The 72,089-nt window shown below is 45.8% G+C and overlaps 3 protein-coding genes and 1 pseudogene across 3 annotated transcripts; all 4 read left to right on the top strand.

Moving 5' to 3' along the window:
* The first annotated feature begins 722 nt into the window (after positions 1-722).
* Positions 723-1,653, top strand: LOC101940434 (olfactory receptor 6N1). Its single transcript, XM_008175960.2, is given in 3 exon segments — positions 723-1,239; positions 1,242-1,544; positions 1,547-1,653. Coding segments are annotated over 3 exon segments (927 nt in total).
* Positions 1,654-28,426: 26,773 nt separating this feature from the next.
* LOC135974531 (olfactory receptor 6C3-like) lies at positions 28,427-29,407 on the top strand (annotated as a pseudogene).
* Positions 29,408-49,638: 20,231 nt separating this feature from the next.
* Positions 49,639-50,241, top strand: LOC101949127 (olfactory receptor 8U3-like). The gene has a single exon (XM_008177186.2). The coding sequence runs from the start codon at positions 49,639-49,641 to the stop codon at positions 50,239-50,241; it is 603 nt and encodes a 200-aa protein (XP_008175408.2).
* Positions 50,242-62,790: 12,549 nt separating this feature from the next.
* Positions 62,791-63,753, top strand: LOC112061076 (olfactory receptor 6N1). The gene has a single exon (XM_024113620.2). The coding sequence runs from the start codon at positions 62,791-62,793 to the stop codon at positions 63,751-63,753; it is 963 nt and encodes a 320-aa protein (XP_023969388.1).
* The last annotated feature ends 8,336 nt before the right edge of the window (positions 63,754-72,089 follow it).

The following is a 72,089-nucleotide window of genomic DNA, read 5'->3' as shown; positions in this document are numbered from 1 at the left end:
TGGTGAAAATTGGAGTGTCTAAGGGAAATGCTTCTGTGACTTATAGTTAGCGAGTGGGGTAAAGCCAAAGTCCTCTCTGTTTGGCTGGTTTGGCGTGCCTTAATAGTAAATGAACTTCATCTTTGGCCTGTAACTGCCCTGCTCAAAGCAATTTGTCCTGAATTGATACTCTCAGTAGTGTAACACCAGAGGCACATCATTCCATATGGTTAGATTAATTTCCATTAATTCTAACAAGAGATCAGTGCCTAGGGATACTAGACTGCATTGGAAAATCTCAGTCCAAGATTTTAGTTGATGTACTTATTGGTTTTGACTCCTAAGACATGGCATGATGCTTGCTATTGACAGAAGTGAAATACAGAACTTAAGTGTCATAGTTAAGCCCTGGTATTTCACAAGATGGGATATGATAGATAGCCAAGTTCTGATATGACAGATCAGACCAATTCTGTACCAGAGATATGGGCTGTTATATTAGTCATTGCTCTGATATGGCAGAGGGAGTTCTACATGAGTATCAATGTTCTCTCCTCGGACCGAGACTCCTGGCACTTAGCTCTGAAGTCTACATTTAACCTTCAAATTTCAGCCTGTAGCGAGGAGAGGAAGGGAATTTTCTGAATATTTATGGTATTAATTCACAAGTCTTGATTAACTTTTAATGCTATGTTCTTCCAATTCAATTGCCCAGCTTGTTTTTTTGTTCCTAGACTAAACCCATGGCAGACACAGATTGGAAAAACCAAACGACCATCACAGAATTGATCCTTTTGGGATTTGGGGATCTCCCTGACCTTCAAATTCTTCTTTTTCTAATGTTCCTAGTGATCTATATTGCAACCGTGGCTGGGAACACTCTCATTGTGGTGCTTGTTGTGACAGATCAGCACCTTCACACCCCCATGTACTTCTTCCTGGGCAACTTGTCCTACTTGGAGACCTGCTATACCTATACATTCCTGCCCAGGTTACTGTCCAGTCTCCTGACTGGGGACAGAACCATCACAGTCAGTGGCTGCATCACACAACTGTATTTCTCAGGTTCTCTGGCTGCTACGGAATGCTATCTCCTAGCAGTGATGTCCTATGATCGATATTTAGCAATATGTAAACCCCTGCACTATTCAACTCTTATGAATAATAGATTTTGCCTCCAGCTGGCTGCTGGGTCATGGTTAAATGGTTGTTTGGCCAGTACAGTCATTATATTGTTCATATCACAACTTATATTCTGTGCCCGAATGAAATTGACCATTTCTATTGTGATCCCATCCCACTAATGGAACTCTCTTGCAGTGAAACACACCTGAGCATATTGGTGGATTTCATAATAGTCTCCATTTTCACCTTGCCTCCATTCCTACTAACCCTGACTTCCTACATGTTTATCCTTGTCAGTATCCTGAGAATCCCTTCCACCACCGGGAGACAAAAGGCCTTTTCCACCTGCTCCTCTCACCTCACTGTGGTGACAATTTTCTATGGAACCATATTCATTGTCTACATGCTTCCGAAACGTGATACACTCAGAGATCTGAAGAAGTGCTCTCTGTTTGCTTCACAGTTCTAACTCCCCTGGTAAACCCCCTCATCTACAGTTTAAGAAAGAGAGAGCTCAAGGAAGCCTTGAGCAAAGCAGTCAGTAAATGAGGCTTTCCCCCCAAAAAAGATGCAGAGACTCTAAGATGATAATAATTTAACCTGAGGTTTTGAAAGGTGCCTGGGTGAATGAAGCAATCAGTCTGTGATGCACTGTACCTCAAAATAGCACCCTGTAACCCTCATCTTCATCTTTTGTATTTTGGTTGTGATATTTTATAAAAAGCATTCCTTGTAAGGTATCATATGAAAGGTCATGATTTGCTGAAACTCATTGCTCTGTCAAAATACATATATCATCATTGTATATGGTGTTATGAGATTTTGTTATATGGTTGTTATAGAAATATGTTGTAAGTCTGGGAGTCACCCACTCTTAGTTCCCCAGTGACAACATAGGAGCTGACCCACACCCAGGCGAGCGCTAAACGACAATCACCAATGATTGACCAGCAGAGGAATTATAAAAAAAGTCTACAATTCTGTAACAGGTAGTTGCGCAAGCACCACACAATGAGAATTGCTGAAATCTGTGACTCGATCAAGGCCCACCAGGACATGTCTTGGCCAGTATTTTTCCAGAGACATGAATTGAGAGTATAAAATAAGGGACAGCGGCATCATGAGACCACCTCTCTCCTCCCACACCTATTCCGGAGGAAACAAGAATGCTGGGAAGACAAAGGCTTTGCACGGGGGAGGTTGGTCCCAGGCTGAGAAGGGAATTCAGCCTGTGTATTAAGAATTGTAACCTGGCTGCAACATGCAGTAGGGTATGAAAAGCTTTTTGATTCAAATCTTACTGAGTCTGATAAAAAGTAAACACACATTCTAAATCCGAAACGTTATTTCTTAGGCATAAAGTTCAGAGATAGTTACCTAACACTTATGATCACTTAAAATCTACCTTTCTGGAATTAATAAACTTATTTTAATGTTTAATCTTAACCAGTTAGTTTGTCTAAAATGCTTGGGGAATCTGCTCAGATTTAAAGGGCTGGTGTATGTCCACTATCTTTCATGAACAGCCAGACCCCAGCAATGACCTCTGGACACTTCACCGAGAATAGCTTTATACCTCCTATCTGAACTAAACCTGGCTGTGACCAGCTCCAGCAAAGCAACATCACCAGGCTCACAGGGCCCTTGGAGACAGGGTGGTTGGGCAAACAAAGAGCTAGACTCACAAGCCAAGGATATTGGGACTGTTCAGACCCAAGTGGGAGTTTTCCAGGGCACCCGTAGAACTGAGGCAATTTCTGGGGTCAGGTCTGTCAAACGTTCACTGACAAGGGACTCTACATGAGGCCCTGCAGAGCACCAGCTGCTCTGCTGCCACAAACTGCACAGAGCAGTTCAAAGGGAGGGGACCTGTTACAATGAGTGTCTCCAGAAATCACTGCAACAAGCGCACATCCTGAGAGGGCTCGTTCTTGGACAGCTCTGCTACATGCAGTGGCTCTCTTCAGGGCATGACGTAACCTATGGTGAGAGGAAGTGGCTATCGCCTAGCAAGGAGCAGAACTCCTGTGGTGCCTCCTCTGTGAGCATGTCAGGATTTAGCCAGAGGCTGGGGAGCTGGGCACCAGTGAGAACTGTAGCATTTCAGGACCGCAAAAAGGATTTTCCAAGTGACCTACGAGACTTAAGCGTCCATCTCCCATTTCAAAAGGCTTTGGGTGCCTAACTCCCTTAAACACTGCCTAGAATCTCAGCCTGGAAAGCCACTCAGCTGCTGTCACTGTGGCTTCAATCTATGTATTTCCATTGGAAACAGACTCCACAGCAACAGAAATGCACTGATTAATGGTAAACCCCTGCTAAACCTTTGAGACTTGCTAATGTTGTACGTATAGTTGTAGCCACTAATGTTGCAATCATGCTGTTGTGTGATTTGGTTCCCAGTATAAATTCAAACTCCGCACACCTAGCAATAGGTAAGAAATGAGGAAAGATGCAGTTATTCTGTGTATGGCCACTAGAGGGCAGAGGAATGGGAAAGGTGCAGCCCAATGGACAGCAGCCAAAGTGGAAGGGCAAGAAAGCAGAAATTATGTTCCCAAATGACCAACAGTGGGAAGTGTATAGGGAGGTGAAGCTGTATAACGGTGTATAAGTAGTGAGGAGTGAGCATTGAAGAGAAAAGGAGCTTTATGCTATGAAATGAACTGTGGATACTAGCAGATATTATGGAGAGAGTTATGGGTTGTTATACTAAATAATGTCCACCAGGTGACATGAGTCAAAAATGGGAAAGAGGCAGCTATAGCAAGAAGAATCCACTAGAGCATTGGTCTGCAAACTTTTTTGATCGTGCACCCCTATCATTAAAAACTTTTTGAGCACGTACCCCCAATATATGTATATTTATTTATGTATAAATTATACACATGTGCTACTGTACTAATATATTTTGTACATTATAAAACATACAGAAAAATATAAATTAAAAAAGGATGAGATAAAAATGATATAAACAATATTTCTTAAATATTATTTATTTTATTTATTAACTGTACAAAAAAACATTTTGCTCTCACAAAAATATTAATAATAATAATATTTTTAGTGAGAGCAATGTGATTGAATATGCTTCATTATGTCTGAAAATCTTGGTTTAACACTTTGTGAGGCATCTTTTTCAGCTATGACAGCCATTAAAACCAAAGTGCGAAATAAATTGAACTTAGAACTTAGAACCAGACCTTCAAATCGCTGTATCACAAAGATATGTAGATCCAAATGGAAGAAGTGCATCGTTGGCTGCGCTTACTAAATTACGATACTCATTTTTCAATCCCATCCACCAATTATGCAAAGGTTTTTGTTGAAATTCGGCAAGTAAATTTCCATCTTCCCTGATATCAATCAATTGTTCTTGCAAACTAAGTGTTGCATTTTTATATTTTTAACAAATGGGTTCAAAACCCACTGAAACTCTTTGTTTGGAAGATTTTTAAACAGGTTAGAAAATTCTGTTTCCAAGTTTTTAAGTGTGCAGATATGAGAGTTTTTATAGATGATACTTATGTGATTTTCTTGCCGAAAACTATGTAACGATGGAAACATTTCCAAACATCCGTTTTCAAAATGCTCTCTCCATAGCATGAGTTTCTTTTGAAAAGCAATTACTTTCTCACTCATTGTTAAAACATCACCTTTACCTTGAAGGGACAGATTAAGTGTGTTTATTTTTTTAAAAATATCTGTTAGGTAGCTACTGACAGCCACGTGTCCTCACAGAAAAGGACAGCAAATTTGGAACACTAGTCTTTTTGTAAAAGAAAAATGAATAACTCAACTTTAAGTTCGACAACTCTTTTAAGCATTTTGCCATGAGATAACCAGCAAACCTCTGTTTGGTACAAAAGCTTTTCATGGTCACTACCCATCTCATTACGAAGTATTGTAAAGATTCTACTATTTATAGGTCTTGTTTTTTTATAAAATTAACCACATTGATGGCATCCTGTAGCACTTTGTGCACTTCTGGCTCCAACTTCTTTGCTGCAATAGCTTGCCTATGAATGATGCAGTGAATGAACATCACGTGTGGTGCTATCTCTGTAACCTTACCCCGGAATCCTTTCTTTATTCCAGTCAAAGCAGCCGCTTTGGTTACACTTACACAGTTTTTCCATAAAACATTGTTTTTATTAAAGAAGTCATTTACTGTTGAGACTATATATCTTCTCCCGTACATCTTTCCTTTAGTGGCTCACAAAAAAGTAGTTCTTTGTGGATTTCATTATTGAACCAGAAAAAGAAGCGGTTCAAGGACACGCTGAAGACCTCTTTGAAGTCCTTCGAAATCAACTCCGCCACATGGGAAACCGTCGCACTGAACTGTTCAGCCTGGCACAGCCTCATTCACACAGGCAGTAATACCTCTGAGGCGAGGCGTATTGCTGAGGCTGAAAAAAAGCGTGAGCTGCGCAAGTCCAGAGCTGCTCATACACCATTGACAGTGCCATTATATGTCTGCCCGACGTGTGACAGGACGTTCCACGCCCAAATCGGACTGATCAGTCATCTCCGGATGCACAGAGCCCGGTCATTGAAAGAATGAGTTGTTGATGGCTTCATCGATAACGATGGACGAACATCAATTGAACCAGAATTTAGCAAATACCATAAGCTGAGACATGTTAGAAACATCATGTGAGAATCTGGCTCTCTGTGTGCTCCAATAGGGTGGCAAACGCTGATAGAATCTTACTAGCCGGGATGACACATGCCAGATTGTTTCTAGACTCTGAGTTCAGGGACACCGTCTCCCCTGCAGTGCCTTTCTTGTTCTTGTGATATCATCCCACAATCATTATGGAGAGGGGAGTTTCACTCCCCAGTTAGGGTTGCACATCAACCTGGTTTTGTCCCTTCCTACAATCCACCCTCCAAAGAGCTGTATTTTATTACTGCTACATAATGAACATCGGGAAACAGAAAAGGCATGGCCAGTCCCTCACCACATAACCATCACCTCCACAGGAACTAAGGGAGAATTTACTCCACTTCATAATTTATGGCATAAACTGATCTCTTGTGAGGAGGGCGGAGAAATTATTCCTTCTGCTACAGAGCACTGAAATTCTGCATATACCAGGAAACATTGTTAGATTTATTTCCATTAATTCTAAGAGAAGATCAGTGCCTAAGGAGAATAGACTTCACTGGAAATCTCAGTTCAACATTGTAGTTAATGTATTTATTGATATTGACTCCTATGTCATGGCATGATTCTGGCAATTGCCAGAAGTGAAATACTGCCTTTAAGCATCATTGCTAAGCTTCAGTATGTCACTAGAGGGGATATGATAGAAGATGAAGAATGAGTCTGATCTTTCATATCAGTACTCAGCTACCAGAGAAATGGACTGTTGTTATATTAGTCATTGCTTTGATATGGCAGAGGGTGGTCTACATGGATAAAAAAGATCTGTTCTTGAACTGAGACTCCTTCACTTTGACTGAAGTTTATATATAGCCTGAACATTTCAGCTGGTAACCAGGAGAGGGAGGGGAATTTCTGAATATTTATTTGTCCTGAATTGACTCTCTCAATTGTGTCCCACCAGAGGTAGCATCGGTTTAGTGCCGTAGTCGTTCTAGGATCCACAGAAGGAGGTCAATTAAGCTTTGGATCAGAACCCCACGCTATCCAAATTTGAATATTGGTATTGAGAATTTTGTTGGTTAAAAGATCAGTGACCATGAGCCAGAAAGCATCAGCAGAAGCAATGAAAGTTCAAGCTGTGAGAGACAGCCTGCAATTTGAACATAAACAAAAACTGGCAGAAATTTGAATGAGAGAGAAGCAAGCGTTGGCCCAGCTGGAAAAGGAAGCTAAGGAAAGGGCTTCTGAAAGACAAAAGGAAGCTGCTGAAAGAGAGAAAGAAGCCCCCCCAAAAGAATGGCTGAATTGGAAAGAGAAGCTGATGAAAGACTGAAGGAGGCTGACAAGAGAGAGGAAAGGTCTCGTAGAAGGCAAATAAAATGACTGGCTGCTGAGGAGAGGGTTGCCAGACTTAGACTCCAAGTCAAAAAAGCAATGGAAGAACAGCAGCAACTGTATCATCTTGAAAGTCCAGTTTATAACAATGTTGGTATGGTATATTACCCTGAGCAACTTTCTGTATTTAACTAATTATACTATGACCAGGGGGAAAGGGAGTCTAACCTGGTGGGAAATAGCTGTTTGTCTGTGCAAAACGGCAGTTTGTCTGTGAATGAAGTTTCTGAATTTCTGACCAATGTCTCAGAAGTGAATGTGGAATTAGATCAAGCACAGAAAGATATCATTGGTCAGGAAAATGTTTCTTAGGAGCAGATTAAAGTGGATGGTCAGGTTAAAGCCCTAGCTGAGGAAGAAAAGGGTAGGTTTTTGATGTGTTGGCTCATACAGCTTTTTGGCTAGTACAGCTTGTAAAAGTAAACCTGAGAAAGGTTACTGTGATTTGCTGGAAGTAGCTCAGTGTAGTGAGAAGAGCAGCAGTTTATCTGTTGGGAGCGGCAATGTGCCTGGTAAGGAAGCTGCCCCACTCTCCCAGTATTTGTCTGTAACCAGCCCTGTGTGCTGGGACAAAGAAGAGGAGTACTCTGATGGTCCAGGGACATCTACATCGAGCACATCACCGGCCACCGACAGTACCAGGAGGCGTGAGTCAGAGTGACATCGTTCTCCTACTACGAGAAAGGGACCAAGTGACCTTCTCCGTTGGATCATATGAACTGGAACCATAAACTCCCTGAACATTAAATCTCACCAAATGAGGGTCAATCCATCCTCATCATCTAGGGTGACCAGACAGCAAATGTGAAAAATTGGGACAGGGGTGGGGGGTAATAGGAGCCTATATAAGAAAAAGACCCAAAAATCGGGACTGTCCCTATAAAACCAGGACATCTGGTCACCCTATCATCATCATATCCACTCATTATAATCCACACCCGAACATAGCCACTTTATGAACTTAATACTCTCATATCTTAATGTCTATACTTTGACCCATCAACCTTTTACCCCCAATCAGGGATATTGCAGATTATGTATTCCTCATGCCACCTTATCTTAAACGAAACTTTGCCCCCTCTATAATCTGCATGTTATTCCCTGATAACCAGAAACTTCTATGCTGAAACTCTGTTCACTATTTTTTTTTAACATCATCTTAATAAAATTTTTAAATCTGAAAGTTTGGAGGAGCCTAGGCAAACTTGTGAGTTGATGGCTTTGTCTAATCAGCAGTTTGGGAAGGCAAGGAGAGTGGAAAATGAGTGTCCCTATACCTTACCTGTTACCTTTGTGGAGAATTGTGAGGGTGATGGAAATGCGCCTGTGTCTGTTAGGGGAATTAACTTGCCTATGGAGGGAGCTACCCCAGGCTCCAAGCAATTGTCTGTGAACAGCCTTGTGTGCTGGGAGAAGGGAAATTAAATCCCAAACTGTGTGTCTGTTAAAGGGGAAGGTTTCTCCAGCTCTTTGTATGTGGAGCAAACAGAAGGTGCCTTTCAGCCTGTGATGGTTAAGGGTACTGCAGTTGTCTCAGAGTTGGTCCTAGATTCAACTAAAGCTCAGGAAGGGAATGGTCCTACATTTCTTTCTGCTAGGGAGAATGGCACTGTAACTAGGTTGTATCCAGTTAGTGTCCTAGCAAAATCCCAGAGACCAGGCAATGCTGGTGCTTGTATTTTGCCTGTTGCTAATGTGTGGCTGGAAAAGGGTGTAGCAACTGTCTGATCAGGGTGATACCCTTGCTGGGGCACCAGAAGAGCATAAAGGTGATTTGATTGTGTTACCTACTGACAGTGTGAAAACTTGTAGGAAGAAGAAAAAGATTCCTGAACTTGTGTGTGACAAAGGGAAGGAGAATGCTTTTAACCTTTTGACTATGAAATCTAGCAGTTTGCCTGAAAGGGGATTGGGTAGGAATCCACACGATGAGCCAAAGGTAATTCTGGATGTAAGTAAAACTCAGGAGTTGGTAGTGGCTCGGCAGAGCAATGCTTCTGTGGAGCAAGGAAAAGCTAAACTGGTGCTTAGAAAGATTTAGGGTGACCAGACGTCCCGATTTTATCGGGACTGTCCCGATATTTCCTTGTTTGTCCCGACCAATGTTAGATCGGGACACTGGACAAACAAGCAAATACTCCGGAGCCCGGAAGTGCTTGCGCCCCTCCCCCCCCGCCCCACCTCTGCCACCTCCTTCCACCATTGGCTCCCTCCCCAAATCCCCGCTCTTCCCCAGGCTCCCCATTCCTCCTCCCTCCGGTGCTCGTGGAGGGAGACCCGGGAGACGCAGGGGAACTGGGGGGCCAGGGTTAGTGAGAGTCCGGCCTGGCCCCTAGCGCAGGCAGGACTCAGTCGGGCGGTAGGGAGAGTAGTGGGGCAGCCCGCGGGGTCAGGCGGTGGCTGTTCTCCCCCCTTGGGCAGTGGGACTCGGGAGCAGCCGCTGCTGCAGCTCCCAGTGCCGCTGGGGGGAAGTGGCCGATGGCCAAGCTCGGCGGCTGCGGCTCTGGCGCCCCCGAACCTCCCAAGCCTGGGCCTGTTGAGGGGACCCAGCAGTGCGCACTCTGCGTCCAGCCCCTGGCCAGTTGCATCTGGGCTGCTGCCCAGCTGGTGCAATCCTGCGGCGGCCACGGGGCAGAGGTATCAGCAGCCCAGCCCCGTTCGTTCCCCTGCAGGATGTATGGATCGCTTAGAGAAGGTCTCAGATGAAATGAAAAATTGTCAGGAAATTTAAACAGCCCTATGACCAAGTGGCTGTGTTTGTCCAGCTTGTTGGGAAGACAATGGTGTTGGAACAGGAATGTCTCCCTGTTGATTCTGTACGTGAGCAGTCTGTGCTTTAGGGTCCGAGGACAGATTTGGTTACTGGTGTTTCAGAGCAGAACCGTTTTATGGCTGAATGCTTAAGGATGCAGGGGACAGCAAGCAAACGCTCACACTCAGATGCTTTGGATTTGTGTGGTATCTCTTTAAGACAGAGTCCAGCCTTGGAATTGGTAGCAGTTAAGAATCTGAAAACTGGTGAACAGGCTCCTGTCTGTGTTGATGCAAATTACCTGGCTGGCAGGGAGAAGAAAGAATTGCTAATACCTGTTAGCAAAGAGACCACACCCAAACAGCCAGTGAATTCTATTAAGCAAGAAAGCTCAGGATTTGACCCCTCAGAACAGGAAGAAAAGAAAAAAAAAAATTACCATGCTAATGGTATTAAACAAAAGGTGTGGCATAACAAAAATGCTTGTAAATGTACACTTGCAATGGATTTGTTGTTATTGCTAATGGTGATTTTTGTAACTAATGTATTGCTAATACCAAACATTGTAAAAATATACAGTGTGACTAATATTTTGGAAAATCCCTTGAACATGTTAAGAGTTATGAATAAGAACACATTTTATGTTAAAAGACCTTGTAATGCTGATGTTGCACAGTATACTCTTGGACCTTTTCACAGGAGAAAAGACATTCCAGATCTTATGTGCTGAATGAAAGGGAAACTGAGGCACACTAACATATTGCTTTCATAGCTAAATTCCAAGATTCCTATACTATGGACAACATTAATATCTACATTAACTTAATGTTAATTGAGTTCCAAACATTTGCCAGAGCTTGTATGGATAAAGTAGCTATGTTCTTTAGCTCTTGGCAAGATCACATGAGACATACAGGAAGAGCTGCAAGAGCAGATCCAATCCACTATTGTTCTAAAGAAGTTTTACCTTGAGTTTGTAAAGAGATTCAATCATGTTGTTCAACATGATTTTGATAAACCATTTCTGTTTTACACTGATACGACTTCTAACCCAGTACTAGCTGTAGTAAGACAGAACCAAGGATGGGGAGCTCTTGGGATGCAGTCAATAATGTTTGTGTCATCCCTTCCTGCATCAATTTTGTGTTGGGGGTGTGATGTTATTGACACAAACTGTGACAGTATAGACCATTATTGCAGCCAAGATCCTGTAGTGGCACCAAATCTTGTCCAAAGGAGATTAAGTAAGGTTTCTCTGAGGAGCTTGTGCTTATGCTATCTGTATGCATGTATCATTTTTTGTATTTAAAGTTATGAGTATTGTCTCTATACTGTCTGTATTTCAAATGCGTGCTATGCTTCTGGGTGACACACCAGACAATTTGGCATCAGCACTGCCTAGTCTGCTTGATGGCCCATTATGTAGAGGCATACCTTCTGGCCTTTGAGAGGACAGCCCTACGGGAGGCCTGGCCTTGAGATCAGTGGGGACACATAGCTGCACAGTGTCCCAATGCTGAGGAGCCTATGCAGTGTAACCTGGGGAACTGGGCAGATCCATCCTCCCTAATGCACCTTGTGGGGGCCTCATTAACCCCACATATGTATACCAGACCAGTGAAACTAAATGGGGTAGGGACCACGGCACTGGTTGATTCGGGGAGTGCGATGATGCTTATCTCAGGGAAGTTTGTGAAGCATAGTCAGCTGCTGCAGGCTAAACGTACGGGGATAACATTTGTCCATGGGACAGTTAGTTACTACCCCACCATCCCAGTAAAATAGAGATCCAAGGGAACACTACTGAGGTAGCAGCAGGTGTAGTCCCTAAACTCCCATACCCAGTGCTCATAGGGAGGGATTTCCCAGGGTTTGGAAACTTACTCCCAGTAGGGGGATTGGAGAAAGATGGGGAACTTAGAATTGATGAGGCATCCACAGCAGACTGTCAACCCCCAATCTTCTCTGAAATATCCCCAGATTTGTTCTCCACTCCCAGACAGGGTAGAAAGACAAAAAGGGAAAGAAGGGCAGCTAAGGCCTTGGGAACCCGAATACTGACCCAAAGCCAGAGGGTCGGTCTTGTAGGTAGGCGGACCCGTGCAGCTGAAAAGGAGGCCACACAGGAGGGAGAAGCACCTGAGTCTGACCCCCACCTTAATGCTTCTGAACCAGTAGAGGCAACAGAGACTGGGCCCCTAGATCTTGGGCAGATTAGCCCCGGGAGAGGAAATTTTGAACGGGACCAGGCAGAAGACCCAAGGTATGACAACATTAGGAAGGAGGTGACTGAAATAGATGGGATCCCAGTGGAAGGGAAAACCCAGGGACCAGGACCCTACTTCATAATGAAGAAGGATCTCTTATACCGGGTTGCACCAGTAGAGGGGCAGAAGGTACAGCAGATCCTAGTACCTCAAAAACACCAGAACGCTGTATTAAGTCTTGCTCATAGTCATCTTTTGGGGGGGCATTTGGGGGTAGAGAAGACCCTGGCATGAGTCCTACGATGGTTCTTATGGCCCAGAGTACATGAAGAAGTGCAGAGGTACTGTGCCTCCTGCCCAGAGTGTCAGCTGCACAGTCCCCATCCCCACTTGAGGGCACCTTTAGTACCCCTTCCCATCATAGAGGTCCCCTTCGAGCGAATAGCCATGGACCTAGTGGGACCCCTGGAGAAGACGGCTCGGGGCCACCAATATATATTTGTTGTTTTGGACTATGCTACTCGCTACCCAGAAGCCATCCCCCTGCGGAACACGGCCTCTAAAACTATAGCCAAAGAGCTGGTGGGGATCTTTGCCCGAATGGGGCTACCGAAGGAGATACTAACCGACCAAGGAACCCCATTTATGTCGAAGCTAATGAAGGACCTCTGTACGCTGCTCCATATACATACCCTGAGAACTTCGGTCTACCATCCGCAGACTGATGGGTTGGTAGAAAGGTTTAACCGAACCCTCAAGGCTATGATAAGGAAGGTGGTAAGTCGGGACGGGAAGGATTGGGACACCCTACAACCCTACCTTATGTTTGCTATCCGGGAGGTACCAAAGGCCTCAACTGGGTTTTCCCCCTTCGAGTTATTATACGGGCGTCACCCCCTCATCCACAGCCTGAGAAACAGAGAGGTCAAGGAAGCCTTGAGCAAAGCAGTCAGTAAATATGTGGCTTTCAGAAAAACATGCAGAGACTCCTTGATAACAACTTTACCTAAATCAGCCAGGCAGCTGTGAAAACCTCCAGCTATCAGCCCCCATTGAAATTGAGTTGAAAACCTCCACTAAAAATCTCACAACTAATGTGAAAAAAAATGGAGATGATCTGTATGGAGGTACTGAGACAGTGTTTACAGTTCCATGGTGTCTCCATGTAATACATCATATAGGAAAATGAAGTTGTGGACAGCCCTGTCACTCTCTCATGTTCAGCACTGATACACGCAGTATGATGGTATTTTTGTCCATGGTCTTGGCTAAACATTCACCCTATGTGAGGAGTGTGTATGATGTTTGAAACTGCACAGAGCTGACATTGTGTAAGGCACAAAATCCACTAATGATCCAAGTAAATCCGTCAGTATATCCCCTATTCATTGTTTCTCTATGTTAGATAATAAAGTTTGGTAATCAAATTCAGACAGTCAAATAGAAATAAAACCCAGTGGGTGACATCATGTTTTTTGCTGCAGTTTCTTATGCCCCTAAGGACACAATGGAAAATCCAGCTGGAACTCAGGTCAGTGTTGTCAATCTAAGTGGAAGGACCAGGGAGGGAGGTGGCTATAACCATGTTTCCATCATGGAGTTTAACTGGGCACCAGGCAGAGCGGAGACAATTTTAACCATTTTTTTTTATTTCCATAAAAAAATCATTTATGATCAAAATTATTTTTTGGACAATAAAAATTCTAACTCCTGGTGGAACATAGATGGGGACGTAAGCCAGGGAAATCTGCCACCCCTGAAATTGTGCTTATTGCCATCAGACCCCTCTGCAAACCAACCACCTTCATGACGCTCACACAGGCTGGATGCAAACAGCCAGGCCCCAGCAGTGACCTCTGGACACTTCACCAGAAACAGCTTCATAGCTCTTATCTGGGCTAAGCCCAGCTGGGACCAGCTCCGACAAAGCACCAGCACCAGGCTCACAGGGTCCTTGGAGGCAGGGAGGTTGGGCAAACAAAGAGGTAGACTCACAAGCCAGGGGTACTGGAAGTGGCTAGACCCAGCTTGGGGGTTGCCAGGGCACCCATACAACTGAGGCCATTTCTGAAGTCAGGTCTCTCAAACGGGCACCGAGGAGGGACTCCGTATGTGACACTGCAGGGCAGAAGCTGCTTTGGTGCTGCCAGCTGCACAGAGCAGTTCAAAGGGAAGGGACCTGTTACAATGAGTGTCTCCAAACCTGACTGCAATGAGTGCACATCCCAAGAGGGCTAGGTCTCAGGGCACCGTGTCCAGCCAGCCCCAGGTGCCTTCGACAGCTCTGCTCCTCACAGGGCCATCCCCTCAAGGCGTGAGGCAATCTATGAGAGGAAATGGCTACAAGCTACCAACAGGCGGAACTCCTGTGATGTCAAAATGGCAGTGCTGGATCAGTCACTGGGAGCACGTCACAGCGTGGCCAGAGGCAGGGGAGCTGGGCTCTGGTGAGAACAGTAGGATTTGAGCCCTGCAGAAACCATTTTCCAAGGGACCTAAAGGAGTTAGGCACCCAAATCCCTTTGAAATGGGAGTTGGACACTTAACTCTCTTAGATGCCTCTGAAAATCTCAGCCTGAAGAGTGACTGGGATTCTGTCACCCTAGGTTCTGTCATAAAATGTTTTTTTGGCCGCGTCTGTGTGTGTTCTCTCAGTCTGTTGTCCCAGCTCTGCACAGATAGCGCAGACAGCAGATCGGTCAAACTGCCCAATAAATCCACAGACTCGGTTTGTAGCAAAGGTGCCTGGCCAGGTTTGTTGCTGACAATGCACAGTAACAGCACCCAACAGACTCTGCAGGGATATTAAGACATGTATGTTCATGACAATAGACACACCTCAGTCAGTAGAGGGACTTTCCACTGCCCGCTCGGCTGGCCAAAGACACCCCCTTTGCAATTCTTCTTTTATACACTGATACAAACAAGTTTCGTATTGCCCCTCTGACATAGTTCGTGACTGCCCCCTGACGTGGCTTTTTACCACCCATTACCTTGTACATGTTGATTCAATCTGAACATGTCTGTCCATCTACGGCAAGTTCTCTGGTGGTCCACCGAGTTGCTGGGGGGCGGTGGGGAGCTACTGCTTTGCCGAAAGCCCTTGGTCACCTCCGTCGAATTAGCGGCGGGAGGTGCACTGTCGCAATTGGTGCAGCCACGGAGTATCCGTCAGAGTCTGTGGCATACCCCTCAGGTAGGGCAGCGCTGGCAAGCATCTGGGGTGCGCCCCTCAGGCAGGGGAGCGCCAGCAAGAGTCTGTGGTGTGCCCCTCAGGCAGGGGAGCACCAGCAAGCATCTGAAGCTCATTATTAGGGTTCAGCCACCCTGAGACAGGGATAGGGGAACGCAGGCCCACCCGAATCCACTACGTTCCAGCCCAGGGAACTGCCAGTGGTGGGAAGAGAAGGTCTCATAGACTCATAGACTCTAAGGTCAGAAGGGACCATTATGATCATCTAGTCTGACCTCCCGCATGATGCGGGCCACAAAAGCTGACCCACCCACTCCTGGAATAATTCTCTCCCTTGACTCAGCTGTTGAAGTCCCCAAATCATGATTTAAAGACTTCAAATTGCAGAGAATCCTCCAGCAAGCGACCCCTGCCCCATGCTGCGGAGGAAGGCGAAAAACCTCCAGGGCCTCTGCCAATCTACCCTGGAGGAAAATTCTTTCCGGACCCCAAATATGGCGATCAGCTGAACCCGGAGCATGCGGGCAAGATTCTCTAGCCAGACCCTCTGGAAAAAGTTCTCACCGCATTTCCTTTATCTAAAAAATCTGTTACTTTCTCAGAGAAGGAGATCAGGTTGGTTTGGCACGATCTAGCTTTCATAAAACCGTGTTGTAATTTGTCCCACTTGGCATTGACCTCAAGGTCCTTAACTACTTTCTCCTTCAAAATTTTTTCCAAGACCTTGCATATTACAGATGTTAGACTAACAGGCCTGTAGTTACCCGGGTCACTTTTTTCCCCCTTCTTGAAAATAGGAACCACATTAGCTATTCTCCAGTCAATCGGTACCACCCCTGTCATAACTGTAAAGGGAAGGGTAACAGCTGTCCTGTGTACAGTACTATAAAATCTCTCCTGGCCAGAGACTCCAAAATCCTTTTCCCTGTAAAGGGTTAAGAAGCTCAGGTAACCTCGCTGGCATCTGACCAAAGGACCAATAAGGGGACAAGATACTTTCAAATCTTGGGGGGGGGGGGGGGGAGGCTGTTGTTTGTGTTCTTTGTTTGGGAGTGTGTTCGTTCTCGGGACTGAGAGGGACCAGACATCAATCCAGGTTCTCCACATCTTTCTAAACAAGTCTCTCCTATTTCAAACTTGTAAGTAAATAGCCAGGCAAGGCATGTTAGTTTTCCTTTGTTTTCTCAACTTGTAAATGTACCTTTTACTAGAGTGTTTATCTTTGTTTGCTGTACTTTGAACCTAAGACTAGAGGGGAGTCCTCTGAGCTCTTTAAGTTTGATTACCCTGTAAGGTTAATTTCCATACTGATTTTACAGAGATGATTTTTACCTTTTTCTTTAATTAAAAGCCTTCTTTTTAAGAACCTGATTGATTTTTCCTTGTTTTAAGATCCAAGGGGTTTGGATCTTGATTCACCAGGAGTTGGTGTGAAAAAGGAGGGGAATGGTTAATTTCTCCTTGTTTTAGATCCAAGGGGGTTGGATCTGTATTCATCAGGAGTTGGTGGGAGGAAGGAGGGGGGATGGTTAATTTCTCCTTGTTTTAGATCCAAGGGGGTTGGATCTGTATTCACCAGGGAATTGGTGAAGGTTTTTCAAGGCTTCCCAGGGAGGGAATCCATTGAAATGGTGGCAGCGGAACCAGAGCTAAGCTGGTAGTTAAGCTTAGAAGTTTTCATGCAGGCCCCTACATTTGTACCCTAAAGTTCAAAGTGGGGATACAGCCTTGACAATCCCCGAGTTTACGGATTCATTAAAAATTATCGGTAAAGGGCTTGCAATTTCTCGCGCCAGTTTCTTTAATATTCTCGGATGAAGTTCATCCGGTCAGCCCGATTTAGTCCCATTAAGCTGTTCGAGTTTGGCTTCTACCTCGGATACGGTAATGTCAACCCCCCCTCCTTTATTCCCATCCATCTCGCTTCCACTATTCCTCAACCCTTCATTAGCCTCATTAAATACCGATGCAAAATATTCATTTAGATATTGTGCCATGCCTAGATTATCCTTAATCTCCACTCCATCTACAGTCTTAAGCGGTCCCACTTCTTCTTTCTTTTCTTCCTATTTATATGGCTATAAAAGCTCTTGCTATTGGTTTTAATTCCCCTCGCTAGGTCCAACTCTACACGGCTTTTGGCTTTTCTCACTCCATCTCTACATGCTCTGACCTCAATGAGGTAGGTTTCTTTGCTGATCCCTCCCATCTTCCACTCCCTGTACGCTTTCTGTTTTTTCTTAATCACTCCTCTGAGACGCTCGCTCATCTAGCTCGGACTAAATCTCCTGCCTACGAACCGTTTTCCCTTTCTTGGGATACAGGCCTCCGACAAAAAGAAGAACAGGAGGACTTGTGGCACCTTAGAGACTAACAAATTTATTAGAGCATAAGCTTTCGTGGACTACAGCCCACTTCTTCGGATGAAGAAGTGGGCTGTAGTCCACGAAAGCTTATGCTCTAATAAATTTGTTAGTCTCTAAGGTGCCACAAGTCCTCCTGTTCTTCTTTTTGCGGATACAGACTAACACGGCTGCTACTCTGAAACTTTTCAAGGCCTCCGACAGCTCTTGCAACTTCAACTTGAAATAATCCCAGGTGCCTTCTGCCTTTAGATCCCCAAATATGTAAGTCCAATCCACTTCCCTAACTAGTCCCCTTAATTTATTAAAGTTAGCCCTTTTGAAATCGTAAACCTTAGTCTCCGATTTAATTCTGTTAATCTTTCCATTTAGTTTAAACCGAATTAGCTCATGATTACTCGAGCCAAGGTTGTCCCCTACAACCGTTTCCTCAACGAGGTCCTCACTACTCACCAAAACCAAATCTAAAATGGCATCTCCCCTCATCGGTTCAGCAACTACTTGATGAAGGAATTCATCAGCTATCACGTCTAGGAAAATCTGAGCCCTATTATTGTTACTAGCATTTTTTCCCCAATCTATATCCGGGAAGTTAAAGTCTCCCATGATTACACAGTTCCTATTAGTATTTACTTCCCTAAAAACATTAAAGAGTTCTCTGTCCATATCCAGGCTAGATCCTGGTGGTCTATAGCACATCCCAAGCATTATCCCAGGGGAGGCTCTAGTAGTTCTTTTACCCAATGTGAGTGTTGCCCAGACAGACTCTGTCTTATCCATTCCATCACTTATTATTTCTTTACAGTTTACCTCATTATTGACATGCAATGCTACTCCCCCACCTTTACCTTTGTTCCGGTCTTTCCTAAACAGCACATACCCTACCATACCTGTACTCCAGTCATGACTACCATTCCACCACGTTTCAGTTATTCCTACGATATCCGGTTTCATGTCTTGGACCAGGAGCTCCAATTCCTCCATTTTGTTACCTAGGCTTCTAGCATTGGTGTATAAACATCTTAATTTATGCCGTTTGACCTCTCTCACATCCGTTATCCCATTTGGTATGGACACCGTACTGCCAGTATGACCTATTAGTCTAGTATCCATCCCCACCCTCCTCCTTATGTCCAATCTCTTCCCCCCGGCTATATCCGTTCTTATCTCATCGTCCTCCCTCTCAATGTTATAATCTGGTGTGGAGATTAACTGGACATCTCCCAACCGTCTCCCCCAAATTCCTAGTTTAAAACTCTTTTGATGAGATGAGCCAGCCTCCCTCCCAGAAGTCTATTTCCTTCCCTACTTAGGTGAAGTCCGTCCAGTGAGAACAGTTTTCTGTCCCCGAAAGCCTCTCAGTGGCCATACATCCCAAAGCCCTCTTTATAGCACCACTCCCTTAGCCAACTATTTATCATCACAATCCTGCCACCCCTTTGCTGCCCTTCTCTAGGAACAGGCAGAATCCCCCTGAAGATGATCTGAGCCTCGATTTCCTTAAGCAGGGTCAGCGGGGATCCAGCCTCAACATGCTGATCACACTCTGACTCACCGCACTGTCCAGTTCTGCCCCTGGGCTACTTCCTACCCCATCTCTCGAGCAAGTCTCTTGGGTTATTCCCACACATCGGGGTATTCTGCAGCCAGTAATCCCGGTAGCTCCAACTCACCCTCAGCGTCTGGTTTACTCAGGCTTGGGCCACTGCTTGACTCCTCCCATTCCTCTGAGTAGTCTGCAACTGGCAGTCCTGGTATCCAGAGTCCTTCTTCCAGGTCAGGTTTCCCAGGGTCCAGGACCTCCCCTGGACCGGCAGCAGGTTCTGCAGGGATCAGCAAGCAGTCTGCGTCTGTATCCCTCCCTGGTGCAGCCTTCACTGAGCTAAGGGCCCCGTCTTTTGTACTTCCTGTTCCACCCCTCCCCTTCTGGGGGGTGGAGTAAGCTTGGCCTGGCTTTGCCCACTCAGGCTGAGAGAGTGGCTCTTTACCCTCTGTTTCGGAGGCAGACCAACCTGGCTCCTTACACCATCTTACTGTCATCCTGACCTTATCTTTAGAAGGGGTCACTGTGTTCCTGTTATCTTCAGGAAGTGTGTGTGTACTATTCTTGGTATCGGGGTGTTCTGATACCATCCCTCTGGAATGTGTTTACATGAGTGCTTAGTGCCTAGGAGTGCTTGTGTTTTTGCTGTGCCAGTCCTTTTATTCCCAAGTTCTTGTATCAGAGAGTTAACCTGCCAGCAGGAATGTTTTGTAAGAGCCTGACTTCTGCTCCCAGCCTGATTTTGCTTTAAAGCAGCAGGGCCTGACTTCTGTTCAGACCTTAGGCCTTATACTCAGCCTTAAGTCTCAGGCTCTCTCTATTACAGGTTCAATCTATGCATTTCCATTGGAAACAGACCCCACAGCAATAGAAATGCACTGGATGGTTGGGAAGCCCCTGCTAAACCTTTGAGAACCACTGCTATTCTTAAGTATCAGAGGGGTAGCCATGTTAGTCTGAATCTGTAAAAAGCAACAGAGGGTCCTGTGACACTGTCAAGGCTGTATCCCCACTTTGAACTTTAGGGTACAAATGTAGGGGCCTGCATGAAAACTTCTAAGCTTAACTACCAGCTTAGCTCTGGTTCCGCTGCCACCATTTCAATGGATTCCCTCCCTGGGAAGCCTTGAAAAACCTTCACCAATTCCCTGGTGAATACAGATCCAAACCCCTTGGATCTTAAAACAAGGAGAAATTAACCATCCCCCCTCCTTCCTCCCACCAACTCCTGGTGAATACAGATCCAACCCCCTTGGATCTAAAACAAGGAGAAATTAACCATTCCCCTCCTTCCTCCCACCAACTCCTGGTGAATCAAGATCCAAACTCCTTGGATCTTAAAACAAGGAGAAATTAACCATTCCCCCTCCTTCCCACCACCAACTCCTGGTGAATCCAGGTCCAAACCCCTTGGATCTAAAACAAGGAAAAATCAATCAGGTTCTTAAAAAGAAGGCTTTTAATTAAAGAAAAAGGTAAAAATCATCTCTGTAAAATCAGTATGGAAATTAACCTTACAGGGTAATCAAACTTAAAGAGCTCAGAGGACTCCCCTCTAGTCTTAGGTTCAAAGTACAGCAAACAAAGATAAACACTCTAGTAAAAGGTACATTTACAAGTTGAGAAAACAAAGGAAAACTAACATGCCTTGCCTGGCTATTTACTTACAAGTTTGAAATAGGAGAGACTTGTTTAGAAAGATGTGGAGAACCTGGATTGATGTCTGGTCCCTCTCAGTCCCGAGAGCGAACACACTCCCAAACAAAGAACACAAACAAAAGCCTTCCCCCCCCCCCCAAGGTTTGAAAGTATCTTGTCCCCTTATTGGTCCTTTGGTCAGATGCCAGCCAGGTTACCTGAGCTTCTTAACCCTTTACAGGGAAAAGGATTTTGGAGTCTCTGGCCAGGAGGGATTTTATAGTACTGTACACAGGACAGCTGTTACCCTTCCCTTTATAGTTATGACAGACACCTTTTAGACTAACAGAAGTATTGGGAGCATAAGCTTTCGTGGGTAAGAACCTCACTTCTTCAGATGCAAGACTTGCTTCTGAATAAGTGAGTTTCTTACCCACGAAACTTTATGCTCCCAATACTTCTGTTAGTCTTAAAGGTGCCACAGGACTGCTATTGTTGTTTGTGCTTTTGTAGCCACTACTGTTGCAATCATGCTGTTGTACTGTTTTGTTCCCAGTGGCTCTAATTTGGAGCAGCACACACCTAGCAGTAGGTAAGAAATGAGGAAAGATGTGATTGTGCTTTCTAGGGTCACTAGAGGGTAGAGGAATGGGAAAGGTGCAGCAGTGCTGCCCAGTGGATAGCAGCCAAAGTGGAAGTCATGAAAGGTGAAGTTATGTTGCCAAATGACCAGCAAAGGGAAGTGGACAGATATAAAGCTGTGTAATACAGTCAAGAAGGCATCAGTGCAAATGATGAGGAAATAATTTTGTGGATCAATGGACCTCTATGCTATGTAATGAACTGGAAATATCTTTAGAAACCAAAGTGAGGCATGTGAGTGAGCAATGTATAAATGAAGATATTGAGGAATTCTGAAGTTGTGTTAATAAGGAAATCAGAGACAGCCAGCCTAGCTAGTCCTAGGTTACCAACACTACCTAAAGAGAGTAAAAGTGTACCATGGTGGAACAAGGAATGTGAAATGGTAGGAGATGCTAAGGGACAAGAAATGGGCTGTTATACTGAATAATGACCAAAGGGGACACAAGAGCATCAAGGATGGAAAGAGACAGCTACTGGAAGGTGCTGGAAGGGGTCCACTAGAGAGCAGAGTATTTTTAGCAGGAGAAATGGGAAGCTATTTTCTGAAATGCCCAGTAGATGGTAGCAGATATAGGCGAAATGTTATTTATTATTATAGGGGCAGTAGGTTTTAACAGGCCATCACCTAGTGTTTCATCATTATGTGAAGTATTTCCCTCCGTGAGAATTTTTTTCGCTTTCATAAGCGTAAGCAGGGTCTGCATGAACGCTCCCCTGACATCTAGTGATGAGCTGGGGAAGAAGACTTCATGAACGGACCTTGTTTGCATAGACACGCCCACTCTGATTAGGCATGATGGAAATGCTTTGCCCAAATAATGACTTTTGGTGGTGTTGGATCACAAGTCACTTTGTTATTGGAGCAGGGGAAATAAAGGGTTGTGTATCCTTGTTGTGGGGATCAAGGGCAGCAGAACTGTACTTGGCATACCCTGATGGAGGGACTCACCGTCAGGTGAACTGCATTCGCTAAGCAGGAGACATGGGTGCCAAGCCCAGTGGAATTGAAAGAGGATGGGGACAAGTAGTTTGTGATGTGAGCTTTGCTGAAGGATACCAAACACTATTTGGATCTTCTTTTCTCAACTGTGTAGTAATAGAGTTGAGAGAGACTCAATTGAGAGTCTTGTTACACACCAACAGAATTGAAATAACTAATTATCAGTTCTAAGCATTAGACCTGTTTTGGGACAGTGTTTCTGATACCAGAGACTGTCCAGTCTGTGCTAGTAGTGGGGCTTGCCCACTAACAGCTAAAATCACAAAGAGCTGTGTTAAGTGGTTGGCTCTCAAACCACTCCAGAGGGTGCAGGGAGTGGCTGGTTGAGCAGGAGATATCAGGGCAAGAACTTGGACAGTGGATCAAGCAAGGTGCTTCTCCCCCACCCCCCACAGGGTGGGAGGTGAACTCACGCAGATGCATTTCTGAACTCTGGGTCTTCACTGACCAAGGACAATAACTGCGAGTGTGGTGTGATGAAGAGAGGGGCACGCTAAAGGAACTTTTGGTTGCTGGACTTAAGAACCCGAGGCACAAGGACACTGCCCACATACTCAGGAATGGGTGTTTTGTTCATGGTTTTATGTTATGAATCCTGCTTACAGCATTTTCTGAAGTTAAAGCCAGGTTACTTTCCCCCTTTTTATTACAAGTTTCTTTTCTACACTCAGACTCTGTGCTTGTGAGAGGGGAAGTGTTGCCTCTAGAGGCACCCAAGGGGTGATGTGTAATTGTCCCAGGTTACTAGTTGGGGAATCAGGCCAGTTTTGTGTTGTACTGTTGGAAAGGAACCCCTAGATATTGAACCCAGCCCTTGTTGCTATTGATTCCAGCTGGCAGAAGGGTTACATAAGGAATCAATAAGTCACATTGGGCAATGTTCGCAACAAAGATTTGGAGACACAAAATTAGTCAGCTGAAAGATAGGTTGAAGTGGGACCCTTATTAAAAAGTTCAAACACCATCACCATAAAAACAAACCAACCAACCCAAAAATGGGTTGGGAATAATGTTTTCCCAATATATTTTGCAATCAAATTAATAATAAATAAATTAAATGAATCAAGTAGTTTGTTCCCAAAAAGATGAAACAACAATTTTATTTTTGTTCCTGTGAGAAAACTTGGGTTAAAAAAATGAGAACTACATGCTTGTGTACCAACTTCTGGAAAGCAGGTGTATGTAGAATTGTGTGATACAGAAATGGAATAGATCTATAGACAATATCAAAACAAGGAAATGTGTTGGGTGACTGCCCTCTGGTGGATGGAGCTGGACCTTGTCAAATGTGCCCTCTTCTGCTAGTAACTAAGATAATTTGCCCTCTTCTGCTAGATCTCAGATATTGGTCTGTGCTTTGTGCAGAATGACCCAAGTTTTACCTATTCTGTTTCCATAGGAATATGGGAATTGCTAGACTGGATCAGACACTAGGGGTATGTCTACAGTACGAAATTAGGTCGAATTTATAGAAGTCAGTTTTTTAGAAATTGTTTTTATACAGTCGATTGTTTTTATACAGTCGATTGTGTATGTCCCCATACAAAATGCTCTAGGTGCATTAAGTCGGCGGACTGAGTCCACATTACCGAGGCTAGTGTCGACTTCCGGAGCGTTGCACTGTGGGTAGCTGTGAGTAGCTATCCCACAGTTCCCGCCGCCCATTGGAATTCTGGGTTGAGATCCCAATGCCTGATGGGGCAAAAACAGTGTCACGGGTGGTTCTGGGTACATGTCGTCAGACCCCCCTCTCCCTTCCTCCCTCCCTCCATGAAAGCAACACCAGACAATTGTTTCGCACCTTTTTTCCTGGGTTACCCGAGCAGACGCCATACCACGGTAAGCATGGAGCCCGCTCAGCTGACCGTCACCGTACGTCTCCTGGGTGCGGGCAGACGTGGGACTCCATTGCTGCACAGCCACAGCTCATTGACTTTTGGCAGCAGATGGTGCATTACGATTGGTAGCCATCGTCGTCATATTCCTGGGTGCTCGGTGAGATTGGTCGGGGCGCCTGGACAGACATGGGAGCGACTCAGCCAGGTCATTCCCATCTTCCGGCGAGCACCCAGGAGATGACGATGGCTTACAGTCGTACTGCACCGTCTGCTGCCAGCCTAAGGTGTAAAAGATAGATGGATCAAAAGAAGAAATTGAACCGATTTGTTTTGTGAAATCAACGGCCTGCTAAACCCAGGGTTTTGAGTTCGATCCTTGAGGGGGCCATTCTATGTGACAGTTGTTTGTGTGTCTCCTTGATGCAAAGCCACCCCTTTTGTTGATTTTAATTCCCTGTAAGCCATGTCGTCAGTCGCCCCTCCCTCCGTCAGAGCAACGGCAGACAATTGTTTCGCGTAAAACCAGGAGAGGCGGCGACGGCAGCGCGGTGACGAGAGGGACATGGTCATAGACTTCTCACAAAGTACAGGCAGGGCAATGTGCCCCGGCAATGTGCACATCATGCTGATGAGCTCTGCATGTGCTCTACAAACACGCTGGCCAAACAGGAAATTAAATTCAAAAGTTCGCGGGCCTTTTCCTGTCTACCTGGCCAGTGCATCCGAGTTGAGAGCGCGGTCCAGAGTGGTCAGAATGGAGCACTCTGGGATAGCTCCCAGAGGCCAATACCATCAAATTGCGACCACACTACCCCAAGTTCGATCCGGCGATGCTGATTTCAGTGCTAATCCTCTCGTCGGAGGTGGAGTAAAGAAATCGATTTAAAGAGCCCTTTAAGTCAAAAAAAAGGGCTTCCTTATGTGGACGGGTCAAAGGTTAAATTGAGGTAACACTGCTAAATTCGATCTAAAGTCGTGGTGTAGACCAGGCCTAGGTCCATCTAGTACAATAACCTGCCTGACAGTGACCAGACCTAGATGATTAAGAGAAAGGTGGAAGAACCGCACAGGAGGCATATGTGGGATGACCTGCCCCCCATATAGCTCACAGCTTGATCTCTAACACTTAGAGTTTGGCTCAAGCACTGAAGGATGAGGTTTAATATTCCTTCCAAAATGTTGGTTGTCATTAATTATAACAACTCTGGACATTACTGATATCCATGTAAATATCCAATCCCTGACATTCCAAACGGTGATGCTTTTCAGCTTAGTAATAACCATGACATGCCCACAGGTTAGTTACCTTAGAGCAACCCCGTGCAGTTACTCTGTACTTAATGCTGCTTTTCACCACCTCAGATATTTCGATTAGGACGTGAGTTCAAATACATGTCCCACTCCATAGCTCTTGAGCCAGTAAGACCAGGAATAGGGGAGACTAGTTAGGCAGCCTCCAAATGTCCAGGTTCCATTCTGTCACCAGGCAGGGGCTCAAAAAGCGCTGACTATAAAAGGACACATTTATGGAAAACCCTTTCCAATTGTCATCTCTACAATCTCTCAGGCATTTTTGCAGGTACAGTTTTGAGAACTCCTCAGTGACGCTTGGGATGAACATAGGCCAAATCAAAGAGATCAGAAAACCTAAGAAGTTCACTTTAAAACAGGGTTTCCCCAAAAAGTGGTCACTGTGCATAATCCCAGTAACCTCAGGACTGAGAAGGCTGGACATTTCCTTTCCCATTTGAAGTGATTTATTTTCTTTTACTTTGGGAGAGGCAGGAACCTCTCCGAAATGAGACTCCAACACACAGAATGGTCAGGCAACCCATAGGGACATCCCAGGAATGATACTGGAACTATAGAGAAGCTATTGCAATATCTATTGGGATACAGCCCAGAGGGCTGTTGCATTGAAAATATGTGAACACTTAGTTCATGATGGAAAAACATTCAAGACAAGCACGCAACACTCGTCAGAGAGGTCATAGTAAGAAGTTACTGCCTTGCCCAGCTCCCATTTGCTGGTGATGACCCAGCTTTCACCCTTAGTGTCCTGGGCTAAGAATACTGTGTGAGGGAAAGTCCTTGCATGCTAGTCATGCTCCTGGCTGAGATCCCTAAAAGAAGGGACCCCTTGCATTTTATCTATGGCCACCTCTGTTCCAGGACTTGTGTATATAGTCTAAAAACAAACAAGTTACGCTAAGCAATTACCCAGACTCCACATCACTGGATTCTACTCCAATGGGAAACCAATCTGCAAGATCATGAAATCTGTTACTGTTCAGCAGAAGGGTGGGAATATTGTTAAATAAACAAACACTAGTAATTACTAATAACATCAAAGTTCCTTGGGAGAAATATTTCCACTGGGGATGTGAGTGTGCGAGAGAGATTCTTTCATCCAAATCTTTCATTTGCAAATTATGGATTAAATTTACTTTAAATTCAGTTTCCTGTTTGTTTGTTAAACTGTGTGGCTTCAGCTCCCAATCAGGTAAGCCTGAGTCATGTTAGCCACTGTTACTCGTGCAATTCTTCCATTGAAAACTGTTGTCACTTGTCGGCTGTGTGTGTTCTCTCTGTGTACTGCACCAGCTCTGCGCAGATAGCTGGCCTAGCAGACATTGATAAAACTGCCCAAGAAGACCACAGACTCTTTTCAGTGGCGAAGCCACTTGACCAAATTTATTGTCAATGAATCACGGTCTTAGTGTACCTGTAGCATATATAGGATGCAAACACCTGTATGCCCATTACAATGGACTCGGCTCAGTGAGCAGAGGGACTCTCCGCTCCCCCATCAGCCAGACCAAGACACCCCCTCTCTGACCTCTCTTTTATACACTGATACAAACAAGTTACCTATTGCCCCTCTGACGTGGCTAGTTACCACTTTACCTTGTACCTGTTGGTTCAATCAAAACATCTCTATCCATCATCCTGTTATCCTGACCTTATCTTTAGGAGGCATCAGTGTGTCCCTGTTATCTTTGGGGACTGTGTTTACACCATACTTGGTATCGGGGTGTTCTGGTACTACACTTCTGGAATGAGATTACATGAGTGTCCTGTGCCTAGCACTTCTTAGGAATGTTTGCATTTTTGCAACACCAGCTCTGTTCCTGCCAAGTTCTGTGAATTTGCAAGAGGGCATGTTTTGTAACAGGGCCTGACTTTTGCTCACAGCCTGATTTTCCTAACTTTGTTTTATATCAGCCGGGCCTGACTACTTTAGTTCAATCCTTAGGTCTCATACCAGGACCCTTATACCAGGCTCTCCTCTTCTCCTACAAAGGCACCGGGACAATTGACATGAGTAAAGATTGCTGAGTAGAGTCAGTCTCTGTATGGCCAGGCACTGCGTGGGTGCTGCATTACATTTCAGCCATGCAGAGCAATGAGCTCATACAGCTGGTAGCAGAAAGGCGATTCCTCTGGGCGTGGGAGGTTGGTTGCATCGGGACAGTTGTTTGCACTGTCTGCACAGAAAACACGGCGCTAACTCCCCGGCTCAGCCCCTTCAGAGGTGGAAACAAGGGAGACGCAGCCTTCCATGGAGAAGGATACAAATGTGAGGACTCTGCACTTTGTAAATAGAGGGGGTGGAGCATGCTCTCAGACAGATCACAGCAGCTGCTCCTCCATTCAGATAGATGCAGGTGTCATTGCTGAGAAGATCCAGTTTCTATTGAATGATGAGACCCAAAAACCTCAGCGGTGGAAACCGAGTCCTAACTGCCAAACCCTGAGAAATAAGAGCTCATTGCTTGACGCTTGAGCCATCATGTGATTACAGGTGAGCACTCTCTTCCTGACTGCGTTTCTATACCACCTTCCAAACAGAGGCATGAAAGTGCTTTGTAAATATTGGATGCAGCATTATTGTAGCCGTGTTGGTCCCACAATATTAGAGAGACAAGGGAGGGATAGCTCAGTGGTTTGAGCATTGGCCTGCTAAACCCAGGGTTGTGAGTTCAATCATTGAGGGGGCCACTTAGGGATCTGGGGCAAAAATCAGTACTTGGTCCTGCTAGTGAAGGCAGGGTCTGGACTCGATGACCTTTCAGGGTCCCTTCCAGTTCTAGGAGATTGGATATCTCCATATATTATTATTATTATAACCCATGGCAGACACAGACAGGAGAAATCAAACTGCCATCACGGAATTCATCCTCCTGGGATTTGGGGATCTCCCTGACCTGCAAATTCTTCTCTTCCTGATGTTCCTAGTGATCTACATCGCAATTGTGGCTGGGAACATCCTCATCATTGCACTAGTTGTGGCTGATCAGCACCTTCACTCCCCCATGTACTTCTTCCTGGGGAACTTGTCCTGCTTGGAGACTTGCTACACCTCCACCATCCTACCCAGGATGCTGGCCAGTCTCCTGACTAGTGACAAAACCATCTCATTTAGTGGCTACTTCTCACAACTGTATTTCTTTGCTTCTCTGGCATGTACAGAATGGTATCTCCTAGCAGCAATGTCTTATGATCCGTATTTAGCGATATGTAAACCCCTGCACTATTCAACTCTTATGAATAATAGGTTTTGCCTTCGGTTGGCTGCTGGATCATGGTTAAACGGTTGTTTGGCTACTGCCATCTTTATATTATTCATGTTACAGTTAAAATTCTGTGCCCTGAATGAAATTGATCATTTCTATTGTGAATCCATCCCATTGATAAAACTCTCCTGCTGAGACACACACCTGATCATATTGCTGGATTTCATTCTAGCCTGTGTATTCACTCTGCCTCCATTCCTACTAACCTTGAAATCCTATGTGTGTGTCATCGCCAGCATCCTGAGAATCTCTTCCACCATCGGGAGACAGAAGGCATTTTCCACCTGCTCCTCTCACCTCATTGTGGTGACAATTTTCTATGGAACAATAATGATTGTGTACATGCTGCCGAAACACGATACACTGAGAGACCTGAAGGAAGTGTTCTCTCTTTGCTACACTTTCCTGACTCCCCTGGCAAACCCCCTCATCTACAGCCTGAGAAACAGAGAGGTCAATGAAGCCTTGTGGAAAGCAATCAGTAAATGTGACTTTCACAAAAACATGCAAAGACTCCGAGATAATATCTTAGCCTGAGGTTTTCAAAGCTGCCTGGGTGATTTAAGCAAAATTAAGTTGAAAAGTCCCATTGAAAACATCTCAGCACTAAAGTGAAAAAGAATTCAGATGATCTGTATAGCGCTACTAAGACAGCTTTTGTGGTCCCCTGCTGTGTCCATGTAACACAACTTATAGGAAAGTGCCATTGTGGACAGCTCTGTCACTCTCTCATGTTCAGCACTGATATAGGCTGTATTATGATATTTTTCTCCATGGTGTTGGCAGTTCACCCTATGTGAGAAGGGTGAACAGTGTCTGAAAATACATGGATGAATGCTGACATTTTGTAAGGCACAAAATCCACTACCCATCGAAGTAAATCCCTGTGTATATCCCCTGTTCATTGTTTCTCTATGTTAGATAATAAAGTCTTGTAATCAAATTCAGCCAGTCTATTACAAATAAAACACAATGGGTGTGTGATGAAGTGGGAATTTTTCATAAAGTTTCATATGAATATGGTGTATGCCTCAGTTTCCCCATGTGGTGCATATTTAATTAGGTGGGGGAAAGGGCTGTTTACTCTTTGCAGAATCTCAGAGACAGAGGCGTGACTGAGGCCCAGCTGCCTGGGACCTGGGTGCCCATGCCCATGGAGATTCCCAGGAGACAATGGCCACTACAATTGCCCGGACATTTGGCGCCTAGGAACAAATGACCATAGGTGGATCAACCTCCACAGGAATCCAGCTGGGTGTAACCAGCTGGAGGACAAAGGACTGGGGAGGGGCCACGGGGGGTTCTTAAGTGTGCAATGTTGGAGGCAGGGAGAAACTTCTGGACTGGGACTACAGGGGGTTCAGAGGGCTCTGTGACTGACCCAGATGGGATATGCTGTAACTTTTAATTCTCTAGGGTAGGCTTCTTGGCTTCACCGCCTCCAGGGACCCAACTTCAACAAAACAACCTGTAGTTTAATACTGCTACATAGTTAACACAAGATCTGTGCCTAAGGACACTAGACTGCATTGAAAAATCTCAGACCAAGATTTTAGTTGATGTATTTATTCATTTTGACTCCTAAGACATGGCATGATTCTGGCCCTTGCCAGAAGTGGATGCTGCATTTAAGCATCATTGTTAAACTTCAGTTTGTCACTAGATGGGATATGATAGTAGATAATGAAAGGGTCTGATCTGTCATATCAGTTCTTGGTTAACAGAGAAATGGGCTGTTATAGTAATTATTGCTGTGATATGGCAGAGGCTGATCTACATGGATACCAATGATCAGCTGCATGCCATGCTAGTGGGGGACCCTACCAGTACCCCAACACTCTCCATGGACACCTGCAAGGTGTCAACCTCACACAACATGGAGGAGGATTTTGTGGATGAGGAAGAGGAGGAGAATGCGCAGCAGGCAAGCAGAGAATTTGTTCTCCCCAGCAGCCAGGACCTTTTCCTTAGCCTGGAGCCAATACACTCCCAGGGCCTATTGTTCCCGGACCCTGAAGGTGGAGAAGGCACATCTGGTGAGTGCACATTTGTCACGACACTACAGGGGTTAAAAGCAATTTTTTTTAATGTTTGATTTGCCCTAAACAATTGGGATGCATTCGCGGCCAGTATGTACAGCTAATGGAAAAGTCTGTTAATGTGTCTGGGGATGGAGTGGGAATCCTCCAGGGACATCTCCATGAAGCTCTCCTGGAGGTACTCTGAAAGCTTTTGCAGAAGGTTTCTGGGGAGAGCTGCCTTATTTCGTCCTCTGTTAGTACATTTTACCATACCAAGCCAGTAGCAAGTAGTCTGGAATCATTGCAGCACAAAGCATGGCAACGGATGGTCCTGTGTATTGGTCACATTCAAAAAACATTGGTGAGCCCCAACACATTAGACCCCAGGCATGCTGGGCTGTTTGCTTTTGGCTAAAAGGGATCAACCCGGAGAATAGCCACGGGGGGAAGGGGGAGGAAAGGGTGTGCTTCACATCCACCCCAGAAATGCAGCCCCTCCTTTTAAATGGCAAACCCAACCGGCATTGGTTGCTATGGGAAAGGAGGACACTGCAGTTTGAAACCATTCCCATATGTTATGAACACAGAAGAAACCAAACCCACGTACGCTTTGGCTTACCATGGCTGCCTCCAAAACAAATTCTGTTGCCAAGCTGTGTGTGATGTGTCACCATACTGGCAGGCGCTCAATATAAAAGGCAAAATGTGACCTTGTACCTAAAGCACGTGCTGTCTGCTGTGAATTGCTTGATTCACTGTGAAAGAGTCTCCCTTTTGTTCTCAGAAATGTATCTTCTTAAAAGTCTACTCTCCCTTTTCCCCCCTCCCCTGCAACTCCGTCCCTGAGGTTATCGCAGATTAGAAGGCAAAAAAAAACCCCACACACGATGACATGTTTTCATAGTTCATGCAATCCTCTCACGCTGATAGGGCACAGCTGTATGCATGGAGGCATTCGGTGGCAGAGACCAGGAAAGCATATAACGAGCCAGATCGGAACATGCAAGAGGCAATGCTGAGGCTAATGGGGGAGCAAACGGACATGATGAAGCGTCTGGTGGAGCTTGAAGAAGGGAAACTAGAGTACAGCTCCCTGCTCCATCCACTGTGTAACCGCCTGCCCTCCTTGCCAATTTCCATATCCTCCTCACTCAGATGCCCAAGAATGTGGCGGGGGGGGGGGGGGGGGGGGAAATGCTCCGGTCACCCTGCCACTAGGGTGACCAGATGTCCCGATTTTATAGGGACAGTCCCAATTTTTGGGTATTTTTTCTTATGTATGCTCGGATTACCCCCACCCCCATCCCAATTATTCTCAGTTGCTGTCTCATCACCCTACCTGCCACTTGACTCCAGGGGATGGCACAAGCAACAGAAGGCTGTCATTCAAACAACTTTGATTTTTAGTGTGGCTACAATAAGCAATGTGGCCTTGTCCTTCCCTCTTCCCCCACCCCTCCCCATTATCAAACCCTTTGTACACCCAGGCTTCCTTTTATAAGTCAGCGTTGTCAGTGATCTCATTGTTTTTTTAATAAATAAAGAATGAATGGATTCAGAACAATAGGATCTTTATTTCCTGTGCCAGCTGTGGTTGAAGGATGGGAGGGGGATTGGCTTACAAGGAGGTACATTCACCAAAGGGGGTGGGTTTCCATCACGGGTAAAAACACACAACTGTCACACCGTAGCCGGGTCAGTCATGAAACTGTTTTTCAAAGCCTCTCTGATGTGCAGCTTGCCTCGGTGTGCTCTTTTAATTGCTCTGGCATCTGGCTGTTCAAAATTGGCCACCAGGCAATTTGCCTCAACCTCCCACCCCGCCATAAACGTCTCCCCCTTACTCTTACAGATATTATGGAGCACACAGCAAGCAGCAATAACAATGGGAATATTGCTTTCACTGAGGTCTAACCTATTCAGCAAACTGTGTCAGCGCCCTTTTAAATGCCCAAAGGCACATTCTACCCCCATTCTGCACTTGCTCAACCATAGTTCAACTGTTCCTTATTGCTGTCTAGGCTGCCTGAGTAGGACTTCATGAGCCATGGGAGCAAGGTGTAGGCAGAGTCCCCAGGGATAACTATTGACATTTCAACATCCAAAATGGTAATTTTATGGTCTGGGAAGAAAGTCCCTTCTTGAAGCTTTCCGAACAGCCAGGAGTTCCAAAAGATGTGAGCATCATGTTGATGTCGATGAAATGGCCCTTGTGATCCACCAGTGCTTGTAACACCATTGAGAAATATCCCTTGCGGTTAATGTACTCTTTGGCAAGGTGGTCTGGTGCCAAGATAGGGATATGCGTTCTGTCTATAGCCCCACCACAGTTAGGAACCCCATTGCAGCAAAGCCATCCACTATGACCCGCACATTTCCCAGAGTCACTACCGTTCTTAGCAGAAGGGTATTGATTGCCCTGGCTACTTGGATTACAGCAGCCCCCATGAGAGATTTGCTCACTCAGAATTGATTCCCGACTGCACAGTAGCAGTCAGGCATTGCAAGCTTCCACAGGGTTATTGCCACTCACTTCTCAACTGTCAAGGGAGGTCTCATCTTGGTATTCCTACACTTCAGGGTAGGGGAAAGCAACTCAGAAAGTTCCATGAAAGTGGCCTTACACATGCGAAAGTTTCGCAGCCACTGGGAATCATCCCATACCTGGAACACTATGCGGTCTCTCCAGTCTGTGCTTGTTTGCCAGGCCCAGAATCAGCGTTCCACTGTATCAACATGCCCCAATACTGTCATGATATTCTAATTGCCACATACCATGCTTTCAGGAGCTTCTGTGTTCATGTCCTCCTCACAATCTTCCTAGCTAGGCTCTGCACATACTTCAGGATAATGCATGAGGTGTTTGCAATGTTCATAAAAGCAGTGTTCACCTGAGTGGGCTCCATGCTTGCCATGCTATGGAGTCTTCATGGATAACCCAGGAAAAAAGGTGCAAAATGATTGTTTGCCATTGCTTTCAAGGAGGGAGGGGAGGGGAGACATGTACCCAAAACCACCCGTGACAATGTTTTTGCCCCATCAGGCACTGGGAGCTTAACCCAGAATTCCAATGGGCAGCAGGGACTGTGGAATAGCTACCCACAGTGCACCACTCCGTGAGTTGATGCTAGCCACGGTATTGAGGATGCACTCCACTGACCTAATGTGCTTAGTGGGGACATGCACGATCAACTGTATAAAATTGGTTACTAAAGATCGACTTCTATAAAATCGACCTAATTTCGTAGTGTAGACATGCCCCTAGATTCCAAATTGTTGCCCCAGTTTAACTGTAAAGCAGCCTTGTGGCCCTTGCCCATCAAAGAGCAACCTTTTCACAAGGTGGCTGTGGACATAGTGGGGCCCCTCAGCAAGGAGATCCAGTCAGGGAAGAAATACATACTGGTGGTGGTAGATTTCACTACCCGCTACCCCAAGGTGTGCATCTGTCCTCCAGCAAGGCAGACACCGTGGCAGATGCGCTGCTGACCATTTTCAGCATGGTGGGGTTCCCCAGAGAGGTCCTTACAGACCAGGGATCCAATTTCATGTCAGCCCTGCTCTGGTGCTTGTGGGAGAAATGTGGGGTTCAGCACACCAGGGCCTCTGTATATCACCCTCAGTCCAACGGGCTGGTGGAATGGTTTAATGGGACTCTGAAGAAGGTGCTGAGGACTTTTATGGATCAACAGCCAAAGAACTGGGACAAGTATTTACCCCACCTGTAGTTCACATACAGAGAAATGACTCAGAAATCCACAGGGTTTTTCCCTTTCGAGTTGCTGTATGGGAGGAGGATGAGGGGACCCTGGGACTTGAGGGACGAATGGGAGGGGGAAGGGCTCTTTTGATGGGGACTCGATGGTGGAGTATGTGCTGTCTTTTCGAGAAAGGCTCACTGAGCTCATGGGTTTGTCCAGGGAGTACTTAGCCCAGGCCAAAGGGAAACAGGAGGTCGGGTGCGACCGCTCACTGCGTGCCTGCTCCTATGGCACCCGGGACCAGGGGATGGTTCTCATCTCTGTGCAGAAGAATAAGAATAAGAATCTCCAGGCTGCCTGGGATGGGCCCTTTGAGGCCATCAAGCAGTGGAATGAGGTGAACTATGTGGTTGTCACTGAAATATCGGGTCCACCTAACTGAGAGCCAATAACAGCCAGACAGGGATAAGGAAGAGTTGCTTTATTCTGCAGAAGAAAGGAGAGCTTTGCACCTTGGTACAAAGGCTCTGTCTTACACACATTTTACAGATCCTTTATACACATTCAGACAAAGGCCCTTGCCGTGTTAACACTTGATTGGTGGTTGTCAGACCCGTGCTTATGCTATCTGGTCAGTGAAAACCGGCTTGGGACCAGCTTCAACCTTAAGGTCTTGAAAGGGAAGACAGTTGAAAAGTTCAGACTACTGTGTACTTGAAGTACACAGTACTTGAAGCCCCAATGGCTGCTGGCTGACATAACAGCTACTAGCTGTTAAGGGGGGGGTCACTAGTAACTTTCACATGGTGAAGCTGCCCAACCGGGCTCACAGCCACTGGGGGTACCATGGCAACATGATGGAGCCGTACTTTGATAGGGAGAGGTTGGGTGCTGGCCATATATGGGAAGGGAAGAAGAAGTGGGGAGATCCCCTGGTGGATCTCTTCTCTGAGACAGGAGCCGGGCTCCCACTAGAATTAATTCCCCTCTCTGACCAGCTAACCCCTGCCCAGCAGGCACAGATCAGAGTGGTGCTGCGTTCTCACCAGCCGCTGTTCCCCAGCAGGCCTGGGTTCGCTAACATGGATGTCCACTGGGTGGAGATGGAAGGCAACCCTCCCATCCGGTGTTCCCCATTCAGAGTCACTGGGAAAACAGTCCAGGAACTGGGAAAGAGAAATCAGAGACATGCTGGCCTTAGGGGTGATCCAGCCGTCTGCCAGCCCATGGGCCTCACCTGTGGTGCTGGTGCCCAAGAAGGATAGATCATTCAGATTCTGTGTAAACTGTTGGAAGCTTAATGCCATCACCGTGTCCGATGCCTACCCCATGCCTAGGCCTGATGAGATCCTGGACAAGTGAGAGGGGGATGTTACCTCACTACTGTGGATCTCACCAAGGGCTACTGGCAGGTGCCTTTGGACCCAAACATCAGGCTGAAATCTGCCTTCACCACCCCAATAGGGCTCTTTGAGTTCCTGGTCCTACCTTTCAGCCTTAAGGCTGCCACATTCCATACCACCTGATGGAACAATTGCTATGGGGATGGAGAACTTTGCCCTGTCGTTCATTGATGACATCTGTGTCTTTAGTCAGATCTCGGAGGAACACATGTCCCAGGTGAAGAGGGTGCTGGGTCACCTCTAGGAGGTAGGACTGACTGTAAAGGTTAAAAAGTGTAAAGGGGGAAGGCTGAGGTGTCGTACCTGGGCCACAAGGTGGGGAGCGGCCACATAAGGCCAGAACCCACCAATGTGGAGGAGATCAGGGATTGGCCCATTCCCCAAATGAAGAAACAGGCACAGGCTGTTATTGGGATGGCAGGGCACTACCGGAGGTTTGTACCTGATTGTATCACCTTAACAGCCCTCATCACTGAACGATGTAGGAATGGCAAGCTGGACAAAGTGGTCTGGACAGAGCACTGTCCCTGCCCTGAAGGAGGCTCTAAGCCAGGGCCTGGTTTTGGTAATTCCTTCCTGGTGTTCCCAGATACCTCAGACACAGGGCTGTGTGGTGCTGATGCAAGCTGATGCTCAAAGGGAGAAACACCCGATTGTTTACCTGAGCAAGAAATGTTTTCCCCGGGAGCAGAACTAGGCCATCATAGAAAATGAAAGCCTGGCCATGGTGTGGGCTCTTAAAAAGTTGCAGCCATATCTATTTGGGGGGCACTTTCCTGTGTATATTGACCACACTCCCCTGACATGGCTGCATCAAATGAAAGGGGCTAATGCCAAGTTTTTGAGATGGAGTCTGATCCTCCAGGATTATGATATGGAAGTGATTCATGTTAATGGGAGTGCAAATCTTATGGCAGATGATTTCTCATGGAAAGGGGTACCTGAATTTCCCCAGGTCACTGACTGAAGTGACCCCTCTCGGTTCAGTCTCGAAGGGGGAAGAGATGTGACGAAGTGGGAATTTTTCATAATGTTTTGTATGAATAAGTTGTGTGCCTCAGTTTCCGCTATGTGTTGAATATTTAACTAGATGAGGGGATGATCTGGAACTGTGGGACCGTTGTGCCCCCTGAACTCACTAGCCTGGGGTGTCTTTCACAATGTTGTGCTAGTGACAAGCAGCAAACCCTTCCAGGTGCTGTTATCACTCAATCCAGCAGCATGTGAAGCCCCACATGCACGTAGCTTGTCTGAGTGCTCCCAGAGTCACTCATGAAATCTCACAGAGAAAGGCACCAACCAGATCTGCCCAGCTCCCAGTCTTGTACCTCAGGAATATACTGTCCTGCACTGTTCAAGATCCTTTCTTGAACAATTCAAATGTATTAATTGATTCACCACTTACTTCAAGGGAAAGTGGACATGCACAGCCCTTGTTACCTGAGCAGATTTACCAAACATTTCTGACAAACATAAAAGTAAGTTTATTGACCTAAAAAGATTTTAAGAGGTTATAAGTGATAGGCAAAAAGTTCAGATAAGTTACCAAAAGAAAATAAAAGATAAGCATGCAGTCTAGATCGGGGTGGCCAACCTGAGCTTGAGAAGGAGCCAGAATTTACAAATGTATATTGCCAAACAGCCACAGTAATACATCAGCAACTCCCCATCTGCTCTTTCCCCCATCACGCTCCCAGCGCCTCCCGCGCACCGACAGCCCCACCAATCAGTGCCTCCCCCTCTGTCCCTGCACCTCCTGATCAGCTGTTTCATGGCGTGCAGGAGGCTCAGGGCAGGGGGAGGGGAGGAGGGAGGGCACAGCAGGCTCAGGGGAGGGAGTGGGAAGGGGTGGAGTGGGGTCAGGGCCTGTGGCAGAGCCAGGGGTTGAGCAGTGATCACCCGCTGGCAATTGGAAAGTTGGCACCTGTAGCTGCAGCCCCAGAGTCCGTGTGTATACAAGGCGCCACCTATTAACTTCTGAAGAGCCGCATGTGGCTCTGGAGCCACAGGTTGGCCACCCCTGGTCTAGACTCTCAACCTGGTTAGACTTAGAAAATATCTAGTTTAAGCAGTTTTTTTCACCCTACTGATATTGCAGGTTGGGGACAGTTTTTCTTACATAGGCTTCCTTCCTAGCCTGGGACCAGTCTCCCCAGCTCCATCATTCCCATTGCCTTCAGTCTAAGTGAGGGAGGAGAAAGGACAAACTTTGGTGCCCCTGTGTTCCATTTTATATCTTAGCCATGTGCTCTGGAAGACAAGTCCAAGCATGTCTGGCGGGGGAGAGGGGGGAGGAGGGGAGGAGGAACGACATTGCTGATTCACAGGGTTGAGTAATTCCCTGGTGTGGTCTTTTGCCAGGTGAGTCATTGTGTTCGTCCCTGCCTTGCCCGACAATAGATTGCAATGATCACCAATGCCTGCCTGGTCGCTAACCATTTCCTTTGTCGCTCTCTGTGAGTTGGTTTCTGGCCTACACCCAAACTTACAGCATGCAAATTTCAATGATAATCATACAGCACAATCTTATAATTTCATATGCACTCATGCTACACATAATTCTGTAGAACAATGGTTTTCAGCTGATCATAACCTTTTCCATGATTCCTTTCATGGCATGCTTTACATGAAGTATCACTATTATATACCATTGATGAATATGGGGGGGTTACAGGATGCTCCCCCAAGGTACAGAGTGTGACGGGGGAAGGGCTGTTTTCTCTTTGCAGAGACAAAGAGACACAGGTGTGACCGATGCCTAGCTGCCTGGGGCCTAGGCCCCATGCCCATGGAGAGTCTCAGAAGACAATGGCCACTACAATTGCCTGGATATTTGGCACCTAGCAACAAACAATCATGGATGGCCTAGCTGCCCTAGGAAGCCAGCCGGGTGTCAGCAGGAGAAGGACAAAGGGCTGGGGAGGGGCCAGGTGGGGTTCTTAAGCGTGGGTTTCTGGAGGCAGGGGAGAAGCTTCTGGACAGGGACTAAAGGAGGGTGGGGACTGACCCAAATGGACTACGCTGTAAATTTCTGTTCTCTACATTAACTAAGGACTTTCTATGCTGTGTTCCAGACATTAATAACCTCCCCCTACCTGCTTTTACAACACTGGCTGAAAGTCACTCCAGAGCCAGGAAGTTGGGGGTGCATTGCTCTATTTGGTTGTGCAAGGGTGGACTTGCTGAGGGGAGCTCATGGTGAGAAGCGGGGTTGCTGAAGGCTCCAAAGTTGGGTACCAGGTGGCGGTGAAGCCAAGAGGTATACCCTAGTGAGAGTGTGACCCTAAGGGGGCTGACACACTGAAGGGGTCCTCCCAGGGACTCTTCCAGAGCTGTTCAATAACACCGGACCTGTGGATCTGTGACAGGGTGACTTTGTCATGTTTGTAGCTACAAGTTGTTTCTTATGTCCCTAAGGACATAATGGAGAATCCAAACAGAGTTCAGGTCAGTGTTGTCCATCTAACCAGGGAGGGAGGTGGCCATAAACATTGTCTCATCATAGACTTTCTAACTGGGCACCAGACAGAGTGGAGACAAAATTAACCAATTTTTTATTTCCATAAAAAAGCCATTTCTGATCAAAATAAATGTTATGGGCAATAAAAATACTAACTCTGGTACAGCAGAGATGGGGACGCAAGCCTGGGAAATCTGTCACCCCTGAAATTGTGCTTATTGCCATCATATGCATCTGCAAATCCACCATCTTCACTGTGCTCACACAGACTGGATGTAAACAGCCAGGCCCCAGCAGTGACCTCTGGACACTTCACTAGGAGCAGCTTTATAGCTCTTACCTGGGGTAGACGCGGCTGTGACTAGCTCCGGCAAAGCACCAGCACCAGGCTCACCAGGCCCTTGGAGGCTGGGAGGTTGGGCAAACAAAGAGGTAGACTCACGAGCCAGGGCCACTCAGATTGTCCAGACCCAGCTGGGGGGTTGCCAGGGCACATGTAGAACTGAGGCTATTCCTGGGGTCGGGTCTGTCAAACGGGCACCAAGGAGGGACTTTGCATGTGGTCCTGCAGGGCAGAAGCTGCTCTGCTGCTGCCAACAGCACAGAGCAGTTCAAAGGGAGGGGACTGGTTACGTTGAGCATTCCCAGAACTGACTGCAACAAGTGCCCGTCACAAGAGGGGTAATTCACAGCGCACGATGCCTAGCCATTCCTAAGTGCCTTAGACAGCTCCACTTCATGCAGGGCCCTCCCCGTGGGGCATGAGGCAACCTATGGTGAGATGAAGCGGCTACCACCTACCCCTGGGTGGAACTCTTGTGATGCCAAAATGGCCGTGCTGGCTCAGTCACTGGGAGCACATCAGGGCTTGGCCAAAGGCAGGGGAGGTGGACACCGGTGAGAACAGAAGGATTTCAGCACTGCGGGAAGGATTTTCCAAGGGCCCTAATGGAGTTATGCACCCAAATCCCTGTGAAATGGGAGTTGGGCATTTAACACCCTTAGACGCCTTTGAGAATCTCAGCCTGAAGAGCCGCTGGGATTCTGTTTCAGTAGATTCAATCTATGCATTTCCATTGAAAACAGAATGATTGGACACCCCTGCTGAACCTTTGAGGGCTGCTGCTGTTGTTGTAGGTGCTGTTGTCACCACTAATGTTGCAAACATGCTGTTGTACCGTTTGTTTCTCAGTGGCTATAATTTGGAGCAGCGCACACCTAGCAGTAGGTAAGAAATGAGGAAAGATGTGATTATGCTCTCTAGGGTCACTAGAGGGCAGAGGAATGGGAAAGTTGCAGCCCTGCTGACCAATGGCCAATGAATAGCAGCCAAAGCGGAAGGGCAAGAAAGGAGAAATTATGTTGCCAAATGACTACCCGAGGGAAGAGAAAAGGGAGGTGAAGCTGTATAACACTGTATAAGTGGTGAGGAAAGGACCCTGAAGAGATAAGGACCTCTGAGTATGTAATGAACTATAGATAGTAGCAGATGTTGCAGAGTCAGAAGTGGGCAGTTTTCTAAATAATGGCCAGCAGGTGACATGAGTCAAGAACTGGAAAGAGGCAGCAATAGAATAACCCATTATTCCATGAATAATCCGACTGTTGTGCTGGGAAATGACCACTAGATGGCAGCAGAGTAAAGGGAATGGGAGGGGGTGTCAGAAATATTGACTAGTGACCAACAGATTTCAGTAACCAACACAATAATGGGAAAGTTATACTGTTAAATGTCAGAGGGGTAGCCGTGTTAGTTTGTATCCACAAAAACAATGAGGAGTCCAGTGGCACCTTAAAAACTAACAGATTTATTTGGACATAAGCTTTTGTGGGTAAAAAAAACACTTCTTCGGATGCATTGAGTGAAATTTATAGCTACAAGCATGAACATACTGGCACATGAAGAGAAGGGAGTTACCTTAAAAGTGCAGAACCAGTGTTGACAAGGCCAATTCAATCAGGGTGGATGTGGTCCACTCCCAATAATTGATGAGGAAGTGTCAATACCCAGAGAGGGAAAATTGCTTTTGTACTGAGCCAGCCACTCCCAGTGCCTGTTCAAGCCCAAATTAATGGTGTTAAATTTGCAAATGATTTGTAGTTCTGCAATTTCTCTTTGAAGTCTGTTTTTGAAGTTTTTTTGTTGCAGGATGGCTACTTTTAAATCTCTTATTGAATATCCAGGAAGATTAAAGTGTTCCCCTACTGGTTTTTGTATGTTACCATTCCTGATGTCTGATCTGTAGCCATTTATTCTTTTATGTAGAGACTGAGCTGTTTGGCCAAGGTACATGTGTCATAACTATAAAGGGAAGGGTAACAGCTCTCCTGTGTACAGTACCATAAAATCCCTCCTGGCCAGAGACTCCAAAATCCTTTTACCTATAAAGGGTTATGAAGCTCAGGTAACCGGGCTGACACCTGACCCAAAGGACCAATAAGGGGACAAGATACTTTCAAATCTTGGGGGGGGGGGTTGGGGAAGGCTTTTGTTTGTGCTCTTTGTTTTGGGGGTTGTTCGCGCTTGGGACTGAGAGGGACCAGACATCAATCCAGGTTCTCCAAATCTTTCTGAACAAGTCGCTCATATTTCAAACTTGTAAGTAAACAGCCAGGCAAGGCGTGTTAGTTTATCTTTGTTTTCTCAACTTGTAAATGTACCTTTTACTAGGGTGTTTACCTCTGTTTGCTGTAACTTTGAACCTAAGGCTAGAGGGGGGTCCTCTGGGCTCTTTAAGTTTGATTATCCTGTAAAGTTAGTTTATATCCTGATTTTACAGAGATGATTTTTCCCTTTTTCTTTAGTTAAAAGCCTTCTTTTTAAGAACCTGATTGCTTTTCCTTGTTTTTAGATCCAAGGGGGTTGGATCTGTATTCACCAGGGAATTGGTGAAGAGTCTCTCAAGGCTACCCAGGGAAGGGAATTAGCATCGAGAGTGGCAGCAGCGGATCAGATCTAAGCTGGTAGTTAAGCTTAGAAGTTTTCATGCAGGCCCCCACATCTGTACCCTAAAATTCAGAGTGGGGAAGCAGCCTTGACAACTTTGCAGAGGGGCATTGCTGGCACGTAATGGCATATATTACATTGGTAGATGTGCAGGTTAATGAGCCCCTGATGGTGTGGCTCATCATGTGATTGGGTCCTAAGAAGATGTCACTAGAGTAGATATGGAGACAGAGTAGGCAACGAGGTTTGCTACAGGGATTGGTTCCCAGGTTGGTGTTCCTGTGGTGTGGTGTATAGTTGCTGGTGAGTATTTGCTCCAAGTTGGGGGGCTGTCTGTAAGCGAGGACTGGCCTGTCTCCCAAGATCTGTGAGAGTGAGGGATTGGGTTTCCAGGATAGGTTGAAGATGGTTGATGATGTGCTGGAGAGGTTTTAGCTGGGGCTGTATGTGATGGCCAGTGGTGTTCTCTTATTTTCCTTGTTGAGCCTGTCTTGTGGTAGGTAACTTCTGGGTGCCCATCTCACTCTGGAAATCTGTTTCCTCACTTCCCCAGGTGGGTATTGTAATTTTAAGCTCTTGTAGGTGTTTGTCTCTGTCTGAGGGATTGGCACAAACACAATTGTAGCTTAAGGACTTGGCTGTAGACAATAGATCGTGTGATGTGTCGTGGATGAAAGCTGCATGTAGGTAAGCATAGCAGTAAGTAGGTTTCCGGTATAGGATGGTGTTTATGTGACTATCACTTATTTGTACAGTAGTGTCCAGGAAGTGGATTTCTTGTGTGGACTGGTCCAGGCTGAGGTTGATGGTAGGGTGGAAATTGTTGAACTCCAGGTGGAATTCTTCAAGGGCCTCCTTCCCTTCGGTCCATATGATGAAGATGCCATCAATGTAGCACAAGTAGAGGAGGGGCACTAGGGGACAAAAGCTGAGGAAGTGTTTTAAGTCAGCCATCAAAATGTTGGCATACTGTGCGGCCATGTGGGTACCCACAGCAGTGCCACTGACTTGAAGGTATAAGTTGTCCCCAAATCTGAAATGGTTGTGTGTGAGGACAAAGTTATGAAGCTCATCCACCAGGTGTGCTGTGGGCCCATCTGGTATATTAAGAACTTAACATAAGAACATAAGAAAGGCCGTACCGGGTCAGACCAAAAGTCCATCTAGCCCAGTATCTTGTCTACCGACAGTGGCCAATGCCAGGTTCCCCAGAGGGAGTGAACCTAACAGGCAATGATCAAGTGATCTCTCTCCTGCCATCCATCTCCACCCTCTGACAGACAGAGTTTAAAAGAGAACTGGATAAATTCATGGTGGTTAAGTCCATTAATGGCTATTAGCCAGGACGGGTAAGGAATGGTGTCCCTAGCCTCTGTTATAGTCCTAGCCTTCACAACCTCCTCAGGTAAGGAGTTCCACAAATTGACTGTGCGCTGCGTGAAGAAGAACTTCCTTTTATTTGTTTTAAACCTGCTGCCTATTAATTTCATTTGATGTCCCCTAGTTCTTGTATTATGGGAATAGGTAAGTAACTTTTCCTTATCCACTTTCTCCACATCACTCATGATTTTATATACCTCTATCATATCCCCCCTTAGTTTCCTCTTTTCCAAGCTGAAGAGTCCTAGCCTCTTCAATCTCTCCTCATATGGGACCCGTTCCAAACCCTTAATCATATTATTTGCCCTTTTCTGAACCTTTTCTGGTGCCAGTATATCTTTTTTGAGATGAGGAGACCACATCTGTATGCAGCATTCGAGATGAGGGTGTACCATTGATTTATATAAGGGTAATAATATATTCTCAGTCTTATTCTCTATCCCCTTTTTAATGATTCCTAACATCCTGTTTGCTTTTTTGACCGCCTCTGCACGCTGCGTGGACATTTTCAGAGAACTATCCACGATGATTCCAAGATCTTTTTCCTGACTTGTAGCTAAATTAGCCCCCATCATATTGTATGTATAGTTGGGGTTATTTTTTCCAATGTGCATTACTTTACATTTATCCACATTAAATTTCATTTGCCATTTTGTTGCCCAATCACTTGGTTTTGTGAGATCTTTTTGAAGTTCTTCACAGTCTGCTTTGGACTTAACTATCTTTAGCAGTTTAGTATCATCTGCAAACTTTGCCACCTCACTGTTTACCCCTTTCTCCAGATCATTTATGAATAAGTTGAATAGGATCAGTCCGAAGACTGTCCCTTGGGGAACACCACTAGTTACCCCTCTCCATTCTGAGAATTTACCATTAATTCCTACCCTTTGTTCCCTGTCTTTTAACCAGTTCTCAGTCCATGAAAGGACCTTCCCTTTTATCCCATGGCAGCTTAATTTACATAAGAGCGTTTGATGAGGGACCTTGTCAAAGGCTTTCTGGAAATCTAAGTACACTATGTCCACTGGATCCCCCTTGTCCACATGTTTGTTGACCCCTTCAAAGAATTCTAATAGATTAGTAAGACACGATTTCCCTTTACAGAAACCATGTTGACTATTGCTCAACAGTTTATCTTTTTCTATGTGTAGGACAATTTTATTCTTAACTATTGTTTCAACTAATTTGCCCGGTACAGACATTAGACTTACCGGTCTGTAATTGCCGGGATCACCTCTAGAGCCCTTTTTAAATATTGGCCTTACATTAGCTAACTTCCAGTCATTGGGTACAGAAGCCGATTTAAAGGACAGGTTACAAACCTTAGTTAACAGTTCCGCAACTTCACATTTGAGTTCTTTCAGAACTCTTGGGTGAATGCCATCTGGTCCCGGTGACTTGTTAATGTTAAGTTTATCAATTAATTCCAAAACCTCCTCTCGTGACACTTCAATCCGTGACAGTTCCTCAGATTTGTCACCTACAAAAGCCAGCTCAGGTTTGGGAATCTCCCTAACATCCTCAGCCGTGAAGACTGAAGCAAAGAATCCATTTAGTTTCTCCGCAATGACTTTATCGTCTTTAAGCGCTCCTTTTGTATCTTGATCATCAAGGGGCCCACTGGTTGTTTAGCAGGCTTCCTGCTTCTGATGTACTTTAAAAACATTTTGTTATTACCTTTGGAGTTTTTGGCTAGCCGTTTTTCAGACTCCTCTTTGGTTTTTCTTATTACATTCTTGCACTTAATTTGGCAGCGTTCATGCTCCTTTCTATTTGCCTCACTAGGATTTGACTTCCACTTTTTAAAGGAAGTCTTTTTATCTCTCACTGCTTCTTTTACATGGTTGTTAAGCCACGGTGGCTCTTTTTTAGTTCTTTTACTGTGTTTCTTAATTTGGGGTATACATTGAAGTTAGGCCTCTATTATGGTGTCTTTAAAAAGCGCCCCTGCAGCTTGCAGGGATTTCACTTTAGTCACTGTACCTTTTAACTTCTGTTTAACTAACCCCCTCATTTTTGCATAGTTCCCCCTTTTGAAATTAAATGCCACAGTGTTGGGCTGTTGAGATGGTCTTCCCACCACAGGGATGTTGAACGCTATTGTATTATGGTCACTATTTCCAAGCGGTCCTGCTATAGTTACCTCTTGGACCAGCTCCTCAGGACTAAATCTAGAGTTGCCTCTCCCCTTGTGGGTTCCCGTACCAGCTGCTCCATGAAGCAGTCATTTAAAGTATCGAGAAATTTTATTTCTGCATTTCGTCCTGAAGTGAAATGTTCCCAGTCAATATGGGGATAATTGAAATCCCCCACTATTATTGAGTTCTTAATTTTGATAGCCTCTCTTATTTCCCTGAGCATTTCATCATCACTATCACCGTCCTGGTCAGGTGGTCGATAATAGATCCTTAATGTTATATTTTTATTAGAGCATGAAATTTCTATCCATAGAGATTCTATGGAACATGCGGATTTGCTTAAGATTTTTACTTCATTTGATTGTACATTTTCTTTCACATATAGTGCCACTCCCTCCTCTCCCCCCCCCCCCCCCCCCCCGCACGACCTGTTCTGTCCTTCCAATATATTTTGTACCCCGGAATGATTGTGTCCCATTGATTGCTCTCAGTCCACCAGGTTTCTGTGATGTCTATTATATCAATATCCTCCTTTATCACAAGACACTCTAGTTCACCCATCTTATTATTTAGACTTCTAGAATTTGTGTACAAGCACTTTAAAAACTTGTCACTGTTTATTTGTCTGCCCTTTTCTGATGTATCAGATTCTTTTTTATGTGAATGTTTATCATCTGATCTGGCCCCTACTTTATCCTCTTCCATCCTCTGCTCCTGATTATAACCTGGAGATTCTCTATCATTAGATTCTCCCCTAAGAGAAGTCTCTGTCCGATCCACATGCTCCTCTGCAGCAGTCGGCTTTCCCCAATCTCCTAGTTTAAAAACTGCTCTACAACCTTTTCAATGTTTAGTGCCAGCAGTTGGGTTCCACTTTGGTTTAGGTGGGGCCCATCCTTCCTGTACAGGCTCCCCCCATTCCAGAAGTTTCCCCAGTTCCTAATGAATGTAAACCCCTCCTCTCTACACCATTGTCTCATCCACGCATTGAGACTCTGAAGCTCTGCCTGCCTACCTGGCCCTGCGTGTGGAACTGAGGGCATTTCTGAGAATGCCACCATAGAGATCCTGGATTTCAGTCTCTTCCCTAGCAGCCTAAATTTGGCCTCCAGGACATCTCTGCTACCCTTCCCTATGTCATTGGTACCTACATGTACCACGACCACCGGCTCCTCCCCAGCACTACACATAAGTCTGTCTAGATGCCTTGAGAGATCCGCAACCTTCGCACCAGGCAGGCAAGTCACCATATGGTTCTCCCGGTCATCACAAACCCAGCTATCTACATTTCTAATGATCGAATCTCCCAATACTAATACCTGCCTTTTCCTAGCAACTGGAGTTCCCTCCCCCGGAGAGGTAACCTCAGTGCGAGAGGCAACCCCAGCACCATCTGGAAGGAGGGTCCCAACTAAGGGAAGGTTTCCCTCTGCTCCCGTTGACTGCTCTTCTTCCCGGGGCCTTTCATCCTCCTCAACAGCGCAGGGGCTGTCTGACCGGAGGTGGGACAATTCTACAGTGTCCTAGGAAGCCTCATCAACATACCTCTCTGCCTCCCTAAGCTCCTCCAGTTCCGCCACCCTTGCCTCCAGAGTCCGTACATGGTATCTGAGGGCCAGGAGCTCCTTGCACCGAATGCACACATATGCCACCCGCCCACGGGGCAGGTAATCATACATGCTACACTCAGTGCAATAAACTGGATAGCCTCCACTCTGCAGGTGGGCTTCTGCCTGCATTGTCTCCTAGTTAATGAAGGGGTTGTTTAAAGCAAGAAGTTTTGAATGTAGTTTGGGCTATAGGTTTTAAGGGGAATAAAGGGTATAAGATAGAACCGGCAAAGGACCCCCGCTCCCTTCCCAAACTCCCTTGCGAAACTCCCTGTTAGCAGCCCCTGGTCGCAAAAGCTCCCTGGTCGCTTATGCGCTGATTTATAAATCCCTGGCCTGGGTGAATGCCCCGCCCACTGATTAAGGCTCAGCCATTTACCAGAGGCTTCTAGCCTTCAGACCTTCCTTTGAAGCTCACAGCTTCCAACTGCCAGTCACAGCACACGGTCCTTCAAACAACCAAACAACCAAACAGAATGACAAACACAAGCTCAGCACACAGCAAGTAACCCCCAAACACAAACAAACACACACTACAGACAGTCACTTACCCCAAGGGTCCTGTATTTGCTCCTCCTTCACCTGGAGAACTCCCTTGCGAAACTCCCTGTTCCTGACAGCTTGTACATCATGGTGGCCAGGATGGTGTTTTCAGGAAGATCACCAATGCATTGTAGTTTTCTCAGGAAGTCGGTGGTGTCTCAAAGCTAGCTAGGAGTGCTGGTAGCGTAGGGTCTGAGGAAAGAGTCCAAATAGCGAGAAAATCCTGCTGTAAGAGTGCCAATGTCTGAGATGATGGGGTGTCCAGGGTTTCCAGGTTTATGGATCTTGGGTAGCAGATAGAATACTCCTGCTCGGGGCTCTAGGGGTGTGTCTGTGTAGATTTGTTCCCATGCTGTAGCAGGGAGTTTGTTGAGTAGATGGTGCCGTTACTTTGATACTCCTCAGTGGGATCAGAGCATAGTGGCCTGTGGAATGTGGTGTTGGAGAGTTGCCTGGCAGCCTCCTGTTCATAATCCGACCTGTTCATGATGACTACAGCACCTCCTTTGTCAGCCCCTTTGATTATAATGTCAGAGTTGTTTCTGAGGCTGTGCATGGCCTTGTGTTCTGTACGGCTGAGGTTATGAGGTAAGTGATGTTGTTTGTTCACAATTTCAGCCTGTGCACATCTGCGGAAGCACTCTATGTAGAAGTCCAGTTTGTCATTACGACCGTCAGGAGGAGTCCATGCGGAATTCTCCTTCTTGTGTGTTGGTAGGAGAGTTTCTGTGGGTCAGTGTGCTGTTCAGTGGTGTGTTAAAAATATTCCTTGAGTTGGAGACGGCGAAAGTAGGCTTCCAGACCACCTCCTTTCTCAATCATGTGTGTGGAGGGGGTGGGGCAGAAAGTTAAATGGCCATTCGGTGGCAGCATGTTGTAAGGATTATATATGGGCAGCTATTTTCAGAAATGCCCACTAGATGGCAGCATATAGTTAATATTAATAATGGGCAAAAAGAACAGAAGTACTTGTGGCACCTTAGAGACTATCAAATTTATTAGAGCATAAGCTTTCGTGGGCTACAGCCTACTTCTTCGGATGCATATAGAGTGAAACATATATTGAGGAGATATATATACACACATACAGAGATCATGAACGGGTGGGAGTTGTCTTACCAACTCTGAGAGGCCAATTAAGTAAGAGAAAAAAACTTTTGAAGTGATAATCAAGATAGCTCAGTACAGACAGTTTGATAAGAAGTGTCAGAATACTTACAAGGGGAGATAGATTCTCACACTATGTTTCACTCTATATGCATCCGAAGAAGTGGGCTGTAGCCCACGAAAGCTTATGCTCTAATAAATTTGTTAGTCTCTAAGGTGCCACAAGTACTCCTGTTCTTTTTGCGGATACAGACTAACACGGCTGCTACTCTGAAACCTGTAATTAATAATGGGGTGCTGCAAGTATATTATAAGAGGCCATCATCTTGGACAGTCATCTTCCAAAAATGTAAGCTGCTGTTTAATCACAATCTCAAACCATCTCCTTCAGTGGCTGCTTCTCACAACTGTATTTCTTTGCTTCTCTGTCTGGTACGGAATGCTATCTCCTAGCAGCGATGTCTTATGATCGGTATTTAGCGATATGTAAACCCCTGCACTATTCAACTCTTATGAATAACAGGTTTTGCCTCCAGTTGGCTGCTGGGTCATGGTTAAATGGTTGTTTGGCTACTACAATCTTTGGCTTATTCCTATCACAGTTAACATTCTGTGGTCCGAATGAAATTGACCATTTCTATTGTGATCCCATGCCACTGATGGAACTCTCCTGCAGTGACACACACCTGAGCATATTGGTGGATTTGATAATAGCCGGTTTATTCACCCTGCCTCCATTCCTACTAACCCTGACGTCCTATGTGTTTATCCTTGCCAGCATCCTGAGAATCCCTTCCACCACCGGGAGACAAAAGGCCTTTTCCACCTGCTCCTCTCACCTCACTGTGGTGACAATTTTCTATGGAACCATAATGATTTTCTATATGCTACCGAAAAGTGATACACTCAGAGATCTGAAGAAAGTGCTCTCTCTTTGCTTCACGGTCCTAACTCCCCTGGTAAACCCCCTCATCTACAGCCTGAGAAACAGAGAGGTCAAGGAAGCCTTAAGCAAAGCAGTCAGTAAATGCGGCTTTCACAAAAACTTGCAGAGTCTCTGAGATAATAAAATAGCCTGAGATTTTGAAAGCTGCCTGTGTGATTGAAGCAATCAGTCTGCGATGCACTGTACCTCAAAGTAGTCCCCTGTAACCTCCATATTCATCTTTTGTATCTATATGGTTGTGATATTTCATAAAAAACATGCCTTGTAAGGTATCATATGTAAGGTCATGATCTCCTGAAACTCATTCTTCTGTCAAAATATCTATATCATTATTGTATATGTCATTATCAGATTTTGTTATATGGTTGTTACCAAAATATTTTGCAAAAAGAAGAACAGGAGTACTTGTGGCACCTTAGAGACTAACAAATTTATTAGAGCATAAGCTTTCGTGGACTACAGCCCACTTCTTCGGATGCATCCGAAGTTAGTCTCTAAGGTGCCACAAGTACTCCTGTTCTTCTTTTTGCGGATACAGACTAACACGGCTGCTACTCTGAAACCTGTCAAAATATTTTGGGAGTTTGGGAGTCGCCCATACCCAGGCTGGTGTTAAACGAATATCACCAACCATTGACCAGCAAGGGTATTGTAAACAAGAAATTCACAATTCTGTAAGAGACAGTTGTGCAAGCACCACACAATGGGAATTGCTGAACTTTGTGACTCAGCAAGGCCCACCAGGACATGTCTGGGCCAGTATTTTTCCAGGGATATGAATTGACAGTATAAAATAAGAGACAGGGGCATCATGAGACCACCTCTCTCCTCCCCCACCTATTCTGGAGACAACAAGGACACTGGGAACACAAAGACTTTGAACTGGGGAGGTTGGGCTGAGAAGGGGATTCACCCTGTTTATTAAGAACTGTAATCTTCCCGCAACATCCAGTGGGGTGAGAAAAGCTGTTTGATTCAGATCTTACTGAATCTCATAAAGTTTAGGATTTAGAATGCGTTTGTATTTTTTTTCTTAGGCATAAAGTTCAAAGATAGATTTTAAGTGATTATATCTGTTAGGTAACTATCTTTCCATAGTTAATAAACTTATTTTAATGTTTAATCTTAACCAGTGAGTTTGTTTACATTGCTTGGGGAATCTGCTCAGATTACAAGGGCTGGTGCATGTCCACTATCCTTTGATGAAGTGGCGAACTAATTAATGAGCTTGCATTGTTCAAGAGACGGTCTTAAGCAGTTTAAGATGATACATTCCTTGGGGTGCAAGGCTGGGGGGATTTGCTGGTGTCTCCCTCCGTATAGTTCATGAGTGGCTTGGAAAGCATTCATGGAACTCAGTTGAGTGTGTCTGTGTATGCTGGTGACCGAGTGATAACAGTAACTGGGGGAGGGAGGTGGAGATTGCTGCTTCTCACTATTAAAGCATCAGGAGAAACAGCCCAGTCTGGGGAGATAAGGGGGCACAGCAGTTCCACAGCTCCAGGTTGTACCCCGGGGTCCTGTCACACAGCCCCATTAAAATTAAGTTGAAAACTCCCATTGAAAATCTCAGCACTCAGGGTTGTCCATCTAAGTGGAAGGACCAGGGAGGGAGGTGGCCAAAACCATGCTCCCATCATGGAGCTTTCAACCGGGCACCAGGAAGAGTGCAGACAATTTTAACCATTTTTTTTAAATTACTTAAAAATCCATTTTTTATCAAAATAAATGGTTGGTAATAAAAATACTAATTTCTGCTGTAGCCTATGTGGGGACGTAAGCCTGGGAAATCTGCTACCTCTGAAATTGCGCCTAATTCCATCCCCACCATACACCCCTGCAAACCAACCACCTTCATTACACTCACAGAGGCCGGATGTGAAGAGCCAGGCCCAATCAATGACCTTTAGACACTTCACCAGGAATAGCTTTATAGCTCTTATCTGAGCTAAACCTGGCTGTGACCAGCTCCAGCAAAGCAACAGCCCCAGGCTCCCAGGGCCCTTGGAGGCAGGGAGGTTGGGCAAACAAAGAGGTAGACTCACAAGCCAGGGACACTGGGACTGTCCAGACCCAGGTGGGGGTTTGCCAAGGCACAGGTAGAACTGAGGCCATTCCTGGGGTCACGTCTGTCAAACGGGCACCGAGGAGGGATTCGGCATGTGACCCTGCAGGGCAGAAGCTACTTTGCTGCTGCCAGCTGCACAGAACATTTCAAAGGGAGGGGACCTGTTACAATGAGTGTCCCTAAAACTGATTGGACACTGTGTCCTGAGAACGAGCCTTTCGGGAAATGCAGTCATTGCAGATAGCCCGGGTGCCTTAGACAGCTCTGCTCCATGGAGGGCCCTCCCCTCGGGGCGTGAGGCAACCTATGGCGAGAGGAAGCGGCTACAACTTACCAATGGGCAGAACGCCTGTGATATCAAAATGGCAGTGCTGGCTCAATCACTGGGAACACGTCAGGGCTTGGCCAGGGGCAGGGGAGCTGGGCACCAGTGAGAATGGTAGGACTTGAGCCCTGCAGAAACCATTTTCCAAGGGACCTAACAGAATTAGGCACCCAATTCCCTTTGAAATGGGAGTTGGATGCTTAAATCTCTTAGATGCCTCTGAGAATCTCAGCTTCAACAGTCACTGGGATTCTGTCACGGTAGCTTCTGTCATCAAATGTTTTTCAGCTGTGTGTGTGTCTGTGTGTGTTCTGTTGTCTCAGCTCTGCACAGTCTCAGGCTCGCTCTAATACAGTTTCAATCTATGCATTTCCAATGGAAACAGACCCCACAGCAACAGAAATGCACTGCATGGATGGGAAACACCTGATATACCTTTGAGAGCCACTGCTATTGTATGTGCTTTTGTAGCCACTAATGCTGCAATCATGCTGTTGTACAGTTTTGTTCCCAGTGTCTCTAACTTGGAACAGCACACACCTAGCAGTAGGTAAGAAATGAGGAAAGATGCGATTATGCTCTCTAGGGTAACTAGAGGGTAGAGATATGGGAAAGGGGCAGTGGTGCTACCCAGTGGATAGCAGTCAAAGTGGAAGTCATGAAAGGAGAACTTATGTTGCCAAATGACCAGCAAAGGGAAGTGGACAGAGGTAAAACAGTATAATACAGATAAGATGGCATCAGTGTAAATGGCGAGGAAAGAATTTTGTAGATCAATAGAACTCTGTTAGGGCTGTATTCCCACTTTGAACTTTAGGGTACAAAATGTGGGGGCCTGCATGAAGACTTCTAAGCTTAACTACCAGCTTAGCTCTGGTCCGCTGCCACCATCTCTAATGGATTCCCTCCCTGGGAAGCCTTGAGAAACCTTTCACCAAATCCCTGGTGAATACAGATCCAACCCCCTTGGATCTAAAAACAAGGAAAAATCAATCAGGTTCTTAAAAAGAAGGCTTTTAATTAAAGAAAAAGGTAAAAATCATCTCTGTAAAATCAGTATGTAAATTAACCTTACAGGGTAATCAAACTTAAAGAGCTCAGAGGACTCCCCTCTAGTCTTAGGTTCAAAGTATAGCAAATAAAGATAAACACTTGTGGAAGGTACATTTACAAGTTGAGAAAACAAAGGAAAACTAACACGCCTTGCCTGGCTATTTACTTACAAGTTTGAAATAGGAGAGACTTGTTTAGAAAGATGTGGAGAACCTGGATTGATGTCTGGTCCCTCTCAGTCCCGAGAGTGAACGCACTCCCAAACAAAGAACACAAACAAAAGCCTTCCCCCCCCCCCAAGATTTGAAAGTATCTTGTCACCTTATTGGTCCTTTGGTCAGATGCCAGCCAGGTTACCTGAGCTTCTTAACCCTTTACAGGAAAAAGGATTTTGGAGTCTCTGGCCAGGAGGGATTTTATAGTACTGTACACAGGACAGCTGTCACCCTTCCTTTTATAGTTAGGACAACCTCTATGCTATGTAATGAACTGGAAATATCTTTAGACATCAAAGTGAGGAATGTGAGTGAGCAATGTAGAAATGAAGATATTGAGGAATTCTGAAGCCGTATTAATAAGGGAATCAGAGACAGACAGCCTAGATAGTCCTAGGTTACCAATACTACCTAAAGATAGGAAAAGTGTACCATGGTGGAACAATGACCAATGGGGACACAAGAGCATCAAGGATGGAAAAAGGCAGCTACAACATCCACTGTAGTTAACTCCAGAAGAGAGCAGAGGGTAAGAACAGAGCAATAGACTGTCATGCTGTGTAATCGACCCTAGGGGCAGCAGATTGAAAGAAATGAGGAAAGGTCCGTCATATTTATCCAATTCTGAAATATACTGGCTAAGTCCTGTAATGTGAAAAGGAAAGGTCAGAGAAGCTGCAAGGTGGCAGCACATTCAAAGCAGGAGAAATGGGCATCTATTTTCTGAAATGTCCAGTAAGTGGCAGCAGATATAGGCTTAATATTATTTATTATTCTTATTAACAGGCCATCACCTAGAGTTTCATCATTATGTGAAGTATTTTCCACTGTGGGATTTTTTTCCCTTTTATAATTGTAAGCAAGGTCTGCATGAATTCTCCCCTGACCTCTAGTGATGAACTGGGGAAGAAGACTTCAGGAACTGACCTTGTTTGCATAGACATGCCCATTCTGCCTATGTATGATGGAAATGCTTTGCCCAAATAATGACTTTTCGTGGTGTTGGAAAACAAGTCACTTTGTTATAGGAGCAGGGGTAATAAAGAGTTGTGTATCCTTATGCAGGGATCAAAAGTAGCAGAACTGTATTTGGCATACCCCGATGGAGGGACTCACCCTCAGCTAAACTGCATTCGGTAAGCAGAAGACAGGGGTGCCAAAGCTGAGTGGAATTCAGAGAGGGCGGGGACAGGTAGTTTGTGGTGTGGCCTTTTTTTCTCCACTGTTTAATAATAGAGTTTAGTAAGACTCACTTGAAAGTCTTGTTGCAAAACAACAGAATTGAAATCACTAATTACCAGCTCTAAGCATTAGACCTGTTTTGCAGCACTGTCTCTAAAGCCAGAGACTGCCCAGCCTGCACTAGTAGTTGGGCTTGCCCACTAACAGCTGAAATCACAGAGAGCTGTGTTAAGTTGTGGGCCCTCAAACCACTCCAGAGGGCACAGGGAGTAGCCGGTGGAGCGGCAGATGTCAGGGCAAGAACCTGGGCAGCGGAGCGAGCAAGGTGCTTTTTTCTCCCCAACTCCCCCATGTGGGAGGTGAACTCATGCAGATGCATTTCTGAACTCTGGGTCTTTACTGACCAAGGACAATAACTGTGAGTGGGTTGTGGTGAAGAGAGGGACACGCTAAAGGAACTTTTGGTTGCTGGACTTAAGAACCTGAGGCACAAGGACACTGCCCAACGTACTTTGGGTTGGGTGTTTTGCTCATGATTTTATGTTATGAATCCTGCTTACAGCGTTTTCCCAATTTAATGCCGGGTTACTTTCCCCCTTTTTATTAAAACTTTCTTTTCCGCTCTCAGACTCTCTGCTTGTGAGAGGGAAACTGTTGCCACTAGAGGTGCCCAATGGGTAGTGCGTAATTGTCTCAGGTTATTGGGTTGGGGCTGGATCCAGTTTTGTGTTGTATTGTTGGAAAGGAACCCTTAGATATTTAACCCAGCCCCTGTTGCTGCCGACTCCAACCGGCAGAAGGGTTACACCAATACGTCACATTGGGCAACGTTTGCAACAAAGATTTGGAGACACAAAATTAGTCAGATAAAAGATAGGTTGAAGTGGGACCCTTATTAAAAAGTTCAAACACCATCACCATAACAACAAACAAACCAACCCCAAAATGGTTTGAGAATAATGTTTTCCCAATCTATTTTGCAAGCAAATTAATAATAAATAAATCAAGTGGTTTGTTGCTGAAAAGCTGAAACAATAATTTTACGAGAAAACTTGGGTTACAAAAATGAGAACTTCATGCTTGTATATCAACTTCTGGAAAGCAGGTGTATGGAGACAATATAAAAATAATTTAAGGAAATGTGTGTGTGTGGGGGGGGGGGGACTGCCCTCTAGTGGATGGAAATAGATCCTGTCAAATGTGCCCTCTTCAACTAGTATCTAATTCAAGTATTCCAGAACTCAGATACTGGTCTGTGCTTTGAGCAGAATGACCCCAGACTTAACTATTCTCTTTTCATAGGAATTGCCAGACTGGATCAGACACTAGGTCCATCTAGACTAATATCCTGTCTCACAGAGGCCATAACCAGATGTTTAAGAGGAATATGGAAGAATCCCATAGGAGGTAAAGGTGGAATAATCTGCTCCCCATATAGCTCTCACTTTGGTCTCTGATACTTAGAGATTGGGTCAAGCCCTGAAGCATGAGGTTTAATATCCCTTCCAGAATGTCGGTTGTCATTAATTATGATATCTCTGTTCAGGAAGGACAGGCAGGGCAGAAAAGGTGGGGGAGTTGCGTTGTATGTAAGAGAGGAGTATGACTGCTCAGAGCTCCGGTATGAAACTGCAGAAAAACCTGAGAGTCTCTGGATAAAGTTGAGAAGTGTGAGCAACAAGGGTGATGTCGTGGTTGGAGTCTGCTATAGACCACCAGACCAGGGGGATGAGGTGGACGAGGCTTTCTTCTGGCAACTAGCAGAAGTTGCTAGATCGCAGGCCCTGGTTCTCATGGGAGACTTTAATCACCCTGATATCTGCTGGGAGAGCAATACAGCGGTGCACAGGCAATCCAGGAAATTTTTGGATAGTGTAGGGGACAATTTCCTGGTGCAAGTGCTGGAGGAACCAACTAGGGGCAAAGCTTTTCTTGACCTGCTGCTCACAAACAGAGAAGAACTAGTAGGGGAAGCAAAAGTGGATGGGAACCTGGGAGGCAGTGACCATGAGATGGTCGAGTTCAGGATCCTGACACAAGGAAGAAAGGAGAGCAGCAGAATACGGACCCTGGACTTCAGAAAAGCAGACTTTGACTCCCTCAGGGAACAGATGGGCAGGATCCCCTTGGAGAATAACATGAAGGGCAAAGGGGTCCAGGAGAGCTGGCTGTATTTTAAAGAATCCTTACTGAGGTTGCAGGAACAAACCATCCCGATGTGTAGAAAGAATAGTAAATATGGCAGGCGACCAGGTTGGCTAAACAGTGAAATCCTTGCTGATCTTAAACGCAAAAAAGAAGCTTACAAGAAGTGGAAGATTGGACAAATGACCAGGGAGGAGTATAAAAATATTGCTCAGGCGTGCAGGAGTGAAATCAGGAAGGCCAAATCACACTTGGAGTTGCAGTTAGCAAGAGCTGTTAAGAGTAACAAGAAGGGTTTCTTCAGGTATGTTAGCAACAAGAAGAAAATCAAGGAAAGTGTGGGCCCCTTACTGAATGAGGGAGGCAACCTAGTGACCGAGGATGTGGAAAAAGCTAATGTACTCAATGATTTTTTTGCCTCTGTCTTCACGAACAAGGTCAGCTCCCAGACTGCTGCACTGGGCAGTACAGCATGGGGAGAAGGTGACCAACCCTCTGTGGAGAAAGAAGTGGTTCGGGACTATTTAGAAAAACTGGACGTGCACAAGTCCATGGGGCCGGATGCGCTGCATCCGAGGGTGCTAAAGGAGTTGGCGGGTGAGATTGCAGAGCCATTAGCCATTATTTTTGAAAACTCATGGCGATCGGGGGAGGTCCCAGATGACTGGAAAAAGGCTAATGTAGTGCCCATCTTTAAAAAAGGGAAGAAGGAGGATCCGGGGAACTACAGGCCAGTCAGCCTCACCTCAGTCCCTGGAAAAATCATGGAGCAGGTCCTCAAGGAATCAATTATGAAACATTTAGAGGAGAGGAAAGTGATCAGGAACAGTCAGCATGGATTCACGAAGGGGAAGTCGTGCCTGACTAACCTAATTGCCTTCTATGATGAGATAACTGGCTCTGTGAATGAGGGGAAAGCAGTGGATGTGTTATTCCTTGACTTTAGCAAAGCTTTTGATACGGTCTCCCACAGTATTCTTGCCACCAAGTTAAAGAAGTATGGGCTGGATGAATGGACTGTAAGGTGGATAGAAAGCTGGCTAGATCGTCGGGCTCAACGGGTAGTGATCAATGGCTCCATGTCTAGTTGGCAGCCGGTTTCAAGCGGAGTGCCCCAAGGGTCGGTCCTGGGGCCGGTTTTGTTTAATATCTTTATTAATGATCTGGAGGATGGTGTGGACTGCACTCTCAGCAAGTTTGCAGATGACACTAAACTAGGAGGCGTGGTAGATACACTAGAGGGTAGGGATCGGATACAGAGGGACCTAGACAAATTAGAAGATTGGGCCGAAAAAAACCTGATGAGGTTCAACAAGGACAAGTGCAGAGTCCTGCACTTAGGACGGAAGAATCCCATGCACTGCTACAGACTAGGGACCGAATGGCTAGGTAGCAGTTCTGCAGAAAAGGACCTAGGGGTCACAGTGGACGAGAAGCTGGATATGAGTCAACAGTGTGCTCTTGTTGCCAAGAAGGCTAACGGCATTTTGGGCTGTATAAGTAGGGGCATTGCCAGCAGATCGAGGGACGTGATCATTCCCCTTTATTCGACATTGGTGAGGCCTCATCTGGAATACTGTGTCCAGTTTTGGGCCCCACACTACAAGAAGGATGTGGAAAAATTGGAAAGAGTCCAGTGGAGGGCAACAAAAATGATTAGGGGTCTGGAGCACATGACTTATGAGGAGAGGCTGAGGAAACTGGGATTGTTTAGTCTCCAGAAGAGAAGAATGAGGGGGGATTTGATAGCAGCCTTCAACTACCTGAAGGGGGGTTCCAAAGAGGATGGAGCTCGGCTGTTCTCAGTGGTGGCAGACGACAGAACAAGGAGCAATGGTCTCAAGTTGCAGTGGGGGAGGTCCAGGTTGGATATCAGGAAAAACTATTTCACTAGGAGGGTGGTGAAACACTGGAATGCGTTACCTAGGGAGGTGGTGGAGTCTCCTTCCTTGGAGGTTTTTAAGGCCCGGCTTGACAAAGCCCTGGCTGGGATGATTTAGTTGGGAATTGGTCCTGCTTTGAGCAGGGGGTTGGACTAGATGACCTCTTGAGGTCCCTTCCAACTCTGATATTCTATGATTCTATGATTACTGATATCCATGTAAATATCCAATCCATGACATTGGAAACAGTGATGCTTTGCAGTTTAATAATGACCATGACATGCCCACAGGTTACTTACCTTAGAACAACTCCTGTGCAGTTACTCTGTACATAGGGCTGCTTTTCACCAGCTCAGGTATTTCAATTAGGATGTGACTTCGAATACATCGTCTCTCTCCTTATCTCTTCAGTCAGTAATGCCAGGGAGAGGGGAGACTAGTTAGACATCCCCCAAATATCCAGGTTCCATTCTGTCACCAGGCAGGGGCTCAAAAAGAGCTGTTATAAAAGGACACATTTATGGAAAACCCTTTCCAAACTGTCAACTCTACAGTCTCTCTGGCACTTTTGTAAGTACAGATTTGAGAACTCAGTGATGCTTGGGATGAACATTGGCCAAATCAAAGAGATCAGAAAACCTAAGAAGTTTACTTTAAAACAGGATTGCCCCAAAAAGTGGTCACTGTGCATAATCCCAGTAGCATCAGGACAGAGAAGGCTGGACATTCCCTTTCCTATTTCAAACGATTTATTTTCTGTTCCTTTGGGAGAGGCAGGAACCTCTCAGAAATGAGAATCCAACACACAGAATGCTCAGGCAACCCATAGGGCACATACTAGGAACGACAGTGGATCTATAGGGAAGTTATTGCAATAGTTATTAGGATACAGACCAGTGGGCTGTTGCATCAAAAATATGTAAACACATGATGCAATAGCATTAGAAAGAAGCACAGTGACTCTTGTCAGAGAGGTCATGCAGAGAAGTACCCTGCCTTGCCCAGCTCCCACTCACTGGTGATGACCCAGCTTTCATCCTTAGTGTCCTAGGCTGAAAATATTGTGTGGGGGAAAGGTCCTTGCACACTAGTCCTGCTCCTGGCATACGGGCAAAGATCCGTAAAAGAGGGGAGACAAAGCTTGTTGTCTGTGGCCACCTCTGTTCCAGGACTGGTGTATATAGTGTAAATAAATGAGTTACACTAAGAGGCAACATCACTGGATTCTCCTCCAATAGGAAACTTTGACGGTCTGGGTGGTTTCCCAGGGTACAACCAGGAACTGTGAGACCTGCTCTGCCCCCTGAACACACTAGCCTGGGGTTTCTGTCACAATGCTCTGCTAGTGACAAGAAGCAAACCCCTCCAGGTGCTGTTATCACTCAGTCCAGCAGCAGGTGGAGCCCCACACCCAGTTAGATTGCATGAATGCTCCCACAGCCACTCATAAATCTCACAGAGAAAGACACCAACCGGATCCCACCAGCTCCCAGCCTTCTACCTCAGGGATGTACCATCTTGGACAGAACAATACCAATTTATTAATTGATTCACCACTTACTTCAAGGGAAAGTGGACATGCACAGCCTTTGCTACCTGAGGAGATTTACCAAACGCTTCAGAAAAACTCACTGGTGAGGATAAACATACAAGTAAGTTTATTGGCTACAAAAGATAGATTTTAAGTGATTTAAGTGATAGGCAAAAATTTCAGAGAAGTTACCAAAAGAAATAAAAGCAAAACACATTCTAATGTAATCTTAACACTCAGTACCCTTACAACTTAGATGCTTCTCATCACAGGCTAACTGGTTGCCTTTCAGCCAGGCTCTTGCCTTTGATCAGTGATTCAGTCGCTTGGTGGTGGTGGTTTGTAGATGGAGGTTGAAGAGAGAGAGCATGGAAAATGTCTCTCACTTTTATAAGGTTCTAGAGGAGAGCTGTGTAACAGGCTGTCATGCTGGGAAATCGACATTAGATGCCAGCAGAGTAGAGGAAATGAAAGGGGGGGCGGTCAGAAATACTGACTCGTGACCAATAGATTTCACTAGCCAATAAAATAATGGGAAAGTTATACTGTAAAATGGCCACTAGGTGGCAGCATAGAGCCATTGGGTTAGAAGGGACCACAAGGGTCATCTAGTCTAACCCCCTGCCAAGATGGAGGATTTGTTGAGTCTCGGCCATCCAAGATTGATGGCTGTCCAGACTCCTTTTGAAAACTTCCAAAGAAGGAGATTCCATGACTTCCCTAGGCGATCTGTTCCATTATCCTACTGTCCTTACAGTTAGATTAAATCTCAGGAAAAATTTTCTAAGTCTGCTATGCTGCAATTTGAACCCTTTGCCTTGTCCTGCTCTCTGTCCAAGAGAGAACAAAATTTCTCCTTCTTTTTTATGGCAGTCTTTCAAGTATTTAAAGACCGCTATCATGTCCCCCCTTAACCTCTTCTTTTCCAAAGTAAACATACCAAGTTCCTTCAGCCTTCCCTCATATGGCTTGCCTTCCATCCCTTTGAACATCTTTGTTGCTTGCCTTTGGAACCTCTGCAGTTTCTCTACATCCTTTCTATACACTGGTGACCAAAATTGGACACAGTCTCCAGCTGAAGCCTAACCAGAGCTGAGCAGAGTGGTACTATCACCTCACAAGACTTGCATGTTATGCCTCTGTTTATGAAACCTAAAATTCCTTTTTTTGCAACAGCATTGCATTGCTGACTCCTGTTGAGCTTGTGATGCACCACAACTGCAGATACTTCTCAGCAGTGCTGCTGCCAAGCCAGTTATCCCCCATTCTGTATTTGTGCATTTAGTTTTTCTTCCCTAAGTGAAAGCATGTTGTAAGGGTAATATAATGTACTTACACCACCCCTTTAATAATATTCAATATATGCTGCCATCTAGTGGGCATTTCTGAAAATAGCTGCCCATATAACATGCCATCACCTTGGATAAGCATCTCCCAAAAATGTAAGCTGGTGTTTGTTCATGATCTCAAATACTTGACACATAGGTTCATTAGACTTAAAAAAAGTTACAATTATAGAAGTCACGCTGTACAAGTCCCATTGAGCATTGTTAGCTACACAGCTTTGGAGACACAAAATGAACCAAGTGGGAGAACCACTGAAGTGGGACCATATTAAAAAGCGTGACGACTGAATACAAATATGAGGCAGCATTTACACTTTGTAAATCGAAGGGGAAGCTCATTTTCCAAAGGTAGATCAAATGCACCTGCTCATTCCTTCAGGTAACTGAAGGTCTCTTCAATGAGAAAATCCAGTTTCTGCAGAAAGAGGAGAGACAAGAACCTTAGCTGACGAAACTACGTCCTGGTGGCCAAGTCCTGAGAAATAAGACTCATCGCTTCAAGCTTGAGCTGTGCTGTGGTTATAGGTGAGCACCATCTTCCTTCCTGACCACCAAACAGGGGCATGAATGTGTTTTGTGAATATTAGATGGACAAGGTGGTGTTGTAATATCTTATACTGCACTAACTCCTGTTGGTGGAGGAGAGAAGCTTTTGAGCTACACAGACCTCTTCAGGTGAATATTAGCAGTTTTAGCCTCATGTTCCCACAGCACTGCCAGTCGACGTTCCTAGCACCATTTCACAGAGATGGAGCTTGTGAACCATGTTTTGTGACATGTCCTCAGGTAGTGACCAGGAGAGGGAAGGGAGTTTCTGAATATTTATGGAATTAATTCATGACACTTGATTACCTTTCAGCTCTTCGTTCTTCCAATTGAATTGCACAGTTTTCTTTATTGTTCCTAGACTCAACCCATGTCAGACAGAAACTGGAGAAACCAAACGGCTGTCACAGAATTTATCCTCCTGGGATTCGGGGAACTCCCTGACCTACAAATTCTTCTCTTCCTGATGTTTCTAGTGATCTACATGGCAACCGTGGCCGGGAACATGCTAATCATTGCACTAGTTATGGCTGATCAGCACCTTCACAACCCCATGTACTTCTTCCTGGGGAATTTGTCCTGCTTGGAGACCAGCTACACCTCCACCCTCCTGCCCAGGATGCTAGTCAGTCTCCTGACTGGGGACAAAACCATCTCCTTCAGTGGCTGCTTCTCACAACTGTATTTCTTTGGTTCTCTGGCAGCTACAGAATGCTATCTCCTAGCAGCGATGTCTTATGATCGGTATTTAGCGATATGTAAACCCCTGCACTATTCAACTCTTATGAATAACAGGTTTTGCCTCCAGTTGGCTGCTGGGTCATGGTTAAATGGTTGTTTGGCTACTACAATCTTTGGCTTATTCCTATCACAGTTAACATTCTGTGGCCCGAATGAAATTGACCATTTCTATTGTGATCCCATCCCAGTGATGGAACTCTCCTGCAGTGACACACACCTGAGCATATTGGTGCAATTCATACTAGCCTGTGTATTCACCCTGCCTCCATTCCTACTAACCCTGATGTCCTACGTGTTTATCCTTGCCAGCATCCTGAGAATCCCTTCCACCACCGGGAGACAAAAGGCCTTTTCCACCTGCTCCTCTCACCTCACTGTGGTGACAATTTTCTATGGAACCATGATGATTTTCTACATGCTACCGAAAGGTGATACACTCAGAGATCTGAAGAAAGTGCTCTCTCTTTGCTTCACGGTCCTAACTCCCCTGGTAAACCCCCTCATCTACAGCCTGAGAAACAGAGAGGTCAAGGAAGCCTTGAGCAAAGCAGTCAGTAAATGTGGCTTTCACAAAAACATGCAGAGACTCTGAGATAATAAAATAGCCTGAGATTGTGAAAGCTGCTTGTGTGATTGAAGCAATGAGCCTGTGTTGCACTGTACCTCGAAGTAGCCCCCTGTTACCCCCATATTCATCTTTTGTATTTGGTTTTGATATTTCATACAAAGCATTCCTTGTAAGGTATCATGATCTGCTGAAACTCATTCTTCTGTCAAAATATGTATATCATCATTGTATACGTCATTATCAGTTTTGCTGTATGGTTGTTATTGAAATATATTAGGAGTCTGGGAGTCGCCCACTGTTAGTTCTCCAGTGACAACATAGGAGGTAACACACACCCAGGCGAGCGTTGAACGACCATCACCAGCCGGGGAATGATAAAGAAGAAGTCTACAATTTTGTAACTGGCAGTTGCGCAAGCACAACACAATGGGAATTGTTCAACTCTGTGACTCTTCAAGGCCCACCAGGACATGTCTGGCCCAGTATTTTTCTAGGGATATGACTTGAGAGTATAAAATAAGGGACGGGCATCATGAGACAACCTCTCTCCTCTCCCACCTACTCTGGAGGCAACAAGAACACCGGGAAGACAAAGACTTTGAACTGGGGAGGTTGGTCCCAGGGTGAGAAGGGAATTCAGCCTGTGTGTTAAGATCTGTAACCTGGCTGCAACATTCAGTGGGGTGTGAAAAGCTGTTTGATTCAGATATTACTGAGTCTGATAAAGTTCAGGATTTAGAATGTGTTAGATTTTAAGTGATCATAAGTGTTAGGTAACTATCTCTGACCTTTATGTCTAAGAAAAAAAATACAATCTTTCTGTTGTTAATAAACTTATTTTAATGTTTAATCTTAACCAGTGAGTTTGTCTAAAATGCTTGAAGAATCTGCTCAGATTATAAAGAATGGTGCATGTCCACTATCCTTTGATGAAGTGAGGAACTAATTAATGAGTTTGCATTGTTGAAGAGAAGGTCTTAAGCAATTTAAGACGATATATTTCTTGGGGTGCAAGGCTGGGGGGAATTGGTGATGTCTGCCTCCGTATAGTTCATGAGTAGCTTGAAGAGCATTCAAGTGTGTCTGTGTATGCTTGTGATTGAGAGATAACAGCAACTGGGGGGAGAGGGAGAGGAGATTGCTGCTTCTCACTATTAAAGCATCATGAGAAACAACCTAGGCTGGAGAGGTAAGGGGGCACAGCGGTCCCACAGCTCAAGGTTGTACCCCGGGGCTCCTGTCACAGAGCCCCAATAAAATTAATTTGAAAACTCCCATTGAAAGTCTCAGCACTCAGTGTTGTCCATCTAAGTGGAAGGACCAGGGTGGGAGATGGCCATAGCCATGTTTCCATCATGGGTTTTTCAACTGGGCACCAGGAAGAGTGGAGACAATTTTAACCATTTTTTTATATCTCTAAAAAAGCAAGTTTTTTATCAAAATCAATGGTTGGTCAATAAAAATACTAACTTCTGCTGCAGCCTATGTGGGGACGTAAGCCTGGGAAATCTGCTACCTCTGAAATTGCGGCTAATTCCATTCCCACTATACCCCCCCTGCAAACCAACCACCTTCATTACACTCACACAGGCTGGATGTAAACAGCTAGGCCCAAGCAGTGATCTCTGGACACTTCACCAGGAATAGCTTTATAGCTTTTATCTGAGCTAAACCTGGCTGGGACCTGCTCCATCAAAGCACCAGCACCAGGCTCACAGGGCCCTTGGAGGCTGGGTGGTTGGGCAAACAAAGAGGTAGACTCACAAGCCAGGGACACTGGGACTGTCTAGACCCAGCTGGGGGTTTGCCAGGGGACCCGTAGAACTGAAGGCATTTCTGGGATCAGATCTGTCAAATGGTAACTGAAGAGGAACTCTTCATGTGGCCCTGCAAAGCACAAGCTGCTGTGCTATCACCAACTGCACAGAGCAGTTCAAAGGGTGGGGACCTGTTACAATGAGTGTTCCCAAAAATCACTGCAAAAAGCGCACATCCCGAGAGGGCTCGTTCTCAGGACACAGTGTCCTGCCAGCCCCAGATGTCTTGGACAGCTCTGCTGCATGCAGGGGCTCTCCTCAGGGCATGACATAACCTATGGTGAGAGGAAGTGACTACCGCCTAGCAACGAGCAGAACTCCTGTGGTGCCAACACAGCAGTGCTGGCTCAGCCACTGTGAGCATGTCAGGACTCGCCCAGAGGCATGGGAGCTGGGCAGCAGTGAGAACTGTAGGACTTCAGCACTGCAGAAAGGATTTTTGATGTGACCTAACAGAGTTAAGCATCCATCTCCCATTTCAAAAGGATTTGGGTTCCTAACTCCCAACCACTGGGCTGCTGTCACTGTAGTTTCTATCTATGGATTTCCATTGGAAAGAGAATCCACACCAACAGAAATGCACTGGATTAATGGGAAACCCCTGATAAATTGTTGAGACCTGCTAATGTTGTACGTGTATTTGTAGCCTCTAATGTTCCAATCATGCTATTGTGTGATTTGGTTCCCAATGGTTATAATTTTGAACAGCAAACACCTAGTGTCATAACTATAAAGGGAAGGGCAACAGGCCTCCTGTGTACAATACTATAAAATTCCTCCTGGCCAGAGACTCCAAAATCCTTTTACCTGTAAAGGGTTAAGAAGCTCAGGTAACCTGGCGGACACCTTACCCAAAGGACCAATAAGGGGACAAGATACTTTCAAATCTTGGTCAGGGGAAGGCTTTTGTTTGTGTTCTTTGTTTTGGGGAGAGTTTGCTCTTGGGACTAAGAGGGACCAGACATCAATCCAGGCTCTCAAAATCTTTCTGAACAAGTCTCTCATATTTCAAACTTGTAAGTACAGCCAGGCAAGGCGTGGTAGTTTTATCTTTGTTTTCTCAACTTGTAAATGCACCTTTTACTAGGGTGTTTACCTCTGTTTGCTGTAACTTTGAACCTAAGGCTAGATGGGGGTCCTCTGGGCTCCTTAAGTTTGATTACCCTGTAATGTTATTTTCCGTCCTGATTTTACAGAGATTATTTTTACCTTTTTCTTTAATTAGAAGCCTTCTTTTTAAGAACCTGGTTGATTTTCCCTGTTTTTTTAGATCCAAGGGGGTTGAATCTTGATCCACCAGGAGTTGGTGGGAGAGAGGAAGGGGGATGGTTAATTTCTCCTTGTTTTAAGATCCAAGGGGTTTGGATCTGTATTCACCAGGGAATTGGTGAAGAGTCTCGCAAGGCTACCCAGTGAAGGGAATTAGCACATTGGGAGTGGTGGCAGTGTACCAGATCTCAGCTGGTAGTTAAGCTTAGAAGTTTTCATGCAGGCCCCCACATCTGTACCCTAAAGTTCAGAGTGGGGAAGGAGCCTTGACATGGTGGCAGAGCGGTGGGATCATTTTAAACCAAAAGCCAGTAATTTTTTTTCTCCTTTCTAGATGCTTGGAAAGCAGAGCTGAAGGTAGATGCATATGTTATCTCTCCTTGCCTGAATGCAGAGGTGTTAAGTTTTTTTAACAAGGGTCTTTGTTAAGAGAAGAGTTCAAGCAGTGAGGAAACAGCTGGCAAAAGGAATTTACAAGCTGAATTGTTTTTTTTCTTTCTACCTCTTTGGGATAGCTAGTTAGAAAGTCTCTGTTACCTAAGGCAGCCCTGAGCTGAGTGCATCCCAGTTTCAGTGAACTGCAGAGGAGTGTGGCCCAGCACAAGAAAGCAGGAAAATGACTACCAGTGAAGCAGCTAACAAACTAGAACTGGCTAGACTTGAAGCAAAAGAAAAAGAAAACGAACATAAGAGATGGATGAAACAGAAAACAATTAGAAATTAAGGCAGAGAAGGCTGCCCACAAGAGAGCTATGGAGGAGAGGGAAAGAGAGAGGAAGCATGAACTGGAATTAGCAAGGGCTAGGCCGGATATACCAGCCAACCCTAGCAATCGCTCTCCAGGAACCCCTTCCCATCCCAGAAAATTCCCCACCTACAAGGCAGGCGATGATACTGAGGCCTTCTTCGAAAATTTTGAAAGGCCTGCCTTGGATATAGCATCACTACAGACCAGTACATGGTAGAGCTAAGGCCGCAGCTCAGTGGACCCTTAGCAGAGGTGGCGGCTGAAATGCCTAAGGAACACATGAACAGTTATGAACTTTTTAAAAACAAGGCCACAATCTGAATGGGGCTAACACCCGAGCATGCCCGTTGGTGGTTCAGAGCCCTAAGATGGAAACCAGATGTGTCAGTTATCCGACATGCCTACCACATTGGGAAAAATTGGGAGGCCTGGATATCAGGAGCAAATGTTAAATCTACAGAAGAGTTGCCCTTCCTAATGCAAATGGAGCAGTTTTTAGAGAGTGTTCCTGAGGAAATAGAAAGGTACATCCTAGATGGGAAGCCCAAAACTGTAACCGAGGTGGGGGAGATTGGAGCCAAATGGGTGAAGGTGGCAGAAAAGAAAAAAACTAAAAGCAGTTGGAGCGAATATCAGAAGGGGCAACCCGAAACAAAACCTTACCACCGGGGACAACCCAAGGCCCCACCTACCTCTCAAGGGAAACGCCAGACGCCTTCTCACCCCACCACACCAGTTTCCACCAACCAATATCGCCCCGGTGATACCTTAGCAGGGCAATGTTTTAAATGTAATGAACTGGAACATATAAAGACCCACTGCCCCAAGAACCCCAACCGATTACAGTTCATTACACCACAATCACACCAAAGATCCCCAGGCCCAGATGCCTCTCTCATACCCTCGGAGCGAAGGGAAACCTTGAGAGTGGGCGGAAAGAAGGTTATCACGTGGAGGGACACTGGGGCACAAGTATCAACTATCCACCAATCCCTAGTGGACCCCAAACTCATCAACCCGGAGGCTCCAGTGACAATTCAACCCTTCGTGTCACAGTCTGTAACCTTGCCTACAGCCACGTTGCATGTCCAGTACAAAGGCTGGTAAGGAATGTGGACTTTTGCAGTCTATGACAATTATCCCATTCCCATGCTGCTGGGGGAAGACTTGGCCAACCATGTGAAGCTAGCCAAGAGGTGGGAATAGTCACCTGCAGCCAGGCTAAGCAAGCTTTCACACCCATCCCTGTTCCTGAGCCGTCCACCAGGGCCCCGTCTGCGTTACCAGAGACCCAAACAAAGGTGGTGGAACCAGATCCCCTGCCAATGACTGCAACAGCCGTAGTGGATCCAATCCCAGAGACCCAGCCAAAGCTAGTCCCAGAACCGGAACTGGCAACGCAACCAGCACCAGAACCATTGCCAGCACTGAGTCCAGCGCTTGCAAACCCGTCTACAACTTCAATGCCAGAGGGCACCAGCGAACCTGAACTGGCGGAAGCAGCAAATAACCCTACCCAAGAGGCTCAGCCAGAGCCTGAAATACCACATAGCGCACCACCGGACAGTGGTTCACAGTCAACGGAAACAGCCCCAGCACCTGCATTGCTTCCAGAGGGACCAAGCCCCAGTCCACAGTCCAAGGAGGAACTGATGTCTCCAGCATCAAGGGAACAGTTCCAGGCCAAGCAGGAAGCAGATGACAGCCTTCAGAAAGTTTGGGCAGCAGCGCGGAGCACCCCACCGCCTCTCAGCTCTTCTAACTGATCCCGGTTTGTTGTAGAACAAGGACTTTTATACAAGGAGACTCTTTCTGGTGGGCACCAGGAAGACTGGCATCCTCAAAGACAGTTGGTAGTTCCCACTAAGTATCGGGTAAAGTTCTTGAGCTTAGCCCATGATCATCCCAGTGGCCATTCTGGGGTGAACAGGACCAAAGACCGGTTGGGGAAGTACTTCCACTGGGAGGGAATGGGCAAGGACATTGCTAATTATGTCCGGTTTTGTGAGGTGTGCCAACGAGTGGGAAAGCCCCAAGACCAGGTTAAAGCCCCTCTCCAGCCACTTCCCATAATTGAGGTCCCATTTCAGCGAGTAGCTCTGGATATTCTGGGTCCTTTCCCAAAGAAGACACCCAGAGGAAAGCAGTACGTACTGACTTTCATGGATTTTGCTACCCGATGGCCGGAAGCAGTACCCTTAAGCAACACCAGAGCTAAAAGTGTGTGCCAGGCATTAACAGACATTTCTGGAGGGTAGGTTGGCCCTCCGACATCCTTACAGATTCGGGAACTAATTTCCTGGCAGGAACCATGGAAAACCTGTGGGAAGCTCATGGGGTGAATCACTTGGTTGCCACCCCTTACCACCATGAAACCAATGGCCTGGTGGAGAGGTTTAATGGAACTTTGGGGGCCATGATTCGTAAATGAACACTCCAATGATTGGGACCTAGTGTTGCAGCAGTTGCTTTTCGCCTACAGGGCTGTACCACATCCCAGTTTAGAGTTTTCACCATTTGAACATGTGTATAGCCCCGAGTTTAAGGGGCCATTACAGTTGGTGAAGCAGCAATGGGAGGGGTTTATGCCTTCTCCAGGAACTAACATTCTAGACTTTGTAAGCAACCTACAAAGCACCCTCCGACACTCTTTAGCCCTTGCTAAAGAAAACCTAAAGGATGCTCAGAAAGAGCAAAAGGCTTGGTATGATAAACATTCCGGAGAACGGTCCTTCAAAGTAGGAGACCAAGTCATGGTCTTAAAGGTGCTCCAGGCCCATAAAATGGAAGCGTCGTGGGAAGGACCATTTGCGGTCCAGGAGCGCCTAGGAGCTGTTAACTATCTCATAGCATCCCCCACCTCCAACATAAAGCCTAAGGTATACCATGTTAATTCTCTTAAGCCCTTTTATTCCAGAGAATTAAAGGTTTCCCAGTTTACAGCCCAGGAAACAGATGACACGGAGTGGCCTGAAGGTATGTATGACGAAGGAAAAAGTAATGGTGGCGTGGAAGAGGTGAACCTCTCTGAGACCCTTGGACGTCTGCAGCGGCAGCAGATCAAGGAGCTGTGCACTAGCTTTGTGCCAATGTTCTCAGCCACCCCAGGACGGACCGAACGGGCATACCAATCCATTGACACAGGTAATGCTCACCCTATTAGAACCCCACCCTACCGGGAGTCACCTCAAGCCCAAACTGCTATAAAAAGGGAGATCCAGGACATGCTACAGATGGGTATAATCCGCCCCTCTAACAGTGCATGGGCATCTCCAGTGGTTCTAGTTCCAAACCAGATGGGGAAATACGCTTTTGCGTGGACTACCATAAGCTAAATGCTGTAACTCATCCTGACAACTATCCAATGCCACGCACAGATGAGCTATTGGAGAAATTGGGACATGCCCAATTCATCTCTACCTTAGACTTAACCAAGGGGTACTGGCAAGTACCACTAGATGAACCCGCCAAGGGAAGGTCAGCCTTCGTCACCCAGGCAGGGGTGTATAAATTCAATGTACTCCCTTTCGGGCTGTGAAATGCACCCACCATCTTCCAAAGACTTGTAGATGGTCTCCTAGCGGGATTGGAAGAATCTGCCGTTGCCTACCTCGATGATGTGGCCATTTTTTCTGAGTCATGGGCAGAACACCTGGAGCACCTGGAAAAAGTCTTCAGGTGCATCAGGCAGGCAGGACTAACTGTTAAGGCTAAAAAGTGTCAAATAGGCCAAAACAAAGTGACTTACCTGGGACACCAGGTGGGTCAAGGAACTATAAATCCCCTACAGGCCAAAGTGGATGCTATCCAAAAGTGGCCAGTTCCAAAGTCAAAGAAACAGGTCCAATCCTTCTTAGGCTTGGCCGGATATTATAGGCGATTTGTACCACACTGCAGCCAAATCGCCGCCCCACTTACAGACCTAACCAAAAAGAAACAGCCAAATGCAGTTCAGTGGACCGATGAGTGTCAAAAGGCCTTTAACCAGCTTAAGGCAACACTCATGTCTGACCCTGTGCTAAGGGCCCCAGACTTCGACAAACCGTTCCTAGTAACCACAGATGCGTCCGAGCGGGGTGTGGGAGCAGTTTTAATGCACGAAGGACCGGATCAAGAATTCCATCCTGTCGTGTTTCTCAGCAAGAAACTGTCTGAGAGAGAAAGCCACTGGTCAATCAGCGAAAAGGAATGCTACTCCATTGTGTACACGCTGGAAAAGCTATGCCCATACGTTTGGGGACGGCGTTTCCAACTACAAACAGACCATGCTGCGCTACAGTGGCTTCATACCGCCAAGGGGAATAACAAAACACTTCTTTGGTGGAGTTTAGCTCTCCAAGATTTTGATTTTAAAATACAACACATTTCAGGAGCTTCTAACAAAGTGGCTGATGCACTCTCCCGGGAAAGTTTCCCAGAATCAACTGGTTAAAAATTGTTCTTGGAATGTGGGACATATTGTTACTTTTTATATAATCAGTAGTATGTCTAAAGGTGCATGTGTCTTATTAACTCTGTTTTCTCCT

This window comes from Chrysemys picta, chromosome 12 (assembly GCF_011386835.1).
Source record: "Chrysemys picta bellii isolate R12L10 chromosome 12, ASM1138683v2, whole genome shotgun sequence".
NCBI classification, from domain to species: domain Eukaryota; kingdom Metazoa; phylum Chordata; order Testudines; family Emydidae; genus Chrysemys; species Chrysemys picta.
This window is presented reverse-complemented; position numbering and strand designations above follow the sequence as displayed.

What these genes read in the sequence shown, in the direction of transcription:
- LOC101949127 (XM_008177186.2), top strand. Translation starts at nt 49,639, where the DNA reads ATGTCTTATGATCGGTATTTAGCGATATGTAAACCCCTGCACTATTCA.
- LOC112061076 (XM_024113620.2), top strand. Translation starts at nt 62,791, where the DNA reads ATGTCAGACAGAAACTGGAGAAACCAAACGGCTGTCACAGAATTTATC.